The sequence below is a fragment of the Mytilus edulis genome, chromosome 13 (assembly GCF_963676685.1).
Source record: "Mytilus edulis chromosome 13, xbMytEdul2.2, whole genome shotgun sequence".
Lineage (NCBI taxonomy): Eukaryota > Metazoa > Mollusca > Bivalvia > Mytilida > Mytilidae > Mytilus > Mytilus edulis.
The window spans coordinates 45,188,528-45,260,616 of NC_092356.1; the positions used below are offsets into that span (position 1 = coordinate 45,188,528).

At 31.5% G+C, this 72,089-nt stretch overlaps 1 protein-coding gene across 1 annotated transcript; it reads left to right on the forward strand.

The window, feature by feature from the left end:
- Positions 1–6,359: 6,359 nt before the first annotated feature.
- LOC139500626 (calmodulin-like) lies at positions 6,360–42,227 on the forward strand. Its single transcript, XM_071289377.1, has 5 exons — positions 6,360–6,494; positions 11,264–11,329; positions 28,846–28,992; positions 32,637–32,885; positions 41,703–42,227. Exons 2-5 carry the CDS (start codon positions 11,281–11,283, stop codon positions 41,729–41,731), a joined length of 474 nt encoding a protein of 157 aa, XP_071145478.1. The 5' UTR covers positions 6,360–6,494; positions 11,264–11,280; the 3' UTR covers positions 41,732–42,227.
- The last annotated feature ends 29,862 nt before the right edge of the window (positions 42,228–72,089 follow it).

The window sequence follows — 72,089 nt, forward strand, 5'->3', positions numbered from 1 at the left end:
ATATCACAACTTTATGTACAAATTTTTTTTATTCTTTTGAATAGATCTTATTTGTCACACATAATATGTTTGAAGGTCTAAATTTTCAACTGCTATCGGTTCAGTTCAATTTGGTTTTCTGTGTTCAAAACGAACGTTGATTCGAGTAGCTATAAATTGGACGTCGATTAGTGAAGCCAAAAAATGGACGTCGATTTGGAATGCTATTTCATTGGGACGTCAGATTTGGACGTCGATTTGAGGAACGGACGTTGATGAGAGACCGGACGTCGATCTGAGTCTTACATATATATAATATATATACATTCAAGTCTAAATTGAAAACTACGTTCAAACCTAATATGATTGCGTTGGATAAAAACCGCAATTTTTATACGTGTGCATGTAAAACAAATTTCGTTGTAGAAGGTCTAAATACAGCACAAACAACATTTTCAAAAAGACCAAAAAAGTGAAAAAGTATATTTAAACAAAACGCATTTGACTAACAGGTCGAACAACTGATGTTCTTTGTGCATCATCATGTCAGAGAAAATTGAACTTTGCTAATTTTAAGTAGTAATAATGATTTATAATGTCCATGAATAGCTGCCAGGAAAAGTATCCGGTTTAAATTTGTACCTCAGGCTGGTTTAAATTTCCACTTCAAGAATTATGTACGATCGATCAGGTCTCACAAAGCCGGCATTTTTCTATTTGTTATACATGTCATGTATAGACCCCTCGCACGTGATCTAGAAGGATCGGAGATGGTACGTCAACCAAATGCACTGGTATAACCATTCAACAAGTCTCAACGGTAAAACGAGGAGACTGAAGGATAAGTAGGTTGTTCTACTTTTAAGCTCCGCACTTTATGTAGTAATTTCGCGTGTCGTTATATATAGCTGATAAATTATCGCCAATACTAAGTGAGATGTAGAGTGAGGTAGTGTGTCCATAGGCTGGTTCTCTCCCTAAGGCCTTGCAAAATATCAAACAGATAAAGGACGGGGAACCAGTCTATTTGGTCTCTAATCATCTCTTCAACCTGTGTCTCTTCAAATTAATATAACATATTTATATTGCATGGAACTATATTTACCTAAGCTGTTTTTAACTTAACAAATATGATGTGTTTGGTCTTCATTGGTCTTCAACTTTTTACTTAAATATTCGGTACTTCTAAGTTCGAGTGTAACGGATGATTCTTATATGAGCTGTAACCGAAACACAATCATATGACTGATATCTATGGTGAGTTCTTATTTATTACCCGTTAAATAAAATTTAGAATGGAAATGGGGAATATGTCAAAGAGACAACAACATGTAAAAGTTCAGATCAATATTGAAATAAAGTCCATTTCGGAATTAAAATTTATTGCCGGATTTTTTTTAACAGAAGAACTGAACTCCGAGGGGATTTTCCAGTGAATGAAACCGGACAAAATTAAAAGTACTAGACTACCTCTACCAACTATACTGACAATTACAGAGCTTTTATTTCCTAGCCGTTGGTTCAGGCAAAGAAAAAAAAACTCGTTTTATAGCTATCTTAACTGTTGCTCCAATTTGTACAGTAATTTTGTTAAATTATTTATAGCTCCGTTATACTGACAAAAATCCAAAACAAATACAGTTGGTTAACATGACATATATTGTAGATCATCGTCCAATTAACTGTGTAATCATACATCATATAGATAAGCAACAAAACTGACCGTTTGAAAATCCAAGCAATCATACAAACAATTCGGACAGTCGCTAAAACAAGTTCTTGTCGATGCTATTAGATACTATATAAAAGTACATACAAGGGTGTACAATTAAATCAACACTATAAAAACTATATGCGTCCAAATTGTATCTCAAGACCTATCCGCTTCCAATACACCAACAGTCAAAATCCGATACACAAATACCGAGCAACGATAAGAGTAAAACACAACACTTAAAAAATCTAGAACTCAATACTATCTTTTATTCTTTGCAAAGTGGCGACTTAATTTTTATTTATTAGGTCTTGATACTTTCCGATGAAGTTTTAAAAAAAGACGACCAAACAAAACTCTGGCTCAATTTATTTTAATCATCAGACACCGATGGCGTTTTACAAAGTCAGAGTATAGTAACTGCAAGCTGCTTAATATTGTATGTTTTGAAGCGTCATTTTATACACAGTCAGGTGTAGTTGAGTCAATATATCTAATCCGCCTCAAAATGAGATCCTCAAAAGTTGTGTGTAAACAAAAATCTCTGTATAGTGATATTTAACATGTTTCTAGTTAAAAAAGAAAGTGACTGAGCTTAACCATTTGTGTTGATTTGGAAAGTAGAGGAACATAGAATAAATGTGTAAAGTAGAGGAACATAGAATAAATGTGTAAAGTAGAGGAACATAGAATAAATGTGTAAAGTAGAGGAACATAGAATAAATGTGTAAAAGTAGAGGCACATAGAATAAATGTGTAAAAGTAGAGGCACATAGAATAAATGTGTAAAAGTAGAGGGACATAGAATAAATGTGTAGAGGGACATAAAATAAATGTGTAAAAGTAGAGGGACATAGAATAAATGTGTAAAAGTAGAGGAACATAGAATAAATGTGTAAAGTAGAGGAACATAGAATAAATGTGTAAAGTAGAGGAACATAGAATAAATGTGTAAAGTAGAGGAACATAGAATAAATGTGTAAAGTAGAGGAACATAGAATAAATGTGTAAAAGTAGAGGGACATAGAATAAATGTGTAAAAGTAGAGGGACATAGAATAAATGTGTAAAAGTAGAGGGACATAGAATAAATGTGTAAAAGTAGAGGGACATAGAATAAATGTGTGAAAGTAGAGGAACATAGAATAAATGTGTAAAAGTAGAGTGACATAGAATAAATGTGTAAAGTAGAGGGACATAGAATAATTGTGTAAAGTAGAGGAGTATAAAAATAAATGTGTAAAGTAGAGTAACGTAGAATAAATGTGTAAAAGTAGAGGGACATAGAATAAATGTGTAAAAGGAGAGGGACATAGAATAATTGTGTAAAGTAGAGGGACATAGAATAAATGTGTAAAGTAGAGGAACATATAATAAATGTGTAAAAGTAGAGGAACATAGAATAAATGTGTAAAAGTAGAGGGACATAAAATAAATGTGTAAAAGTAGAGGGACATAGAATAAATGTGTAAAAGGAGAGGGACATAGAATAAATATGTCAAAGTAGAGTGACATAGAATAAATGTGGTAAAGTAGAGTGACATAGAATAAATGTGTTAAAGTAGAGTGACATAGAATAAATGTTTATAAAAGTAGAGGAACATAGAATAAATGGGTAAAAGTAGAGGGACATAGAATAAATAAGTAAAAGTAGAGTGACATAGAATAAATGTGTTAAGTAGAGGAACATAGAATAAATGTGTAAAAGTAGAGGGACATAGAATAAAGGTGTAAAAGTACAGGGACATAGAATAAATGTGCAAAAGTAGAGGAACATAGAATAAATGTGTAAAGTAGAGGAACATAGAATAAATGTGTAAAGTAGAGGAACATAGAATAAATGTGTAAAAGTAGAGGGACATAGAATAAATGTGTAATGTAGAGGAACATAGAATAAATGTGTAAAAGTAGAGGGACATAGAATAAATGTGTAAAAGTAGAGTGACATAGAATAAATGTGTAAAAGTAGAGTGACATAGAATAAATGTGTAAAGGTAGAGTGACATGGAATAAATGTGTAAAGTAGAGGAACATAGAATAAATGTGTGAAAGTAGAGGGACATAGAATATATGTGTAAAAGTAGAGGGACATAGAATAAATGTGTAAAGTAGAGGAACATAGAATAAATGTGTAAAAGTAGAGGGACATAGAATAAATGTGTGAAAGTAGAGGAACATAGAATAAATGTGTAAAAGTAGAGTGACATAGAATAAATGTGTAAAGTAGAGGGACATAGAATAATTGTGTAAAGTAGAGGAGTATAGAATAAATATGTAAAGTAGAGTAACGTAGAATAAATGTGTAAAAGTAGAGGGACATAGAATAAATGTGTAAAAGGAGAGGGACATATAATAAATGTGTAAAAGTAGAGGGACATAGAATAAATCTGTAAAGTAGAGGAACATAGAATAAATGTGTAAAAGTAGAGGGACATAGAATAAATGTGTAAAGTAGAGGAGCATAGAATAAATCTGTAAAGTAGAGGAACATAGAATAAATGTGTAAAAGTAGAGGGACATAGAATAAATGTGTAAAAGTAGAGGGACATAGAATAAATGTGTAAAAGTAGAGGGACATAGAATAAATGTGTAAAGTAGAGGAACATAGAATAAATGTGTAAAGTAGAGGAACATAGAATAAATGTGTAAAGTAGAGGAACATAGAATAAATGTGTAAAAGTAGAGGGACATAGAATAAATGTGTAAAATCAGAGGGACATAGAATAAATGTGTAAAAGTAGAGGGACATAGAATAAATGTGTAAAGTAGAGGAACATACTAGAATAATGTGTAAAGTAGAGGAACATAGAATAAATGTGTAAAGTAGAGGAACATAGAATAAATGTGTAAAGTAGAGGGACATAGAATAAATGTTTAAAGTAAAGGAACATAGAATAAATGTGTAAAAGTAGAGGAACATAGAATAAATGTGTAAAGTAGAGGAACATACTAGAATAATGTGTAAAGTAGAGGAACATAGAATAAATGTGTAAAGTAGAGGAACATAGAATAAATGTGTAAAGTAGAGGGACATAGAATAAATGTTTAAAGTAAAGGAACATAGAATAAATGTGTAAAGTAGAGGGACATAGAATAAATGTGTAAAAGTAGAGGGACATAGAATAAATGTGTAAAAGAAGAGAGACATAGAATAAATGTGTAAAGTAGAGGAACATAGAATAAATGTGTAAAGTAGAGGAACATAGAATAAATGTGTAAAAACTATGGAGCTATAAAATGTGTTCAAAGTAAAAAAAAATTCAAAGCATTAATTTTATTGTGTTAAAAAAGAGATTTCTTACCACATCACGAAAGGATTTTCGGGGTATGCTTATTTACGGAAAAAGTAATCTCACTTTGTACCCCGAAAATATAACCACATATGTGAAAATGTCACAGCTTCGGAACGAGCTACAAGTACCTGGCCACGTCCACTTTTTTGTCCATCTGATGCGTTAGACCTTTTACAACTGATTTTTATAGTTTGTCCTTATGTTGTACTGTTTTAACAATGTCCCAAGTTAGGGAGAGTGTTTGGGATCACGCTAATATGTTTAACCCCGCCACATTATTTATGTATGTGTCTGTCCCAAGTCAGGAGCCTGAAATTCAGTGGTTGTTGTTTGTTTATGTGTTACATATCTGTTTTTCGTTCAATTTTTGTGCATAAATAAGGCCATTGGTTTTCTCGTTTGAATTGTTTTACATTGTCATTTCGGGTCCTTTTATAGCTGACTATGCGGTCTGGGCTTTTCTCGTTGTTGAAGGCCGTACGGTCCATGCTGTGTGGCAATTTGATACAAACTTGATTGCAAATTTTACATGTTTTTAGCAAGTTTTGCATCGATGATGATGAGGGATGGCTGTTTAAACGTCCAGCGGCAATTTAATATGCATAAGTTTAGGATGAGAACACGTTAATGTAGCATGAATATTCACCCTACTTTGCACTAGTCCAAGAGACGGATGTTTAACGTCTTAGTCCACACGGTAGCAGGCTGCACGAAGACATGTAAAACTAACATTACGCGTAGACATTTCACCCGACCCGGGTTCGATCCCACGACCTACTGCACTCGTGGCGAACAGACAACCTTACGATACCGAGGCGGTTAGTTTTGCATCAAAAGGCATTGTGAACCAAATTGAATTAAAAGTATAACTAATCGTCGTCTCATTTATTTTTGTAATAAATACTCAAATTATGGTTGAAGCATTCTTCGGGGTTTTATAACTTGGCTGACCTTTTCAAAAATAAGACAAATTATTGTTTCAACCTTAAAGTAGTACAAACACTCGACTGTGCTGAATTTAAAATAAAAAATATTAAAATATTTTTTGAAAATGGTCCTGATTGTATTATAACCAGGAGGAATTATAGACGAATGATACATAATATATTTAATACATGTTTAGAACGTGGAGTTGACATTCTTCTGGTTTAATGCACATCAATATATATTACATAACAATAGTATGTGATTATATATGTGAAACATTTTTATATGACGTGTATTCAATATTTAGATATGATCAATTATCGTTACAAGCACAATAAAGAATATTAATTTTAAAATATTAATAATAATGAAGTTGTCTTTTATTTAAACCACCGTGTTGACATCTCAGCTCAGTCGTTACCGTAAAGTTAAATACAATATGAAGATTCTTAAATGATAATGGAAAGATAATGTATATAACACACAAACAGTTCTATAATTCACCCTTGAATACATTAAACAATTAAACAAAGTCCCGGATGAACACATCTTGGTGGACTGTGGAACCACGCAATGTAAAAGGTTAGTTTTTGATAAATAAACTTTTTTCTCATGTAAATATTTATTGTTTGTTTTCCATGCTTAGTTCCAATCTGATAAGTCGGGTTATTTCCATGCATAAATAAGGCCGTTAATTTTCTCGTTTGAATTGTTTTACATTTGTCATTTTGGGGATTTTTATAGCTGACTATGCGGACCTGTGTCACTTTGTCACTTAGGGAGTTGTTTCATTGGCAATTATACCACAACTTCTTTTTTATATATAATTCAAATCTGATGGGTCGGGTCCTTTTTAACTGATTTTTACAGTTTGTTCTTATGTTATACTGTCACCACTGCCTAAGGTTAAGGAGAGAATTGAGTGCTCACAAACATTTGTAACCCCAAAAAATTCCATCTATACCTATCACAAGTCTGGCGTCTGTAATTCAATAGTTGCCGTTGATTTCTTTTTCGATTGAATGCTTAACATTTTGTTCATATTGGAATCTTTTAAATCACAATCCCACAAGATGGTTTATTTAGAAAAAACACTCTGGCAGATTCACATGTGAAACAAGAGGTCAATACTTACAAAATACAATCACATACAATCATAGAAAGAAAGAAAACAACTTTGAAATGGAATATATTGATACTGATAAACTAACTGTTAAAAAAACTAACTGAAATACTAAGGCTTTTCTACCTCAGGAATAGATTACCGTAGCTGTATTTGGCATAACTTTACGGAATTTTTGGTCCTCAATGCTCTTCAACTTCGTACTTTATTTGGCCTTTTAAACATTTTTTGATTCGAGTGTCACTGATGAGTCTTTTGTAGACGAAATGCGCGTCTGACGTTTATAATTTTTTTTAATCCTGGTATCTATGATTAGTTTATTTACTAGGATATAGACTGCACGGTATATGTTAAGCTCATTCTTGAATGCTGCATGGTCGGCTGTATGGTCACCTGTAGCTGCCTACTAAATCAACATCCTTTACTGTGGTGCATAGTTGTCTCACTATTGTGAATCATACTTCATATCTCTTTTACTGATTTTATAAACATTGCTACATGTATCAGGTTGAATATTTTGCATGAGATGTTGGGACAAAGGATTTACAATAGGGCTAAGACTCACAAAAGAAAGTCTTTAAAGCGTATACCGGGTTCTTAAATTCATAAAAAATGTTTATACTTGTATTCTGTGTGGTATGTAATTTAATAATGTGAACCAAATCTCAACCAAATATAATTTCAAAAATTGGTCACAACTGACGTCATGAATAATTATTAATCAACACCCTAGTCCGAGATTACTGACGTCCAACGGCTGTTTTGCCAGACAAGCTGGGGCCGTGGGACGTCAGAGCTCGTCCCATATCAAAAGTGGATATTTGCCCGTCCAAAACAGATGCGCTGCTTCGTCGCTTCTTGTGCCAACGGACGGCCTTGGAATTATATAAATCGGGTATATAGATCGGTATTAAACATTTAGTGCCAACCACGATAACATTCGGAAGCTCTCGGACATTTACATTCATTTTTTGCTTGCATCGTAAATGAGCGAGGTGTTAGATTATGTATTCATATTGACCTAGGGTTATATGCATACATCATTTCCCATAGTCCATTGTGTCGTACTTTTTTCTTGTGATCACATGACAATCTTTCAAAATAAAGTTAAAATGCCAGAATCGGTGAGTCACGATGAAAACTGTCTAAATCGGAGAAAATAAAGAGTGGCAGGTAGATGAAACTAACATATATGAAAAGATAATTGAGAAATGAACAAATTTATACCCGATTTATATAATTCCAAGGTCGTCCGTCGGCACCAGAAGCGACAAAATAGCGTATCAATTTTGGACGGGCAAATATCCATTTATTTTTATATGGGACGAGCTCTGACGTCCCACGGCCCCAGCTTGTCTGGCAAAACAGCCGTTGGACGTCAGACTAATCTCGGACTATAAACACCCAAGACAAAACCAAAGAAAAGAAAGCTTTTTCTTTACGTTCTATTATGATTTGTTTATCCTAAAAGGGATTTGTGATCTTTTTAAACCTATGGTAAATGTATATGTTCATTGTCATGACACGAATATCTCATGGAGCTGATATTATAATTCAGAAATAATTGATGCAAGCTATAATACTTTATTGTAGTTTTAGCATGGGTAGGCATTATATTCGTGATTATTTTTGTCCGAGCGATAGTGAGGGCTAAAATAACACGAATAAACTACAATAAAGAATAACTTGCATCAATTATTTCGATTCTGAGTAGGACAATTTAGGTAATTTCTATGTCCGATGTGTATAAGTGTAGAGGACTTGTGCATGTTGTGATGGCTCTTCCATGAAACTCCCTTGTAAACAAGCAAATGGCTGGCATTGTGATTTGTCAGAGGGAGGAGTTTGAACAGCCAGCATTAGCGGATGTCGTATCTAGGTCAGATATGTCAATTTCCAAGTGCAACACATTACAATCATAATAAATTAATTAGTAACAACATGTGCATCATTTAAGAGTTTGGAAGTGTTTTAAGTTAATGAAATATATCAAATGAATGCCAATTTGATAAAATTCATATTATTCTGCAGTAGTCAATATACGCATGTGCAAACACATTTTATTGGATTTCGAGCATGGGTTTATTCACAAAGCGAAAGAAGCACGTCATACTATATACCGGTAAAACTTTATCTACTAGTGAAGATGGTAAATTGACATCAACATTTCTATGAATTATTTTGTCACTGGTTTTATTGTCTCATTGGTGATTAAATCATATTTGATTTTCTATTCAAACGAGGTTTTAAGAATCCCTGGTACAATTCTTATTAGAAAAAAGCTTATATTAATTACTGGGTTAAATGGTCTTTTCCCATCTAACAGTAGAACTATGACAGAGAGTAAAATTGAGAATGGAAATAGGGAATGTGCCAAAGAGACAATAACCCGACCATAGAAAAAACAACAGCAGAAGGTCACCAACAGGTCTTCAATGTAGCGAGAAATTCCCGCACCCGGAGGCGTCCTTCAACTGGCCTCTAAACAAATGTATACTAGTTCAGTGATAATGAACACCATACTAATTTCCAAATTGTAAACAAGAAACTAAAATTAAAATAATACAAGACTAACAAAGGCCAGAGGCTCCTGACTTGGGACAGGCGCAATAATGCGGCGGGGTTAAACATGTTTGTGAGATCTCAACCCTCCCCCTATACCTCTGGCCAATGTAGAAAAGTAAACGCATAACAATACGCACATTAAAATTCAGTTCAAGAGAAGTCCGAGTCTGATGTCAGAAGATGTAACCAAAGAAAATAAACAAAATGACAATAATACATAAATAACAACAGACTACTAGCAGTTAACTGACATGCCAGCTCCAGACTTCAATTAAACTGACTGAAAGATTATGATTTCATCATATGCACATCAGGCACAATCCTTCCCGTTAGGGGTTTAGTATCATAACATCATAACATATATGAAAAGAACATAACCCGTGTCATGCCAACAACTGGCTTTTGAATAAATGTGTTTAGTTCCGATGCAAAAACCCTATAAGTGAATCAATATTAACGCCAAAATATGCAATCTTTAATGACCTGACAACAGTATCGTAACTATATCCCTTCTTAATAAGTCTATTCAAAGGTTTTGTTAGTTTTTGAGGTGAATACTGACACCTTTGTGCTTTATAAAGACTATTTCCATAAAAAATTGGATGTGAAATACCTGAACGTATAAGAAGTCTGCATGTTGAGCTATATTTACGAATGATGTCCTTATACCGATGATAAAATTTAGTAAATGTTTTGACTGGTTTGTGATATCGAAAACCCTGGTGTAATAATTTTTCAGTAATACATAAATTTCTCTGTTAAAATTTAAAACATTGTTACATACACGAGCGAATCGTACAAGTTGAGATATATAAACACCGTAAGATGGTGACAAGGGAACGTCACCATCTAAAAATGGATGATTAACGATAGGAAATGAAAAATCATCTCTTTTATCATAAATTTTAGTATTCAGCTTTCCGTTAGTGATATAGATATCAAGATCGAGGAAAGGGCAGTGGTCATTGTTAGTATTAGCTTTATTTAAAGTAAGTTCAACAGGATAAATTTCTTTAATATACATACTGAAGTCGTCATTATTGAGAGCCAAAATATCATCCAAATATCTAAAAGTATTATTAAATTTGTTTATCAGATGTTGTTTCGATGGGTCTTTGCTTATTTTTGTCATAAATTGTAACTAATAGCAATACAAATACAGGTCCGCAATAAGTGGTGCACAGTTAGTCCCCATTGGAATTCCGATAATCTGACGATATACGGAATCCCCAAAGCGAACAAAAATGTTATCTAGTAAAAATTCAAGGGCATATATAGTATCAAAGCATGTCCAATTGACATAGTTTTTTTGTTTATTGCTACTAAAAAATGACCTAAAAGAGTTTGAACATATATATTCACATTCTGACTTTTTAAGTGCTTACATGTGCTTGTATGTTATGGATACAGAGGCAACCATAAAGTTAACATAATCATAATTCTTATGTAATTTTGGAAATTGCGACACGACACCAAATTTCTTTTTTAACAATTTTTAAGTTTTGAAGAAGACTGTTTGCTAGGTTAACAGCTATAACAAGTATCCGTCATTGTGCCCACTGTGTTTCAGCACCTACCAAAATAATTCTTTTCCTGAATATGCATATATATTTCTTACTTGACTTAAAGCAAACAAATATAAATCAATGTTGTCTGCTTTTAGAACTAAGATAGTGCACTATGGAACACAAAGACGAGACTCGACAGATGAGAGAAACCAGTAATGAAGGTACAAATGTATACGTTTGAATAAGATAAAATAAAATAAGATAAGACAACTCTTCTTTCCAATAAAGAATGCATTATGGGCAAAGTAAGTTCAATTATTGAATTATTTATGATAATGATAAAAAAGAAGAAAGAAACAGTTTGTCAAAATGAGTCGAATGTAAGAGCGATTCTTTCGAAACTATGCACTCTCATAACTATGCCAATAACCTTATTATATAATTTAACAGTTGAGATCTTTGCTCGGAATATATAACACATTTCCTATTTTTGTAAGGTGTAAAACTTACGCTTTTTACATTTGTCTAGAAACGTACTGAAGGTACGAATAACTTGAGCTAGTTGTATGTCTTGAGATGAACTTGACAAAGCTATAATTGAAGTAGTTGTTAATTTGTGTGAAAATGGTCAGTTTTTTGGAGCAAACGTATCGTCAATTAAACCAAAGAAGGATTGTAATGCGAGGAAGGCTTTACCTGTGGAAAAGGAAAAACATCGTATAAACTATTATCTAAGCACTATTTTTTTGCCCAATTTGAACTATGGACTAATGCCAATTAATACTTTTAGAAATTACTAACATTTAAAGATTAAAAACAAATCACTTTCATTTTAAAAATAATCTGGAACTTTTGAGATACTCCACATCATGGGCTCCAATTAGGGATAAACAAGAAAATTTAATAATAATTACCAAATTGCAGACAAATAATGTTTAGCATAGTGTTAAATTTCTTATTTATTTAATTGTAAGCGAAATACAGAAACGTTTCTGGTGTTGGTCTGGTGTGAGGGAACTTCCATTTAACGTTATGTCCAATGTTGACGAAGAAGCGAAAACTTCAGGTAGCGCTTTGTTATTTGAAAAAAATGTGTAAATAAAATGGAATAAGTTATAGTTTATTAAAACAACGAAAATTTGGACAACTTACTCAAACAATCATTCACCCATTACATTTCAGAATCGAATGACATTTAACATAAATTGGAAGTTCAATGAACATCCTTTGAATATACGACATATCGTTACATAACTTTCATCTCAGTACATGATCTCATCTAAAATTTAGTAGATTTGATAAAGGACTGCATCCGTAGGTACGTGCCTGAAAGTTAATATACTTATGTCGGCCATATTGAATTTGGCGGCCATATTAGGACTTTTTCTTCGTGGCTCTATATCTGAATTTTGTTAAAATTTCACTATGCCAAGTTTCATGCTTTTACCATAAAGTGATCAATTATTTTGATATCCGCTGTACTAATATACAGCTAAACTCACAGATAAGTTTATTTCAAAATGGTATCGTTTATTTTGATCCATGAGTTTGAATGTCCCTCTGGTATCTTTCTCTTTTTATGGTCAATTTATATCGGAATATAATCTAGAAAACTTATATTTGAAATAGTTAAAAAAAAAGAACGACAGTTATTAATAAAACTTAGGTGTTTTAATTTGAAAATAACAATAGAAACGTAACGTGGAGATGGAGAAACATTCCTAACGACGATAGGATATGCAGGAAGGAACAAAATAATTTAAAACTATTGACAGGTAGGAACTCCTTTTCGGGATATTTGAGCTTAAACAACGGGGAAAATACTTAAAATGTCTTTAACCTTATATTTGAATGGGAATAATTTGAGTCTCAAATCGAAAGAAAATAAATCTAGAATCTGCTTAAATTTTGGTAAATGACCATTTGAAGTCTTATTGGAAAAGAAAAATTGGTGTTATGGGGCAACATAGGTTGCCCTTTATAGCTTGTTGTTCGGTGTGAGCCAAGGCTCCGTGTTGAAAGCCTATAATGGTTTACTTTTTAAATTGTTATTTGTATGGAGAGTTGTCTCATTGGCACTCACACCACATCTTCCTATATCTACCTTTATCTTCTATCCATGTGTTTTGTTTGTGTAACGTCATCAGACATGAGTGCTTGTTTTGTGACGTTATATTAGAAAATTCAGAGGAATCGAAATTGGACCAATGAAGAACTGAGATCAAAGGTAGTAAAAGTTAAAAAATGAAAATAACCAACAAGTAAGGAAAAGGATAAATCGGCTAAGCTTTATAAAAGTATTTTTAAAAGTAATGAAGTTTAGCTGTTTTTGTAAAGGTGTTCATTGTAACAGCGTATCGCTGAACTTACTCTCTCTCTCATATCTATGTCCAGGTGTGATAGATTATTAGTAAAGCGTTAGTGGTATCATAATTTGTATTTTATCACGAAACTACCGTTTTTAATACCTGAGAATCCATTAAAAGGACGATAAATAAAACGTTTATATTTTTCACGAGGTGTTAAATCATGACTTTCTACTGTATTTATATCAAGGACACCGGTGGAGGTAACCTTATAGAATTTGACCTATGAAACGTCTGCAAATAAAAGGGCTTAAAAATTAGAATTAAAGTGCTTACGTCAAAAAACTTTTATAGAAGAAAATTTGTTAAAAAAATTGAAATGTTAAATAGATAAGTGACAAAAAATGATAAACTTAAACTAATGTCTTTCTTGGAAAAAGTACAAATCCGATAATATTTATCTTTCTGTTTCTTTTATAAAATCGAAAATTGTTGAAATCTTATGGTTTAATTTAATCGCATTCTTACAATTACAAAATGAAGTACAAATGACATCACATCATTAATCTTTTGAACCTGTTATTAAGCGCTATGGAAAAATGGAGGTCTTTTGAAAAGGCCGAAGGGGTTGAGCCAAAAATGCATGGGAACATCAACATTGACAGTCTTGATGGCTTATGAATGAGTCCGCAAGTGTTTCCTTTGAACACTACCTGAGCCTAACAGAGGAAATAAAACATATTAAAGATGGTGGATCAATTTATTAAATTTTAGACATTATACTTCAGTCGTACATGTATTTAAAAGTAATGAAATTAAGCAGTTTTAGAGATGTGTTCATTGCAAGAGCGTGTCACTGACATTTCGCACTTATATCTATGTCAACGCGTGATAGATTAACAGTAACAGTGTTAATGGGATTATAATTGGGAATTAATTCCTTGCTTAACAGTTTGTATATTTTCATGAACATAGTTTTTTTTCAATACATTAGAACCCATTCACTGGGGTAAAGCTGATGACCGTAACTGCATTCACGGTCATCCCAAGATGTCAGCTGAAAAATTAGGTCAGTATTTTTGTTGTCTGTTAAGGTGTTTCTACATCATTTTCTTTACAAAGCATACATTGATACGATGTAAATTTATAAAAGATTAACATGGAAGTCACAAATCTCTACCGAGGAACGTGTATAGAACGGGAAATTGGATTTGAAAATTTCGCTAAGATGACCGTAAATCATCTTTAAAATATTTTCAAGATGACCGTAACATATAATAAGGATGACCGTGATTGGTAAAATGATGACCGTTATTTCGAAAGGATGACCGTTATTTATAAAGGATGACCGTACCTTTCATAGTATAACCGTCATTTCTAAGAAATATACGTATTTGTATTACCTTTTTTGTATCAAATAATTAATCGTGTTGGTGTAAGACGTATTTATAAGACAACATTATCCTAAAAAAACTCAAGAATAATGAATAAAAAACAACATTCTAAGGTAGCCAGATGGTCACTTACCATGTTGCAAATGTTATACCCTTGGACTACCTAAAGTACATTTCCATATAAAATCCAGATGCATGATTTTAAATTATAGTCTGACTGAATAACACAGTTGTGTGTTGTTCAGGGGTGATGGACGAATTTCTAGAAAAAACATATTTGAAAATTTGAAAACTTTTCAGGTAAGGGAACGATCATTTTATTCTGAGTTGAGTGCCAGGCCAGGCAGATTCGATCATGTCAAAATGTTTATTTAAACAATTTTACGGTTCAGAAAATATATTTCAAATACTGCAAAATAATACCCGTTTTTACTTAAAAAATACACGGAGATAAGAAACGATAAGCCTGAAATTTATTTTCAAAATCGAGGTTAGAAAAAATTAATGAAAAAGCTGTCAGCCCCACAACCCCCAACCCCCAACCCCTTTCCCCTGGAGTTTTACCAAGAAATGTACTTTTCAAGAACAATGAAAATGCAAATAGAACATAACTCATAAATGAATCTGTCTCGGGCACTTTCGCTATGACCTGCATGAATCAAGGTTAATTTAAATCGTATCAACCGTATCATATAGGTTGACATATACGCATCTGCAGATTTGCCAATAAACATTATGTGATCCCGAGCTTTAATTGTATATACTTTCAATAATGCAAATGGGCAACTTATTAATTTCTAATGCTAGTATTTAATTTTGTAGCTGTCTTAATTGTTGGAAAAGAGGGGCGAAAGATACCAGAGGAACATAGTGAAAACATATTATAATCGTAAGCTCGGGATCACATAACAGTTTTTAGTATATCTGCAGATGCGTATACATACGTCAACGTTTATGATACGATTGATACATTTTTAAATGACCGACCTCTAATAGAAAACCAACAGAGTGATTCAAAATAATCACTCAAATCATGAAGTTTACATCATTAGAATAATAACAATTGATAGCTAAAATAAAATTACTAAATTATGAATTGATCATGTTTTCATAAGTGTAAATGCCCCGACTATCTATATACCATCAATACTGTCCAACGATATATCCTTAAAAAGTAAAATCAATTCATGGAAATAGAACAAATTTTTAAAAAGAAAAAAGAAATGACTGCCGTAGGAGGTCGACCGGATATGTTTAAGGTTCATCTGAGGGAATTGAAAAATGTGGCCGTTTTTACACACACATCTCTATAAAGAGAACAGACAAACTGATGCATCTAGGAAAGTATTAAAGCATGGCAGGACCTTTAGATATGAAAAAGTTATATAGAGAAAATTACATGGATGATTAATATTGACCATTTGGTATATGGCCGTGTTCTAAGCGACACGTACATGAAGGTCATAAATTAATTTCTTGAATGAAATGAAATCTTTAGCTACTAATGACTGCCGTAGGAGGTCTACCGGATATGTTTAAGGTTCATCTGAGGGAATTGAAAAATGTGGCCGTTTTTACACACACATCTCTATTAAGAGAACAGACAAACTGATGCATCTAGGAAAGTATTAAAGCATGGCAGGACCTTTAGATATGAAAAAGTTATATAGAGCAAATTACATGGATGATTAATATTGACCATTTGGTATATGACCGTGTTCTAAGCGACACGTACATGAAGGTCATAAATTAATTTCTTGAATGAAACGAAATCTTTAGCTACTAATGACTGCCGTAGGAGGTCTACCAGATATGTTTAAGGTTCATCTGAGGGAATTGAAAAATGTGGCCGTTTTTACACACACATCTCTATTAAGAGAACAGACAAACTGATGCATCTAGTAAAGTATTAAAGCATGGCAGGACCTTTAGATATGTAAAAGTTATATAAAGTCTATCATGCGGTTTGAGAAAAAAAAATAACTTAACTGGTTTTTGAGTTGCATTTTTTTTTAAATATACAGAAGATAGCAAAATAAACAGACATACGAGTTTCATTTGATACGGTCCACTCAGTTACACAGTTAAAATCACCTATTGTTTGCAGGTGTCTATTGTCCATCTATTGTCCATTTAAATCAAAACTACTCACAACATCGTTTAAACTATTTACTATCATTTTCATATAAACTCAAAATACGCCAATTAGTTAAAAAGAACTGAGCCCCTATTGCGACAAACTCAACAAAAAACAATGCATACGAATATGGATATTTCTTCCAATTGACGGTCATCCTTAAAAATTTAGTCATTCTTCATAAATTACGGTCATCCTTAACAATTTACGGTCATCTTTTAACCAATTACGGTCAGCCTTGTTATGAATCGCTAATCCTGTTACGGTCATCTCGATTACGATTTACGGTCATCCTAGCGAATTTTTCAAATCCAAATTCCCGTTTTATACACGTTCCTCGGTAGAGATTTGTGACTTCCGTGTGAATATTTTATAAATTTACATCGTATCAAAGTATGCTTTGTGAAGAAAATGATGTAGAAACACCTTAACAGACAATAAAAATACTGACCTAATTTTTCAGCTGACATCTTGGGATGACCGTGAATGCAGTTACGGTCATCAGCTTTACCCCAGTGCCATTAGAGGATGGTTAATAACACGTTTACAGTTTTCACGAGGTGTTAGATTACGAATGTCTACGGTATTTATTCCAAGGACCCAGGTAGAGGTAACTTTTTATAATTTGACTTTTAAAACGTCTATAAATGATGGTGATTGGAAATTAGAATTCCAGTTGTTATTAAAAAAATGTACGAATAGAAAAATATTAATTAAACATTCTAAACAATGCACAGATAAGTAAAAAAAAAATATCAATTTGAACCAAAATGAATTCATTTCCTTTTTAGAACAAAATTAAATTCGACAACATTTTTCTAAAATGTCCTTTTATTATGTATTTGTTCATAAAATTGTAGAAATCTTTATGGTTGTGATTTCGGGCTACACATATCATACTGAATATTTATATGGTTTTGAATTTATTTGAATACTTCAACAATTATTCTGTTTTAGTTAAAATCAGCATTGTTTATCCGCGAAGTTCAGTTTCTTTGTGATTTGACTCTTTAAATGAGAGCTATAAATTTGAGGATTGTTTTGAAAATCATAATAATGTTTTGAAAATATTCCGTGGACTTGATCTTCTGGAGTGCTTACGAACGGGATGACATATGTTTTTTCTTGTCTCATTTTTGTGAAGAATTACAATACAAGGAATTCTGAAATTTGGTTTCAGTGTTTATATAGGTCAGCTTTATCCTGTGATTGGTTTTCAGATTCATAACTCAACATCCGAAATATTTCGACGGGGCATCCTCAGTGAGCAGTAGCTCGCAGTTTTCCTTGTTATGTCAACGTGTGATAGATTAACAGTAACATCATTAATTGGATTATTATTGGGAATGAACACCTAGCTAAACAGTTTGAATATAATATATGACAAGAAAATATTTCTTTTTATATCTTAGAATCAATTAACGAGGATGGTTAATAACACGTTTGCAGTTTTCACGAGTTGTAAAATTACGACTTTCTCCTTTTTTTCAAGGACATAGTTTGAGGTTATTTTATAGGATTTGACAGTTATTGTAATACAAGTTGTTCCGTCAAAAATTGTTTGAGAAGACATGATGTTAAAAAAAATCTAAATAAAACACAGCTAAATGACAAAACAGATATATTTAACCAATTTGCATTCATTTCTTTCTTAAAAAAGTACGAATCTGATTAAAACATATTTTTTTGTTTTAAGAACAAAGATGAAGGTAGTTTTTTTTTTTAATTTGGCTATAACAAAGTACGTATTCTTATAAATTTGTAAATTGTGATTACTTTCCAAACAAATTGTGGCTTTTTGAAAATGAAGATGGTATTCAAGGAGTTGTGTACCAATAATGGTTTCCAGTCATGGATTAGAGATTAAGCAAAGACACGAGAGACGAAAGATACCAGAAGGAAATGCATGCGCATGAGTCGAAAAAATATTGACAATGCTATTGCAAAAAGCGAAAAAGAATGAAAATACAAAACGAAAAACAAAAAGCAAAGGTGTCCCAGAAGGGTATTTAAACGCGTGTTTATCTATTACTAGGTGATATGTCTAAATCGGTAGGTGACATCCAGACAAAAATCTTGAAAGCAATATAGTTATAATTTTATATGTCTGCATATAATTTCAGAACACTGAAAAAAAAGAAGAAAATTAACGAAATGATGTAATTAATAAACGGAAGAAAAATATATTCCCTTTTTCCCATAAAAAAATAAAATAAAAGAACAAAAGAGCAAAATAACAAGAAAAGGTGTAATTTACTAGGACATCACTTGCAGTAAATACAAATTTTAATGGTAATAGAATATAGGAGAATAGTCATAAGACAGCAATCATTTGCATTAGATGTTTTTGAATCATAGGGATTTCATTTGCTAATTGAAAGTGAATAATCTATCTTTGACAGTATACAGGTCGCACTGCTGTGAATATAGACAATGCAAATCCCCATGTGAGCTCTATATGCGGCTAAAGCGGTGCCACTTTTACTATGAAGTCTAGTGAAAAACTATATAATAGAATGGGAAGTGTATATGCACTACTATTTTATTCAAAACATTTTTTTTCATTATTTATATGCCCCGAACTTCAAGGAGTTTGAACTTATAGATGTAATACCACCATTGATTTTCCCCAATTTGTCTTTGTTTAATTTGCACTTTTCATAAAATTGAGCAGGATTTTTCTTTGTTTCGATTAAGGAAATACTTGGCATAAGTAAAGTTTTATCCAGGCAAGTACTATAGAAAACATTTCACACAACATTTCATTGCATATAAGAAAATAACCATAAAATTTTCACCTCATTTTAACCTGTTTACAAGCTTTAGTAACCATGTAGCCTCACGTTTCTAAAATATTGTAAAGAAACGCAAAATAAAACAACAATAATTCTTTAAAAAACACAAGATACATTGTATCTACCATATATATGTGTATACACTTATAAATATAACGGAATTTGACAAGACTGTCAACAAAGTGAGAGGTTTAGAGCTATAAAACCAGGTTTAATCCACAATTTTCTACATTTGAAAATGTCTGTACCAAGTCAGGAATATTACAGTTCTTGTCCATTCGTTTTGTATGTGTTTTGTCATTTGATTTTGCCATGTGATTATGGACTCTCCGATTGGATTTTGCTCTGAGTTCAGTATTTTTGTGATTTTACCTTTTAAAGGATATTAGAGAGCCGTGGTGTAGTGGTTAGTGCATCGGACTATAATCACAAAGGTTCCTGGTTCGATTCCCGTTTGGGATGAAAATTTCAGGGACTGAATTTTCGGCTCTCCCTTGACACAATTTGCGAGTATGGTCTTGAGGAAACGATGATAGTCCGTCGGAAGGGGACGATAAATGACTGACCCGTGTGGAGAGAGAGCAATATCTCTTGCACGTTAAAGACACCCTTGTAGATTTTCAAAAAGAGAGCAGGCTAATGCCGCTACGAGGCAGCACTCGCACCCGCAAAGTGGAAAGGGATTAATATAAGTTGCAAAACTTGTTTCCCAATCCACTATAAATAAACATGTTTAAACTAAGGATATTAGGGTGATAACATTTCATGGTAAAGGAAATATAAAAAAAAAATAGAAGATCTATATTATTGCAAATGAGACCATTCTCAATTAGAGATCGAGTGAAGTAGAATTAATCATTGTAGGTCACAGTCTTCAATAATGAGCAAAACACATTCCGGGAAGTAAGGTATAGAACTTACCGAAATGCAATGTGTTTAGTTAGGTAATTAAGGATAAATTCACAGACAGTATAACCCATTTGTTAATTCCATCGCTTTTTGCAATTTCCTATCAGTCAGTTACAATTTTAATAAATGGTTCTAGTAAATATATGAAATATATGCATCAGGCGTTATGATTTTTTACAATTCTACATGCATTCAACACGCGTAAATTTTGCATTTATTTTGTTATATTCAGATTCCAAATCGAAGAAAACATAGTAATCTATCGCATCTTTGGGCACTAATTTTCACATACTTATGTACAATTTAGAAATATTTATTCAATTCGTCTTCTTCTACAAAGGTTTACGTAAAACAGTAATTTGAATTATAAGTACAACTATTGAAAGAATTTTCAATAGTGAAATTTTAAAAGGGTTAGATTCACCACTGTCGTAGAAACAAATACAAGACACTCAAGTGAACCACTCGTAATTTCAGATAATACCTATTTCATGACAAATGCACATGTTTAGTTAAATGATTATGTATAAAATCACGTGCGTTTTAGTCTACTTCTTTTTTTATCTTAAATAGTGTCATATGAAGCAGATGATATTTTTTTTTAATTAAAGTCTTTTTTAGACAAAATATGCGTTTGGCAAGACAGGTATATCCGATGAGTTTCTTGCCCTTTTCAATAATTACACTTTTATTGTAAAAGGTATTCGTAAATTTATTAAAACAAATGCCTGTAACATGCGTATTATGTTATCAATTGGTACAAATTGATTGTAAATTGATGTATAATTAATTTTGTTTAACACTTAGCTGAAGATGAAATATAATACATGTTTAAGTACATTGAAGGTAACAATCATGTAACTTAACGAAGTATCGTTTTCAAAGAAGAAAAAAGGACAGTAAATAATATAGCTATTGCCATAAAAACAAATTGCTGTTTTACACAACTATGAACAGAATAAGGTGGTTCAGATTTGAAAATAATTAATCCCAGTTTGATATTTCAAAAATCAACAGGAAGATATGAATTCGACCTATCGTACTTTTAATAAATAAAGATGATAAATGCACATTCACATCAACTCAATATACGTAGCGGATTTATGTTTTATCGGCAAAAAACAAAGGGTTTTTGCTTGAATTCCTCCAACGAATATCCGACCCTTGCGATAGGTAGCATTTTAGTATGATTTACAATCGCATTCCCATCTTTTCTGACTCTTGATACGCCCCTTATAACTTTCTTACAGATATTTTTGTAAACGTTACAGGTTGCACTTTGTAAATACAGCTGTTTTAGAAATCACGCCTCTTTTAAGGAGATATATGATATGCATAGATATTCTATTGTGTTTGTGTACGGGTTCCAAGATATGATCTCAATGTTTCCTCTCATAATATGTGATTTTTTACGAAACTTCAAAGTAAAGCTTGCAAAGCTCTAGCCACGGCAAAGGGAGTTGCATTGTCTATATTTACATGAGTGCAGGGTATTCTTGAGTATATCAAACAAACGCATATCGCGTAACAGATTCGTCAATGTTAAATGAGGTACACTTTTAACTGTTTCGTCTATCACAAAAATATTCTGGTTCCAAATGAAAGTAAACAAAAAATCGGTCACAGCGTTGGCAAGTAATATTCACCTAGTCGTATACATGTCAAATTTAGAACTGTATCTCAAAGAAGATCTCCTCTCACACATTTGTTTTAGAAAACTTTTGAATTATAACTTCTATAACTTTTATTGATAAACTTTTCAAAGGTGAAGTTCCAAAAGATTACCACCACCTCTGTCATTGAAACAAATATAAAGTCCAAAATTTCATCCTTTCGCAAACCGACAAAAATGTTATTTATATATAAATATATATAATAATAAACACATACACCTTATTAGAATCCAAGGTGATACCAATTCGTTAAAAAAAATGCAGACGTTTGATTTATTAATTTCGGATCCATTAAAATTGCGTTTAGTCGACTTCTTGTGAGTTTATTTTTGAATTTGCATCAAACAGTTTGATAATTCCATAGGTTCATGTTGCTCTTTCCAATCCATTATATTTTTTTTATAAAGGGTATTCATAAATATATTATAACACATGCCAATAACGTGCACAGTAACTAAAGAATGTGTACAAATTGATGTTTAAATGACTTTTAAATGTTTCATTTGACAATAATTGCAAAATAAAATAGAATATTCAAATAGGGGAACAGCCATTTGTTTAAAAGGGGTATAAATATTTAACGAAAAAAGTGAACAGGAATGAATTTAGGAGGAACCGTTTTTCAATTTCTTTTTCAATCAAATCAAATTATTGTATATTGGTTTAAATTGACCTTTGATACTCATATACTCCAGTATTAACTAGAATATATATATAGTTAATCTCAATTTTCTTTTCAAACAAATGTGTATGTAAAATTTTCCGCTTAAATTAAAACTGCTATTACTTATGGTCTTTCGAAAAGTAAAATTGTAAAGTGTTACCTCCATCTCTGTTTATGAAACGATATAGATAAAAGTCGTATATTTACACATCGTGAGAACTGAAAACGTTTCATCTATACTATATATACAACGTGACTTTAAATGATATAAGGGTGATAACAATTTAATGATAAAGAGAATATAAAACTAGAGGCTCTTAAAAGTCTGTGTCGCTCACCTTGGTCTCTGTATACATTAAACAAAGGGCACAGAAGGATTCATAACAAAATTGTGTTTTTGTGATGGTGATGTTTTTGTAGATCTTACTTTACTGAACATTCTTGCTACTTTCAATTTGCTCTATATATAATAAACTTGGTCGTTTGGTTTCAGAGGAAAAAAAATGTTTACCATAATTTACCAAATTAACGAAAATTGTTAAAAATTTACTATAAAGGGCAATAACTCCTTAAGGGGTCAACTGACAAATTTTGGTAATGTTTGACTTATTTGTAGATCTTACTTTGCTGAAAAATATTGCTGTTTCAGTTTATCTCTATCTATAATTGTATTCAAGATAATAACCAAAAACGGCAAAATGTCTTTAAAAATTACCAATTGGGGGCTGACACCTAACAACCAGTTGTCCAATTCATCTGAAAATTTCACAGTAGATATATATTGACTTGATAAACAACTTAGCCCCTAGACAGATTTGGTCTAAATGCTTCGGTTTCAAAGTTTTAAGCCAAAATATACATTTGACCCTTATGTTCTATTTTTAGCCATGGTGGCCATCTTGGTTGGTTGGCTTGGGTCACTGCACACATTTTGTTAAACTAAATACCCTTATAATGATTGTGGTTAAGTTTGATTAAATTTGGCCTAGTAGTTTCAGAGAAGAAGATTTTTGTAAAAGATTACAAAAATTTAAGAAAAAATGTTAAGAATGACTATAAAGGGCAATAACTCCTTAAAGGGTAAGTTGACCATTTTGGTCATGTTAACATATTTGTAGATCTAAATTTGCTGAACATTAAGTTGTTTAAAGTTTACCTCTATCTATAATAATATTCAAGATAATAACCAAAAACGGCAAATTATCTTAAAATTACCAATTTAGGGGCAGCAACCAAACAACGGGTTCTCCGATTCATCTGAAAATTTCAGAGCAGGTAGATCCTGACCTAATAAACAATTGTAACCATGTCAGATTCGCTCTATATGCTTTGCTTACAGAGATATAAGCAAAAATCTACATTTTACCCCTATGTTCTATTTTTAGCCATGGCGGCCATCTTGGTTGGTTGGCAAGGTCACTGGCCACACTTTTTAAACAAGATACCCCAATGATAATTGTGGACAAGTTTGGTTAAATTTGACTTAGTAGTCTCAAAGGAGAAGTTTGTAGAAGTAAACGACGACGGACGACGGACGGACGATGGACGGACGACGGTCGACGGACACAAAGTGATGATAAAAGCTCACTTGGTCCTGTGGGCCAGGTGAGCTAAAAGACGATCTGTTTATTTGACAGGGAGACCACTCTCACATAGAGACCGGTTGAATTATTAGCTAGCAACTATATGTTACCATACCACAAATCAATCTTTAAAATACCCCCAAATGCAATATGCTTACTTTATAAATTAAGGATAAAATCACATGCATTTTAGACGACCTCGTTTTCAAAAATTTGATATATGCACCAATAGTTTGTTAATGTCATTGCTTTTATTTCGTTGAAATATCAAACAAACGCAATAGGTGTTTTGAAGAACATGAAAATTGTTTTTTTTTTGTGATAATCAGAATTAAAAGGTAAGAAAACAAAAATTTTCGCAGCGTTGATCATTAATATTCACATACCCATGTGCCATTCAAATTGGCTGTATAGTTTATCAAATCTATCTTTTCCCACAAATGGGTTCTTAAAAAATTAGAATTCGAATTATTAATACAACTTTTTTAAAGATTTTCAATACCCAAATTCTAAAAGGTTACCAAAACCTTGGAAATTGAAACAAATACATGACACAAATACAGTAAAAAGTCCTAAATTGTAAACCAAAAAATAGGCAAAACGTGTAATTTAAACCATGTATTTGCTTACACTCTGAAAGATGTAGGGTAATACCTTAACTAATCAAATATAAACTCACGTGCTTTGTTGCCTCCTTTTTTTATTCTTAAATATTTATGTCATATGTAGCAGATGTTTTGAATCATTGTCTTATCTGGCATACAAAAATAATGAGACGGGTATATTTGATAAGATTTTATTCGTATCTTTCTTTTACCCTTTTCAATTACAAATTTATTGTAAAGGGTATTCATAAATATATTAAAAGAAATGTATATAACATGCGTATTAAGTTATCAGTTTGTACAAATTGAATGCTAAATTACGTATAATAAGTTTTATTAAAGACTGAAAATGTTTAAGTACATTGAAAAAAAAACCAATTATTTAACTTGAAGAGGTGTCGGGTTCTTTTTAATGAAAAAATTGAACGCTAAATAATATAGATATGGCAATCACAACAAATTGCTGTTTTACAAAACTATGTCCAAACAGTGAGGTTCAGCTGAGAAAAAAAAATCCAATTGTAATATATCAAAAATCAATAAGGAGAACAGAATTCAAACTATTGTACTTTTAATAAATAAAGATAATGCACGCACATTTACAGCAACCAAATATCCAGTAGCGGAATTTCGATTTATCGGAAAACCGTATCGGATTTTTGCTTGTAATATCACCAAATCATAATACGTCACATCCAGTTACATACGAAAAAGGTCGAAAAAGATATTCCCTGGAATATTATTGTTGCAGGTAATCAATCCTATATTTCATTGTAGTAAAACATTTCTGGGTTATAAACATATACAGTCGAACCTCGTTGTGTCGAAGTCAAAGGGACCAGACGAAAGTATTCGACTCATCCGAGGTTCGACTCATACCAAATATCAATATGTGATTTCTGTAAACTAGATGCATGTTTATTGATCATTGTGTGCTTTTTTTGATATGATAATATATGATTGTGTATTTATGTACCGTATTTTTAAGATTCAACACACAACATTCACAAATAAAATCAATACACAATTATTTACAAAGGTCAGTCACTATAAATTATGGAATCACTCGCGAAAATATTTTCATAACTAATCTTTAAAGAACGTGAACAGTGTTCATAGATTAAAAAGACCGACTCATAATAATTAATAAAATATTTGAATCCTTTAAATTATTGTTCTTATTCTAATGGTTAATTTAATCTCCGCTTGGGTCATTAAAATTCGTCTCGTTTTCAAGTGAAATAGGTTCAGCACATTCAAGTTCCGCTTGGACTATCAATAAAGGTGTTGATAAGCGGTCATCATAAACATGTCATTTTAACTGTTTTACAAACATTTATGTTTATACAGCTTTAATCACTTATGGAATTTACACAGCTTTAATCACTTATGGAAATGAAAAGGTTAAACAAGAAAAACATCCGTTATGAATTTTATTTTTTTAAGTTTTTATTTCTTTCGATGTTTTTTTATGTTTGAACTTCGAGACATCGGGGTCAATTTACATCAATTTTACATCAACGGGACTTAAGAACTACCTCGATTTAACCGAGAATTCGAATCATCGGAGTTCGACTCATCAGAGGTTAAAATGCATTGATCAAACGAGAACTATGCAGATGTATAATCAACAGGCATCAAAGGTTATCTTACCACTGGACGTAAGGGACATTTATATGATTTTGTACATGTAAAGATACACTTAAGGTATATAGGGTGTCTGAATTAAAATCAATAGTAAATTTTTTTTTATGATTTGTCAAAATGTAGTTTATATCAGGCTTTTTTCAAAAACATAATAAAAAATTGGTCTGACACGGGGTTTGTTTTTATACTACAGATTGTGCAAAATTGACAGATTTTATATAGATTATACATAGGAAACCAAATTTTCTACCATAAAACAAAAACTACACCTTAGAATTTTAAGATAACATATATATGAGAAGATAGCTCTTATAATAAGCTTTCAGACACGAAAAAGAAAAAAAAATGGGGTCAAGGGACTTGTTTTCTTGCTACATAATAAAATACAGGTACATTTTGTAAAAGTAACTCTTTCTGAATTAACTGCACTTACATTGAGTTGTCTCCCCTTATGTGGCAAAGTTGAATAAAATTAAATCAAACAGAAGTATTTTATTTTTTGTAAAATACAGCCATGAATATGACAAAACATGTAATTTTCTATATTGAGATGAAAATTCTTACACTTGAATTACCTACTACTCTCGATATTTGCACATATTATTAAAGATCTAGACCGATTGTTTACTGGTATTTCAAAATTCAAGATTGAGAAAGACACCCGAGCTACCTTAATGAACAATTTAATTGTTGCTTTCCATTTTAAAGGTTAATGACTGAACTAAAAACAAAGGCAGTCTTATTGTTAAAAACTAAATTAGATATACAAATATGGTATATTTAATGATTTTCTTGTCGGGTCTGGAAATGTGGGATATTGCAAGCAACTGTTTGATTCATTTCAAAATACCCATTAAACAGGGTACTTATATTCAAAGATTTGTAAACAGAATATTTCTTTGGTCAATGCTTCTACAGCTTATCAATTTTCCTCAATTTTTTCTTCACAGAAAACCTCGGATTGTTTCCTTAAACTGAATCATATTTCATCTTCTTATGAATATCACTTAAAACTTGTTATCCGTCATTTATTGTTCAATTTGTACAAAATGTAAAGCCTAATATGAATGTGATTGAAATATCTAATTGGTTGTATATTGGAAAAAGAAGATGTGGCATACAGCATATACTTCAAAATATACACAAAACAGAAAGAACAGCACGCGATTTCAAATTAAGTTAATGTCCTGTTATATACAAACATTTGGTATTAAAATACCATTGAATGAAGATACAAGACATGCAGTTTCTGATGACGTATGAGCAATGTCTCACACCAAACAAAATAATGGTAATTGAACTTTCAGTCATGCAGGTAGACATAAATATGAGTCAGCTAACGAATCGAACAACAACAAAATTACCATAGTCTTCTAATAACTTAAATGCAACTATGAAATGAACAAGAACGTTGTTACAAAAATTAGGGTTAAAAACCTTTATTTTGAAGAAAATGGACGAAAATGGAAACTTATCATGGTGTAGAGGAGAGAGCACGAACATGCGAAAACACAACGTTACTTTATTTTTCAAATTATTTCAGAAACTACATGACAAATATATATTTCTATCTTTCTGACTCAAGATATATCTTTTATGTCGATAAAATAAAACACAATAAGTTAGATAATACCAATTTTTTTTAGACAGTAAACACTGCCAACAAACTTCTCTGAAAATTTACAAACAACAAGGGACAACACACAATGTCACATGTGAACCTTGACCAGCTTATCTATCCTTTCTGAAGCGCCTGCGATCACCCATGTTTTGTACCGCCTCTGCATATTGTTTTTCCATGTTCGTCTGACTGTCTCAATTTTATAAGAGTACTATGTTTTTTGTACTGGTTTGGTCACTAGAAATATAGTATAGTTGTTCGATATCTAAGTCTTTTGCGAGATATTAATATGAATTGATAAGCAATGACTGACTCCTAGCAATGGATAAGTTAAATGCCGTGTGTGCTTTAATACTGAGATTTACAAAAAAAGATTAACATGTTTTATTTAATTTTATTACAGCTACAATCAAGATTGTTTTCGATAAACTGGATGCTAACCACGATGGTCACATAACACCGGAAGAACTTATGAATGCTGGGAAAGAAGTTGGTATCAAGATAAACTTAACGAGGGCAACAAAACTCATTGACGAAATAGACAAAGAAGGTATGATCACATGTTAGTACCGATCAGCATACTGGCATGAAGAGTCTTCATTCTAAATCCTTTTAGTTATAACATTTCTTTATATCTTTCCATCCAAACACAATAACATTTCAGTGTTTTCTTTTGATATACTTTAACATTAAAGTAAATATGAAAGCCATTAATTCTTACATAAAATCGACATAAGTTTTTATATAAATTTAAATTAGGAATAACTTTGACCAACCCTAGTTTTAAGCTTATATATTAATTTTATATTCTATATTACATTTACACTTTTCAGTTTATGTAATATCTTCCTAAATACCAAACAACACAAAACAAGACTAGATCGATGTTTTGACAGTATCTAATAACATCTAGACGACTTCTTGCCTTTAAGCAGTCATGAATTTTCTAAACAAGCTGTTATAATCACTTACACCTCAGTTCTATTGTTATACTCCATAGTTTCTATTTTTGAAACACGTGTAAATTGAATAGATCCATTGTTATGAATAACCATGGATTTTGACCACAGGCTGTGACAAGCGGGGTTTCTGGAAACCCCTGCTTCTACTTCCCACAAACAAAGTCCATTGTTATCCGAAACAGTTTATATTCTTTAAATAGCATGAACATAAGAAATTACTAACAGTGTTCACTACAAATTGTTTCAAGAAATTAAATTTTTTTTTTTTTGAAAATTCCAATAGCGAAACTAAAATTAAGCATCTATTTTGAATACAAATCCTTTAATTACTCTTTTGCTAAAAGTAACATTTTTTATTCCAGTCATATGTTTCTATTTAAAAAAGGGGGGGGATTCTAACTCTCGGACCCCCTTGTTATCCAGCGGCCGATTCGGGGTAGAGGTTCCGCGGGTTGGACCCGATTTGAAAGATCAATGTATTTTTTCTATAAAACCGTAAGATAAAAAATATAGTTAGGATTACCTTTATTAAACTGATACAGGTAAGTACTTTTGGTTATATTATTGCCTTAATCTTAAGTCTCTTCTACCATATCCAACGCTTGTCAAAAATGTCTCACACCCGTCCATATTAACAACTGCAACTGCAAGGAGCATGAAGTATTTTTTGTTTGTAATATGAATACACAATATGGTCAACCTTGACCTGCTGATCCATATTAACCCAATGATTCAATTGGAATATGCAAAACAACCTTGACATTGGTAAAATATAATCACTTGTCAAAGTTTGAACGAAGATAACCAAAAGAGGTTACTAGTGGGGTTTCATGCAATAAAAAAATATCTTATAAATCATGGTTTGATATTGTCAATAAAATATATGCTTTCGGTGTGTTATTTTATTTAATAATCAAAGTTAACAGCTGCAGTATAGTGTTTAGAATGGGGTGTAAGTTAGTTGTACACCTCGGGATACGGCGTGTCTGGATAAGAAAGTTTAATAAAGGTAATCCTAAATTCAGACACACCTTTCCCTCGGTGAATAACTATTACTGAAATCTTTTCACCTAAACTTATTAAACGTTGATGGTGAAGTAGGTTCTCAAAATGTTCATCGGAATGATGGGCAAAGAAATGTGGCAGTTGGGAAATTCTTTCTATTCGTAGTGGTGACGATCCGTTTGTCAAATCTCACAGTGTAAATGTTTCAGTTGATTTAATAATGGCGTATTTGCAGTGTCAGTCTCATATTTATAACGCTTTTTATGCCCCACCTACGATAGTAGAGGGGCATTATGTTTTCTGGTCTGTGCGTCCGTTCGTCCGTCTGTCCGTCCGTCCGTTCGTTCGTTCCTCCGTCTGTCCCGCTTCAGGTTAAAGTTTTTGGTGAAGGTAGTTTTTGATGAAGTTGAAGTCCAATCAACTTGAAACTTAGTATACATGTTCCCTTTGATAAGATCATTCTAATTTTAATGCCAAATTAGATAATTTATTCCAATTTCACGGTCCACTAAACATGGAAAATGATAGTGCGAGTGGGGCATCCGTGTACTGTGGACACATTGTTGTTTAAAAAAAAAACTTAAGACTTATGGGCTTAACTCATTGTTGAAGGCCGTATTGTGACCTAGAACTGAAAAATGCTGTATCTTTTGGTAAATTTTAACAACAGAAATATAAATATAACAGATTTGCCAAAGCCTCAACTATTATTTAAGTATTTGGAGATATATTATGTATGAAGGAACTTACCTACAGTGATTGAATGAAAAGTTTTAATTAACATTCTGGATTTTATAAAACATTGTTGATAGACGTTAATATTTTCTTACAGAATTATTTGTAAATGTTACATTTAAATGAATGACTACTATGCTGTTTTTTATCATTGCGTCTTGTATTTTGGGTGAAATAACAATTCGTTTATTCAAAATTGCCTGCAAGACTTTTTTTTGCTTTCTTGCTTTGTATTGATTCAAAATTAAAGCTATATATAATTGATTTTGAAAATTCTTTCTTTAAGTATATGTTACCTTGATTTTATATAAACAAATATAGTACTTTTGAGCTTGTTTACCGAAGCCGAAACATTTCCAGATCATGTAATATTGTTTACAATTTGCAGTTAATAATTAAATAAAAGAAAGTCAGAGGTGAAAGTATATTACACATAACTAGCTACAACTTTGTGTCAAATTTTCATAAAATTTAAGGGACATGGACTGAAGCTGTATGTTTCCCATATAAGTGGGCCATAGAACTACCGGGCGTCCATTCACCATTCTGGTTGTCTGTTCGGTCGGATAACGGTCTTACAAACACATTTCATAACCGATTTTTACCAAAAAAAACCTCTATCATAGGTCTATATCAGCAATACCTTGGGCTTATTCAAAATTCAATGTTGATCACATAAAAAACAGAAATGAACGTTAAATATCAATGATATAGACAAGCGTTCTCATGTGTACAATTCCTGCCAGATTAAAATAAAAAATGAAAGATGTTTGTAAAAGTAATAAAGAACAAACACATTAAGGTCACTTTTTCTATTGTCCTCGAAAGATGAAATATGTGCAACACTGAGGGACATTGTTCTGTTAATTTGATTAAGGGATCATATCTGAAGAAATTCAAGTCAATTGATCGAGCTATGAGTTCTTACTTTATAGAATGTAAGTTTGATTTGACTGTGACATCATGAGAGTGGTATTGATATCATGATCAAAATGGTTCAATCCTCTTTTAACAGGTTTATTTCATAATTGTCACGAATCAGAGTTTATGTAATAGTTTCGAAAATACCAAAAAACAAGACTTGATCTATATTTTGACAATATCTGCTTATGTATAGATGACAAATTGTCCTTGAACGATATTTTTTTCTTAAAATGCCAATAGAATATATAAACTTCATTTCACTCAAACATATCTCAAATAATCAAACCTTGATAATGACATTTGTCCTCGATAATTTAAATGATTGATATGTTACTGAAGAGTAACACAATTTTTAACAATTTGGTTACATTCCTTTCCTTAGCGGTGATGGTCCTTTGACTATTTCAAACGATGCACAGTGTTCAGTTGGTTCGATATATATATATACGCGTTTGCAGTGTCATTTTCAGATTCATTAATCATGAATTTACAATTTAAAATGCTGTAACAGAATGGATAAAGATACATATTCAATCATACAACTGATATACTAGTACTTAATTTGTAGGACATGGTTTTGTGAACTTTACTGAATTCCGAAAATGCATGCAACAGGTATTAGCGAAAATTCATAGAGACAATGAAATATATAAGAGATCATTTAAAAAGTTTGACGCAGATGGAAATGGTTTCATTGATAAAGATGAGCTCCGACAGGTGTTATGTGCCGGTGGTGGACGGAAGATGTCCGAAGATGAAGCTGAGGAAATGTTTAATGAGGCAGATATAGATCAGGATGGTCAACTTACATTCGATGGTAATGCATCAATCATTTGATTCTTGGAAGCGGGGCTTTAATTTAAAAATGAAAAAGATAAATATGCACCAAGACTGAATGGAAAATGTTTTCGGTTCTGTGTTAAGAAAAAAATCCCCCATTCCGTATAAAAGGACTGCTTCCAAACAAGATACAACATCATTGTTTAATGTTATTCGATTTCTTTTAATCTTGATAAACTTTTAAAGTACAGCTCTTTATAAGAACCAGGCAGAGTGCCATATACATGTGATATATGGGGGGTTCCAGATTTTATCTATACTTGGACTAATAGAAGCAATAAATGAATACTGCTAAAAAAAAAATTTTGAGTGTGAAAATATGAGTTGTTGCCATGGTAACAGACACACTATTTTTGGGTTGTTAAGCATTGTAAAATCATTCAAAAATCAGCTAAATCACCACATTTTAGAGCCTGAATATGAATAGAATTATGCATTTTTCATTAATGTTCATATGTAACATTTATACAACTTGGTTTAGGCATCATTTTAGTGAAGATTGCATGTCAACCAAGTTTGTATATTTTTTGAAAAATTTTGCGAAAAAATGCATATTTTCTACATTTTTGAAAATGGGATTTTTTCGAAATAATCAAATTTTCTCAGGTGTTTTTAAAAAAAGTGCAAATGTGTACAGAATAGTTAGCACTGTAGTAATGAAGGTTGGACACTACTTTACCAAATTAAATAGAAAAATGTGTGGGATTCTTTTTAGTTTTATCACCATAGCAACCGATTTTTTCCTTGGAAACAGAGTTTGTATTTGCAGAATATTGCAGTTTTAGAGCTTAAATGTCCTGAATTGTTTTATAACCAATAAGAAAACACATAAAACCAACACAAACTTTAAATTACTATCGTCAAGTGTTGTTGACTTCAATTGTTACCACGGAAACACATATCATCCATAGCAACATCCACTTAAAAACTGCAAAAATAGAAATTTATGTAAAAAAATACATAAATAGAGGGTGTTTATTTTCAAATTGGAATATGGCTTCATTCTTTGCTTCACTCACAGTCTTGTCTGGGTTTTTTTCCTTCAGATTGTTCAATAAATGTTATATATAATGTAACATTGGGGTTGGAGGGGGGGAGGGGGTAGGGGGGTATGTTGATTTTTTAAAATGTTGCATACAAGTAGATACTTAAAAAGATAATTGCATTTGGTCAGACTTTGTTCCGAGTTCATCATCTGATTATCAATTTTTGGAAGTTAGTAGATGATGAACTTCATGGGTTTACAATAACTGGGCCAACCTGGCTTATGGCAAGGCAAGATAGATATGGCCCTAACAATTGTAAGAAAATTCTTAATTTCTTATGGCACACACCCGTCTAAGATGTTATTCCAGCATAAATCACAAAATTGACCTGTAACATAATATTAACAAACCAATAATAGAATCATTTGGTCAAAGCATTTCTAAACTGAAATTTAAGTGTGATGGACGGACGGATAGACGGACAGGCAAATTGAACACATTTTAAGTTGGTGGTGACTTAAAAACTTAAAAAAATAATAATAGTCAATTGTTGATCGCTAATATCAGAAGTCCAGTATAATGGAATCCTCTTTAAATATACATGTAGCTATCAGTGGCTGATCCAGAACTTTTCCTAAGGGGGGCCCGCTGACTGACCTAAGGGGGGGGGGGGGGGGGGTTTGCTCCAGTCATGCTTCAATGATTCCCTATATAATCAACCAAATTTTTCCCACAAAAAGGGGGGGGCGGGTCCCCCCTGGATCCGCCTATGGCTATTAACATATCATTAATAGATATAGGAAGATGTGGTGTGAGTGCCAATGAGACAACTCTCCATACAAATAACAATTTAAAAAGTAAACCATTATAGGTTAAAGTACGGCCTTCAACACGGAGCCTTGGCTCACACCGAACAACAAGCTATAAAGGGCCCCAAAATTACTAGTGTAAAACCATTCAAACGGGAAAACCAACGGTCTAATCTATATAAACAAAAAGAGATCCGAGAAACACGTATATATTACATAAACAAACGACAACTACTGTACATCAGATTCCTGACTTAGGACAGGTGCAAACATTTGCAGCGGGATTAAACGTTTTAATGGATCCAAACCTTCTCCCTTTTTCTGAAACAATAGCATAACATAACTCCTTTGTTGTACTACTATCCCGCAATTAAAATTCAGGATCTCCGAGATAGACAAATAGAATACATCTGCTAAGTTGGAATTGTGCTAATCCCGGTAAAATAGTTATGCTATTACCGGCAAGATTATCAAATCAAAATTATCAAGCAAAATAATTGTATCAATATGAATTATTCCTTACTATGCGTCGTTCTACATACATCTCATAAGTTCAAGATTCCGATAACATTATATCTTGTTTTGTGTGTGTGTGTGTGTGTGTCAAAAGGAAGGTTTGGATTGATTTATGGAGTGTTGGTCACAACAGTTTAGGAATTAGGGGCCAAAAAGGGCCCAAATAAGCATTTTCTTGGTTTTCGCACTATAACTTTAGTTTAAGTAAATAGAAATCTATGAAAGTTTTACACAAGGTTTGTGACTACAAAAGGAAGGTTGGGATTGATTTTGAGAGTTTAGGTCGTAACAGTTCAGGAATTAGGGGCCAAAAAGGGGCTCAAATAAGTATTTTTCTTTGTTTTCGCACCATAACTTTAGTATAGGTAAATAGAAATCTATGAAATTTAAACACAAGGTTTATGACCACAAAAGGAAGGTTGGGATTGATTTAGGGAGTTTTGGTTTTAACAGTTTAGGAATTAGGGGCCAAAAAAAGGGCCCAAATAAGCATTATTCTTGGTTTTCGCACAATAACATTAGTATAAGTAAATAGAAATCAATGAAACTTAAACACAAGGTTTATGACCACAAAAGGAAGGTTGGGATTGATTTTGGGAGTTGAGGTCCCAACAGTTTATGAATAAGGGGCCAAAGAGGGGCCCAAATAAGCATTTTTCTTGGTTTTCCGACCTAACTTCAGTATAAGTTAATAGAAATCTATGAAATTTAAACACAAGGTTTATGACAATGAAAGGAAGGTTCGGATTGATTTTGGGAGTTTTGGTCCCAACAGTTTAGGAATAAGGGGCCCAAAGGGTCCAAAATTAAACTTTGTTTGATTTCATCAAAAATTGAATAATTGGGGTTCTTTTATATGCCGAATCTAACTGTATATGTAGATTCTTAATTTTTGGTCCAGTTTTCAAATTGATCTACATTAAGGTCCAAAGGGTCCAAAATTAAACCAAGTTTGATTTTAACAAAAATTGAATCCTTGGGGTTCTTTGATAAATATGCTGAACTAAACATGTACTTAGATTTTTCATTATGGGCCCAGTTTTCAAGTTTGTCCAAATTGTGGTCCAAAATTTAACTTTGTTTGATATCAACAAAAATTGAATCCTTGTGGTTCTTTGATATGCTGAATCTAAACATGTACTTAGATTTTTGATTATAGGCCCAGTTTTCAAGTTGTTCCAAATTGGGGTTCAAAATAAACTTTGTTTGATTTCAACAAAATTGTATATTTGAGGCTTTTGGACATATGCTTAATCTAACCATGTATTTAGATTTTTGATGTTTTGGACCGGTTATCAAATTGGTCCACATTGAGGTCTAAAGGGTCCAAAATTGAACTTTATTTGATTTCATAAAAAATTGAATTCTTGGGGTTCTTTGATATGCTGAATCTAACCATGTATTTTGATTTTGGATATTGGACCATAATAGGTAATGTCCAATTTAAAATTTAAAGCTTTTAAGTTTAAGTTCTGAGACCACATTCATTATGTGTCAGAAACCTTTGTTGTGTCAACTATTTAATCATAATCCAAATTCAGAGCTGTATTAAGCTTGAATGTTGTGTCCATACTTGCCCCAATGTTCAGGGTTCGAACTCTGCGGTCGTATAAAGCTACTGTCCCTTTGGTATCTTTCGTCCCTCTTCTACTCCCTGCGGATCATCTTGTTTTAGGTTCAAATTTCAAAAAAAATATTTTGCTATTCTCAACGTTTTTTTTTACCTTTACATGAATTACGCCCCTATTTTCTGTATCTGTCTCTGTAACCTTTATAAAAGACTGCATTAATCCCGAGATTTGGAATGAAACCACTAAGCTGAGAATATTTGCATAAATACAAGATTAATAACAGTAATAATTTGAAGACAAATTCCACACATGGTCTTATTTAATTAAATGCAACACTAGAAACAGCGCAGTACATACCAATGTTATTTTTCTTTATATTATCAATGTTTTCTAGTCCCAACAAGTTGTAATCATTCATCAATACAAGACTTTAGTGTCCCATGTGTAAAAAAAAGAATAAATTTCCGATGTCCCACGCGTTGTGGACACATTTGATCGATTCAAGGTACAATGGCAAAAACTAAAATAAACACTTTTATGGCCGCGCCGCAATTTGGGAGGGCGGAGAGGGCGTTGTTGTAGGTTTAATGCATGTCCGTCAGTACATTAGTCGTCACAAAGTTGGTTTCTATTTTGCAATTATAGTTTGTCTCAATCAAATCTTATGAAACATGTATACACAATACTTATTACCACAAAACAGAGATCAAGTTTGAATGTTGTTGGTGTCAATGTTGACTGTATATTTTGCCTTAAATGGCCTGGTTAACTATAAAGAAATTTCTAAAAGTGACCATTTGATCTTAAGATGTGGTATAATTGTTAATGAGACAACTCTCTACAAGATACCAATGATCATAAGATCGTATCCAGAAGTAAATTTTGTAAAAATAAAATTCTATTTTTTTCCGTATTTTCCTTATAAATGGACTAATTTTTTTCTGCGGGAAAACATAACATTGACTCTGTGGTTAAAGTTTTTAGAATTGTAATAACTTTCTTAAACTATCCTGGGCATGCTGGGTTTGTACCAAACTTGGACAGAAGCTTATTTATGATCATAAGATAGTATCAAGAAGTAAATTTTGTAAAAAGATAAATCCATTTTTTCCGTATTTTACTTTTAAATGGACTTAGATTTTCTTCCAGTTAACATGACAACAGTCTGCAGTAAAAGTTTTTAAAACATTTATTAGATTCATAAACAATCCTGGATTTTTACCAAACTTGGACAGAAGCTTCTTACAATCAAAAGATAGTTTCAAGAGGAATATTTTTACTGATTTTTTTCCTCATTTTTGTTGAGCCTGCGATTAACAGCAAAAGTAGGCGAGACACTGGGTTCCGCAGAACCCTTACAAATTTATTATTAAGGCATTCAAATGAATAAAACTTGAGGTTTCCCAAAATCTCACCAAAATCCCAAAACATGACATCTACAATGTACCTTAACTTAGCTCTGAAGCTAAAACCAAGTTATATCGATGTTATATAAGAAATTTCTGAGAGAAAAAAAAAATTCTATTTATAATCAGGCTCGCCGACCAAACGTTATCTTTTCAAAAATCTTCATGTATGATATCTTTAAAAAAAATGAACCTTTGTTACCTTCTAACCCCAATATTACATTATATATTTCATTTTTTGAACAATCTGAAGGAAAAAAACCAGACAAGACTGTGAGTGAAGCAAAGCATGCAGTCATGTTCCAATTTGAAAATAAACACCCTCTATTTATGTATTTTTTAACATACATTTCTATTTATGCAGTTTCAGAGTGGATGTTGCTATGGTTAAAATGTGTTTCTGTGGTAACAATTGAAGTCAACAACACTTGATGATAGTAATTTAAAGTTTTTATGTATTTTCTTATCGGTGATGAAAAAATCAAAGACATTTAAGCTCTTAAACTGCAATATTCTGCAAATAAAACTCCGTTTCCAAGGAAAAAATCGGTTGCTATGGGGATAAAACTGAAGAAAATCCCGCGCATTTTTCTATTCAATTTGGTAAAGTAGTATCCAAACTTCATAACTACAGTGCTAACTATTCTGTACACATTTGCACTTTTTTGAAAAACACCAGAGAAAATTTGTTAATTTCGAAAAAATCCCAATTTCAGAAATGTTGAAAATATGCATTTTTTCGCAAAAATTTTCAAAAAAATTACAAATTTGGTTGACATGCAATCTTCACTAAAATGAAGCTTAAACCAAGTTCTATCAATGTTAGATTTGAACATTAATGAAAAATGCATGATTCTATTCATAAGCAGGCTCTGAATTGTGGTGATTTAGCTGTTTTTTGAAAGATTTTACCAAGCTTAACGACCAAAAAATAGAGTGTCCGTTACTATGGCAACCACTCATATTTTCTCACTTAAATTTTGTTTTTGAGCAATATTCATTTACTGCTTCTACTAGGCCAATTATAAATAAAATCTGAAACCATCATGTATCGCACTCTGCCTGGTTCTTACAAAAAGCTTTGACTCTTAAGTGAAAATTGACAGCTATTTCCTACCATACATAATAACTTATAATTAATGAACTCTCTCTCTCTCTCTCATTTGATTTTCACTGTCTTCGCGTGATCACTGGTTAAGTTGTTTATGGAAATTTGATTATATTGAAACGACAAACGTTTACAGTTTATAATAATTAATTTTAAAACTTAAATATATGACTGAATGAAAACCGACGTCAATAAGATGGCAACCCACTCAAATTGATAATTTTAAAAAAAACATCTAAAAGTTGGCAACAGACACCTTGTTTATACAATTTGTCAAGCTCTGAGTTGCGAAGAGTCAAAAAGAGTTGAAAATAAATTTTAAACAAACAAACCAATGATTGAAGACGAACGAGGACCTCTATTTCCTAACATCTAAGTCATAGAGTTAATGTTTGATAGCTGTCTGATTAGCATTTATACCAAATCTTCTTAGCTTAATGAAGATCTACAAAAATACAAAATTTCCTAAAAAAATGGAAACATTAAGAAACTATAGTGACCTACACAATTCAAGTTCTAAGGATTAGTTCAGGCTTATGCATTGAATAGTTTTATTTTTATAATCCTTCACACTGGCACCATTTAACTTTTTTTCGCGATCAGCTCTTGTTCGGCATTTTGATTTTGTCTTGTGTTAACTTAAAAAGTTGTCAAATGACTGCATAATACACATGTACCAACAGAAAAAGTTGGAATTGAAACACGACTTTGTATATATACATAACAGCCAAGAAAAAGCGTCATGTAAAGATTCAAATAGATATTGACTACAATTGATTTTCTATTCCCTATACTATACTTATATAAATTCTATTGGTGAGATACAATTAAATCTGTTTATAAAGGTCAACATCGGAGTCAACAGGAAAAGAACGTAGGAGAGAGTGACCTTTAAATTTGGATATTTTTCTTTGTAACGAGAAAATTATTGTTAGCTAGGAGAGAGTTATCTTTTCTCTCTATTTATAATAGCTTTTCAAATTCAAGTTCCTATGTTGATTATCAAGTTTGATTGAATTGAAAGAAGAAGAAAAATCCCAACCGTTTCAAGTTTTATACCACTAGTGTTTTTGCATAATTTTAATTGAATTACATTTTTAGCTTACCAGGCCCGAAGGGCAAAGTAAGCTTTTCTCATCACTTGGCGTCCTTCGTCCGTCGTCCTGTGTCCAGCGTCCAGCGTCCTGCGTCCTGTGTTCGTAAACCTTTACAAAAATCTTCTACTCTGAAACTACTGGGCCAAATTAAACCAAACGTGTCCATAATCATCAATGGGGTATCTAGTTTAAAAGTTTAAAAATATGTCCGATGACTCGGTCAACCAACCAAGATTGCCGCCATGGCTAAAAATAGAACAAAGGGGTAAAATATAGATTTTGGCAAATCGAGATCTACAAATAAGTCAACATGACCAAAATTGTCAGTTGACCCCTTAAGGAGTTGTTGCCCTTTATAGACAATTTTTTTTTACATTTTAAAAAAAAATTTAGTAATATTCTCCAAAAATCTTCTCTGATACTACTGGGCCAAATTTCACCAAACTTAGCCACAATAATCATTTGGGTATTTAGTTTAACAAATGTGTCCGGTGATCCAGCCACCCAACCAAGATGTCCGCCATGGCTAAAAATAGAACATAGGGGTAAAATATAGATTTTGGCTTATATCTCTAAAACAAAGCATTAAGAACAAATCTGACAGATGTAGTATTGTTTATCAGGTCAAGATTTATCTGCTCTAAAAAATTTAAAACCAATCAGGTAATTTCAAGTAAATTTTGCAGCTTTTGGCTATTATCTTAAATACTATTATAGAAACAGATAAACTGTAAACATCAATAATGGACAGCAAAGAATGACCTACAAATACGTCAGCATGATCAAAATGGTCAATTGACCCCTTACAGAAATATTGCCCTTTATAGTCAATTTTAACAATTTTCATAAATTTTGTAAATTTTGTAAATTTTTACAAAATATTTTAAGTACTGGTCCAAGGTCATTATAGGTAGTGATAATAGTAAGGAGCAAGAATGTTTAGTAAAGTAATATATACTAACACATCACCATTACCAAAACACAGTTTTGTCATGAATCCATCTGTATCCTTCGTTTATGATATGCACATAGACCAAAGTGAGCGACACAGGCTTTTTAGTGCCTCTAGTTTTGGAATAATTACACAGGTTATTCTTATAAATATTTATTGACTACTATATGAACTATAATTATGTTTCGTGATTCCGTTCATTTAAACAGCATGCTATTGGCATGATCGGAAATTTTACCGAATACAAATCACCTCAATTCTCTCATGGTCGTTTACACATACATGTATAAAGGTAAAAACACATGTATGGAAAACATAAAGAACTTAAATGAAATGATTTTTTTTACAGAGTTTGTTGATTATTTCTGCCGGATATGATTTGGAGGATTATGTACGGATACAGGAAGAATTCAGTGATCTTGTAATACTTGCAGCAAAGTATGAACAATCAAGAAAAGCACATTATTCTTCACACACATCATTTTATATGTTTCATTCGTTCCGATGCTGTATGTTAATTTTATTGCGTTAATGAGCGTCATGGGACGTTAAATGATTATATATGTATGAAGGTGTCACAATATTAAATAAGTGGCGAAAAAGTTATGTTAGTGTTTTCTAAAATGTATGTATATGGACATGATTTTAATGCATTTATACTATATATTTCATCTTAACTTTTCCAGAAACGAATGTTTTTTTTTTTTATGTATGCACTTAGTTTCGTGTAATTTAGCATTGCTGGTTTGTTTTCTCTTTTTTTCAAAATAAAGTGCAACTATATCACACATGACCATGTGGTGTAGCCTTGAAAGTCCTCCGTATGTATCCAATACATGTCACCTCTGCATGCATATTAAACAAATAACGTCTATTCTATTTTTTCATACTTGCCTAATTACTCAGGTAGATGCAAACAGTCGTATATTAACAAAAGATTGCTTATCATTTGGCTAAAAGCATTTAAACCTGGCGTAACAAAATAAAATGAAAAAGTTCAGTGTAAATGATGTACATAAAGAATAAAATATCACACGTGGCATTGTGTGAAAGTTGTAATAGCCAACTATATTTTTTCTCTTTGAAAATATATGTCGTGCTTATAATTTCTGATATAGTATCCTCACACTTAGATTAATACTTCCAATAGATGGTGAAAAAGAGCTACAAAAAACTGCTTTACATTATTAGAAAGTCATCTGGGAAATCGGCCAGAAGAATAACACTTAAAAACATTAATTAAATGTTTTCATGTAACTTCCCATGACACAGTTAAATAAATCAAAAGCTATGATTAGAAGAATAATAGTTTACCAAAGTTTAGATATCCTGAATACATGCAATTACGAATTAAATCAAAAAGCAACGAGAAAACAGCCACACAAAATCCCTATCCTATCAACTTTTTTTTCAATTTCACAGCTTTTAACTCTTTTTAAATATATTACAAATTGAATTTTTACTCGTACCGTTTTTTATCATTTGTCGAACGGGTTTCAAACACAAAAAGTAAATTACACAACCATGAACATCTAGAAACACATTTAACATACAAAAAATAAAACACCGGCAAAAGCAGCATCTGAAATCAAATAAAAATGATTTAATTTGTAAGTGTGTCTATTTATATCGTTTCTTATTCGAAAATAGTTCATTTATATATGATAACAGTTTATTTGGATGGTTTCAGAAATTCATGTACTTTTTACCTATCATTTTTGAAACACTTTGGGCTCACTAAAAAAAGTTCGTTATTCAAGACAGCATATCCTTCGTTTTATAACAGAGTTAATCTACTAGTTGAAGAGTCCTATGGGGTGCTACTGTATCATATTTGTCTAATAATCATAATATCTAATTATTGCTATGAATAATTCGTTTTAAAATCTGATAATATAAATTAATCTGCTGATTTCAACTACAAAAACAAATATTTTGATTATCTTTTCATTGTAAACCAATGACAAAAGAAAATTATAGTGGAGCTGTTGTTACACTTAGTCGAAAAAAATTTAAAACAACATGTTTAATAATTTCAACGCGTCCGAAGCGCTTCTCTGGATTTACCTTCACCAGGAACACTCAAAGCAAAACATTAGTCGAAGATTCACGATGAACACGTATGTATTAAAACTTTAGAGATTTTTTGAAGCATATATTTGAAAATGGCTAAACTAGTCATGCTATTTTTAAGTATTAAATGCTAGTTTGTGAACGGTGTTTTCGTCGAAAAGTCAGTGACATAATTTTTAAGATCAAAATACAGCGGCCAACAACTGACATAATGTTAATGTATGTTCCAGCATTACATATCCTCCGAAGACTAGTTATGAAAACATTACTAACAAAGATCTCTCAACAACTCAAAAATTTCTATTAAAAATGTAAAAAACTTCACAATATCTGCTGTTTTGGTTGTACTATACTTTGTTGTCAGCAATCTACACACGGCTATCATAGGAGTACAACCTGGTGAGTTTTTACAATTGCCACTAAGTTTTCCTTCAATCAGGCTTCTAGCCATTCGAAAATTTCCTTCTTTTATTGCTGCAAACATTAGCCGTTCATCATCATCAACTTTGTATTTAAACGATACCGATGACTTTCATTTTGACTTCAAAGCTTTTCCTATTGTCTGTAAGAGAGATGTTTTCTGCAAGTTTATTAACCAAATGTGAGGAACACTTTGAAGCCCTGATGTTTATACACACAATCACCATGGGTTATATTTGTTAATTTATTTGACTTGACAGAAAAAAAAGGTCGAACTGCTGCTAATGTTTAGAGTACAGCAATTTTATATGATACGTATCAGTATACCGCAAAACTGTTGGGTTGGGAGGGTTTTCTGAAATACACAAAAATGCGCGGTGTTTAGACCAATGGCGCAGGGACGTACTGGAGATTTGATTAATTTAAGAAAAATACTTCGAAGCTCACCCATGCTGGTTAAATGAAGATTGTAACCACGTGCATTTGGAGTTTTTATGTTCTATGCATGTTAAACATGCTTAATAGTATGTAGCAACTCAATGTAAGGAAATGATTACTAGTATCAATACATGCTTCAATTTTGTAAATGACTGCAATGGTATTAATTTCTTGAATTTAATTTGTATTGCAAATACGCTTCCGTTGTTTTGTTGTCTAAATGATTGATTCCAGTATATCGGGGGAAAGGAATATTATAAACACACGATCGGTATCCAAAATTAAAAAAAGTTCTGTGTTGAATTTTTCATTTATCTATTAATTCTAAAAAAATATAGCCTTGATGGATTTGTTCGTTTTTGAACAAAGTATGGTTAATATTTGTATTAAATTATCATGTTCGAATCCTGTATATGCAATTTATTCAATGAAATACATTAATCAGTCTATTATCACCAGCATCCTTCTAAGGAGATATATTTCAGTTCTATACTAGTTTTATTCAAGCAGTGTAACCATCAAAGTAAACGTAAAAATAATTTCTGATGATAGGTCAGTAACTTGTAGTCACAATCACATAACTGTTCCGGACCATATGAGTATTTGGACCATATGCGTATGGTCATGACCATATGGGTATTTACTCATATTGTCCGAACATACGCGTATGGTCCGACCGTACGCGTATGGTCGAGGTAATTAACTCTCTGTTACAGTTTACTTTTAATACTTCTAAACTCTTCATATGGTATGACCGTTCAATAAAAAGAAGGTATCATAAAGGTTATTTTATTATTATATTATAATAAAAATTAGTTCATAAGTTTCACAAAGTTGATTTTACTTACTTTTCAAAACTATAATAAACACATTGTATACCGATGGTCATTACCGATTTGTAATTACAAGTGAATGGCAATATGTCGACTAAAAACAAAATTCCAAAAATTCTTAATGAACTGTTACACAAAAAATCAGTGGAAAGTAACATAGGTTAGGTGTCAGTCCACCAATTACTCCCTCCAATTTAGTAAAAGTAGCCCTACTCTGACACAAAATAGTGCTTTTGATGTCCTTGTTTACTTTAACTAAGCAACAAATTTGCAGAAATGAAACTTTTGGTGAAAGAGAAATATATCTAGACTATTTTGAGCAAAAATTTACTTGTCTATAAGTTTGCATAAAAAATCGAGGATTAATGCGCTCCATAGTATACTAATTTAAGATTTCTAGAAAACCAGGGGTAATTTTTGGAGTACCTCTGTTCGAAGGTCTGTTATTTTGTTAGAGGACTTTAAAGGTATGGTGAAAATTAACATGTAGAAAGCTGATACATGTACAATTCAGGATATACCTGGTTTCTATGAAGTTAAACTTAAGATAAAATATCTAGAAAGCTGTGAAAATTGTAAAATTTGGTTGAACAGATAGGGATTTTTAATTGGTGGTCTGACACCTTTATTTAAGTTTTCTTGTAAATATTGTGTATTGCTATCATATAATTTAAGATCCAGAGCGTCTTAAACCCCGTAGAAATATCGGAATGGCCAAAGACCTCGGTATCACTGTACGCTAGCTAGCTTTTTACTCGCAAACAAAAGGTGTAAATGAAAATGATCGTGCACAACCAAGACTTGCAAATGCAAAAAATCTATGATTCCAAAAAGATGTAGATGTCACCCAAGCCTACATGCGATGAAAAATAGGTATGGCGTCATTATCTAATTTTTACGTAGTATTTGAATTATAAAAAAATACATTGCCTTGTAACCATCAAAGTTTTTGTATTATTTATACTTTTATAATGTAATTAAAAAATATATGCCTATATGACCCCAATACTCATATGGTCCGGCCCGTTAATAACCAAACGAGTGTTATACTCGTATGGTCCAAAATCTCATATGGTCCGAAACATAACCACATTTTAATTGAGTAGTCTAGTAAACAGCTGATTTGTTAAATTGAAACTGATCATATTGTCCATGTTTTCCTTTCGAACATCTGACTGTCTGGAATGGAAAAGTTTTTTTTTGTCGAGGCCATTTTAATTTGAAAGGCAGTCCTAATTTAATGAAAAACTGAATGCGTTCAGATATTTATATTCAATCGGTAATCATGGTAATGTTATCTGGATTTTTGGGAGGACTTGTATTACACGGAACAGTAATGTCGCTAGCACCTGAAATAATACGTTCATTATTTATTTTATGATCGTAGTTACTAGTAGTTCTATTGAGAGGATCAAAGTCAAAATACTTATTTACGTATATAATATACTAGTATACATAATTCGATTCACAAATTTAAAGTAATAACGTTTACACGTATATCAAATTACGCATACTAGTATACAGAAATATTTCCTTATATACAGAAATCAGATTATATTTTACGTATATGAAGAAATATTTCTGTATAAAAGTAAAACGAATTACGTATATACAAAAATAGAAATGTTTTGACCATTATTCCAAGATAACTAGTTCGTCTTTGGTAAAAAATAAGTTTTGACCATGCCTGATAACGGCACATAGAAAGCATAATAGTCATATTTGTTTTGCATTCATCTAAAAAATGGGATTTAGATCATACAAAATAGTAACAAGGACAGATAATAATGCATCCAAATTGATCTCAATCCAACGCTGCTCATGGGAAGCATATAAAACTCTTTCATCGGAAAATCATTAACGTCCTCAAATCGGTTAGGTGAATTTGAACATTTAGTTTATATGAACATACATTAATAGCAACTGATGTTGTTTTAAACTTCGATTTTGTAACTTTGAATTAAATATATACGACTGTATATTCAGTATAATCTACAGGCAGGCAAACTTTCCAAAGTTTGGAAATCAAATTTTGTGGCTACAGTCGAACCAAACCTGCAGCTACCAAAAGTTTAGTTGATACTGAAATTTGTATTCAAAGTTTCATGAGAATTATAGTTGTTTGTCCTGATGATCGTTCGTGTTACTCATAGCGTCCGTAAAGTTGAAAGTAATTGAATATGCAATAATGGCTAAATGAAAATCTCCCACATGGATGCACATTACATATATTGACATTGTTTTCATTAGCGTCTTCTTGTTATATACATTCGAATACTTAAATTTTAATTTTAATAAAGTTTAAAGATTAAACAGACACTATTCTGGAAAATAAAAGAACACAAATTTTAATTTTTACTGTACAAAATCAAATTTGTAAACAAATTACAAAAAAAAAGAAAATCTATGTTTGACCTTTATGATTATTATTCATTTAAAGTTACGCAACGGCTCAAAACAATCCATATAAGGTAACAAAAATATTTCCGTATTATCAATAAAAACAGAGATGATTCAAATCACAATGTTAAAAGTTCAGTAATGACGTTACTTCACAATGTAATGGAGAAAAGATATTAAAAGTTAACGCCCTTGACTGTAATGTCGAAGTTATGAATTTTGTATTGTCTTACATCCAACAAATGTGCATCCACAGCTGTTTAATATAGCTAATTAATTAGCAAGTTCATCATTTCCTATCAGTCCCTTTGACGAAATATTGGCACTAAAACATATGTACATTTTACCAATGGTAAAAGAATGCAGTATGGTTCATATAATGACCCCTTACTTAAACGGGTACATATACGACAGCAAATAATTCAGAAACCAGGATCAAAATGTTAAATGATTGTAACTAAATTACTAATATTTTTTATATTCGTGCTAAAACTGCTTAATTCATTCTTTAATACGACACATTTTATATGAAAATGTAAAAACTTTCTTCCCAAATAAATATATCTAATTTCTCCTCCAAAATCTATTTCTTAAACAATTGACACAAAGTATCTTTCATTTCCAATTATTCCGAAGCATTGAAAAAAGGCATCTTATTTTGAACTGAACATCAAATATGAAATCGCGAAAAAGTCCATATTATATATTAGATTCTCCCTCATAAATTTGTCCGAATTTAAAACATTTCTAATCTATCTACTTAGCTTAATATGAGGGAAGTCAAAATGTAGACTTAGTTTGCTCGCAGTAACTTATTATTTTCTGTGCGATGTAACATGCAATAAAGATAATAAAAAAATACAAACATCTCTAAAAAAAAACACACATCTAGCTAATCTACAAGTGATCATTATAATATACTATGTAGAACGTGTTGTACTTAAAAGTTACTGTGAATACCTCGATACATACTATACACACATCGGAATATAGAACCCCACCCGTAATATCGCCTGAGAAATGCCCATGCAGTTCCAACCAATGATTTAAAATTAGATATTAATCAAACTAGTTCTAAAAATTTGTTCTACAAACTAGGTCCACCGTTCATGTCTGTATATGAGTCTGTATATGAGTCATATATGGCTTAAGTTGAATGAACACTTGCTTAACTCAATGGGATGCCAAAATGTTTATAGTACTATAATTATTTCTTTTAAAATGATTTGTCTTTTAAAGTAAATGTCAACAGCGACTAATTGCTAGAAAAACCGATAAGTGTTAATGGTTTTTTAACATAAACATGTTTACATACACGGCAGACTATATCTGAATGAAATTGTTAAAGTCAATTTCACGTTTGATAGTACCACGAAAATTTACGACAACTATATATAATTTGAGATGACCGGTTGCAATGATTAAATTGATGATTATAAATTATTGATGAACATGTATTTTTTTCAAGTAAGAGTTCATATGTTCTCTATCCTACAACATTCATCATCCTTTTAGTACTAACTTTATTTTCGAAGTATTCTATATCGAATGCCAGTGTAAAATTCAACACATACATCGAACATTGGTAAACTATGTGAAATATAATATTGCAAAGGCAAAAAGAAACTTAAAATAGAGAATTTAAATGGGAAATGTGTCAAAGAGACAACAACCCTACCAAAGAGTAAGAAATATATCAAACACTGTTCCAAATACACAATGAAATGGTGTGTAAGTGATAGCCGAACATTAAATTAATCTACAATTAGCTGCAGTTGCATCAACCAACTGCATTTTCGAAAATAGATAAGTATAATGCTTTAGTCTTTACATGTTACTGAAATTGTACACTTATGCACGGCCGACACTCGGCTAATCGAGATATTGGTCGGTTAATCTATATTGAGTATACGGCTATATTGGCAGTTGGTCTGGTAATCGGGTTGGTTATGCATCTGTTGAGAGTAAAATGCACAATTTTATGTTAATCTCTGTTAAATATACAGATTTTTGGCTTATTATAAGAACATAATAAAAAAAGAAAAGTGTCTGACAAAATGATATCGATCATAGAACATTTTCCACCGGTAAAAACATTTCTTAGTCTGCGCAGTTTTCAGTGAAACTAAAAGGCGTCGCGCAAGTATGTAGTATTTGTGCGTATACGCATAGCAATTTTTTTAATAAAAGGCGAAAGAAACAATTTAAGATATCATTTAAAGGACACAAAATAGTACTCTGGTTCTAAAGAATAAATTGACATTAGTAAATATTTCATAATTGTAATATAACGTGAATAATACCACGTTTTAGTAAAAATTATGGGAATACAGTCTGTTAATGGGTTGGATAATTAAAATTGTGTCGGTTAAGAGTTATTTAGCCACGGCACTAGTTTTGCTACCGTTATATTGTCCCATTGAAAAAGTTAAGAATGAGATGGTCTTGAGTAAAAAAAAATGACAATACAACATTAAGAGCATTTTTATTTTGAATTTCCTTGCATTTTATCGAAGGGTGTGTCACTTCAATATAGCGTGAATATGGTCGCTGGAATTAGCACGACTTTATTATTAACGTTTCCAATCAGCCTTAATTTTTGGTGTCTGTTCAAAGTATCACGTTCTAAAATCCGACTGAAAGTGTCTTTCTAATACAACACAGGGTACATATAACGTGGTGTCGTTCTCATATGTACATGAAATTTGTCACTGGACATTAAACCCTAATTCGGCAGCATTATCAAATTGGTTATTTTCTTCTATTACTTTATTGTATATTGTTTACAAATCATTCTAAAGAAGTAAATGGAAAGGAGCGATTGCAGCTACATTTGGTTATCTTAAGTTTGAATTCATTTTAATCCGTAACGTTCCTTTCTGCATAAGTGCAGATGAGAACTGCAGTTGTCCGCATGTAAACTTGTCACCAATTTGAGTACATCGCAATCCGTTACTGTTTCAAAACCCAGGGGTGTTTGATGTCTGTATTCTTAAACAATTATTATTTTTCTCTCTTTTTTTAGCAATGCATCACTCTCTACTGTCCTTATCTTTTATTCTATATTCTGCGTCTCCATCCAGATTCTCGTGTATACCATGAGGTTCCGGATTTGGGGTGTTGTTTATTTCTGTATTCTTGTTAGCATATGGTCACTTTTCTCTAGATTTTATTTATTTTACTCATTATTCTTTCTCTATTCTTTATAATTTTAGCATCTCAATATATTTTACTTACTGATGTTTAGTTACATTACGACGTTTATCTCTGATTTATATACTGGTTTCAAATGTAGATGACAAATTGGTGTCATTGATGACAACAAAACAAAATCCACATGATATATGCGACCATTCTTGGATGAAATTTTTATTACTTTACTATTACACTTTTTGAAACCATTTTTATCAATTTTCAATTTTCATTGTCTAAATTGTTAATTGTTCAAGTGTTGTTTCCGTATATTTCATGTTTCATTGTTCATGTGATATTTCCGTATATTTTATCCACTCGTCTTGAGCCTACCCATTTGATCCGATAACACCCCATACATTTGTATAACGATAGAATTATACTTGTATTGCCATTCATAACTCTTAACAGACCAATTAACAGACGGGTTTTATACATCCGACCCATTAACAGACCAGGTTTTAAATAAAAAAAATGATTACTGTCACCAAAATACAGATTTTCGTGTAGATTTTTCACACAATTATATTAATACGGTTAACAAATATTAAGCCTGTCTTTTTTCGATGTTCAAAATATTGCATGCAAGTAAATTCAACCAACGTGTCATTTTGTGTACATTTTGTGTGTGTAAAATGTGTATAAATTTATTGATGAGTAAACCACATTTTCATTTTATAGATCGAAGGTAGAAAAAAAATAATTACACCACTTGATTCAGTACATTGAATTGTTTTGTCAGACATAAATATTTTGTATGATAAAAATATATTTAAAAAGTTATACAATGAAACATACTGAACTTGCAATCGATAACACCTGATTAACAGACTTTAGCCAACCCGATAAACAGACCAAACGCCGATATAGCCGCATACTCAATATAGATCAACCGACCAATCTCTCGGTTAGCCGAGTGCCGGCAGTATTCTGGTTGTATTTGATCACGGTAAAATTAGAGGTATGTTAACTTGTTTTATCAGCAAGCTTAAATATATAACTATGGTTAGTAAATCAGTGTGATATATCACTTCATTGAAAAAATAGTTGTATCCGATTAAAAAAATATTAACAAAATATAATAAATACACAGCATTATTCCGGGGTTTGCAAAATTATAGTGTTAACTTTGATTTTATGTTTATTTTTAAATGATATGAGCAAATTAGCCCTTATACGGATAAATCAGTCTGTGCAATACTGCTGAAGTTGTCCTGTCGGTATTAGTTCTGAGTTAATATTGGAACAATACGGAAAAAGCCGTTTTCCCCCCCGTATTTGCCCATTGACTTTTACGAGACTTTCGCGTCCGGTTTCAATTGTCTTACGCATAAGCTTCCTTAGCAGTGAACTTTGTGGCCGTATCGTTATGCATAAAATACATTTGTATACATATTTTTGAACTTAAAATCATAAAAAAAGGATTAAATGATGTTCAGTGTTTTGTAACGTCTTGAGGCGGAAATATTTCTCAGCCTGTTTCTTTTTCATTTGTCAATCATCAGAACGCAGACAACTATAGAGCAAGACAACGTAAACTGTCTGATTTATTCTTCCAAACTACTGTATTGTTGCTAGATAAAATGAATTGTATTATCTTAAGATTAGGTACTTGGACGAAAAATAAGAAATGCCATCTGACAATTGTGACAAAAAATCCATCGTGAAAGCAAACAGACAGATTCAGACATGAATTTCTGTATTTTCCTCAACTTCAAGGTAAGTTGCTTAGCTTAATTAAAAAAATAAATTATCTTATACATGTGTTATTAACTTGCTGTTTTTTGCATTGAACCTAACAGGGCCAATAGAGAAACAGCCAGTTGATAACACTATATTATTACATGAAAATAATAATGCAATTATTATTTTTTTACTTTACTGTTAAATTATATCATTACGGTTATATTTTACAACTTCAAGTTGTGTTATAATAATAGGTTTCAAAACAAGTGAGAATTGGGCTATTTTTATATTACCCACTTTTACAATTTATGGGAGAATTTAATCTAAACAACAGAATCAATGGAAACAGTAAATGTTCCCTTCCACTGCACTGATTATATGTTTGATTCTAAAAGTCGGTATTAAGAAAATAGTCTTTTGACTATCGGTATATTTCAACTCGAATTATTTAATTTCAGTATAATAATAAATCACTTATTTCACCAACAAACATGACTACTGTAAACCAACTTATTTTCGCGACTTTCGCGAGTAAAAAAATAACGCGAATTTAAATCGATGCGAATATGTAAAGCTTGGATATTATCTGTTTAAACTTCATCAAGTCAATCAGAAAATCGCAAAATTAAATAGCCGCGAAGTTGTCATGAAAGGGTAAAACGCCAAAAAAAGTATCCGCGAAAATAAGTTGGTTTACAGTAATTTGATTATATATTCACTGTAAAGCACTAATTATAAATAATAAAATGGGAGCTGTGTTTACACATAGTTTAAGTTCCAAAATTTATATATTATCTCTTTCAAGATTCATTAAAGCATAGATTTATGAATGGACAAATTAGTCTTGTTATTTATAAGAATAAATTCTAGTTTGTGAATGGTGTTTCCGACAACAAGTCAGTGACATAAACTTTCAGGTACAATACTGTGGTCAACAACAGACGTTTGTTATATGTATTTTCAAGCCTTTGATATCTTCCAAGGACTGGACAAATTATGGACGCAAAATTTTGATTTTTTGAAATACTAAGGCTTTTCTACCTCAGGCATAGATTACCTTAGCTGTATTTGGCAAAAAATTTAGGAATTTTGGTCCTCAATGCTCTTCAACTTCGTACTTTATTTGGCCATTTAACTTTTTTTGGGATTCGAGCGTCACTGATGAGTCTTTTGTAGACGAAACGCGCTTCGGCGTATATACAAAATTTAGTCCTGATATCTATGATGAGTTTATTTACTAACAAAGATCTATCGACAACGCAAAAATCTACAAAAGACAAAACTCAAAGACTATCACTTACTAAGTAACTGCCATGAGACAACTTAATGAGTTCTCACCACATTCATTTGTATATATTAATTGTGACGAAGAACGAAATTTACAAAAGGGACATTTAAACTCATTAGTCGAAAACAAACTGACAATACTGTTGAAAAAACGAAAACAGACTACACGATAAACAACAAACAACACAAAAGACTATCATTGGGTCACAGCAATGTATGTATTGTATGTAATGAATAAAGACTAATTGCAAAAGATGAACGTCCGAAGTCAGTGATTACCAGAATTATACAATTACATGTAATAAACTGAGGTTTGAAGGTTTCTTGTCAAAATGACAGGATTTAATCAAAGACTCAAGATAAATATACTGTTCAATTCTATTTTATTTATAAAAAGAAATTTATAGAGTTTTACATAGCTTATATAATTTTCATCATAATATTTAAATGTTCAACTTAAATAAATAAATAAGTAGTTTTTACAAATATCTATGAAGTGATTGTTGTATAGTACCATGAAATAATTGCCTTATCTCATCATTCCCATCATTTTCGCAAGAATAGTCCAAAGCACTTCTTCCAAAAATGTCTCGTTCATGAAGAAATGCATTCTGTTCTATTAAAAATGTAATAAACTTCACAATATCTGCTGTTTTGTTTGTGCTATTCTTTGTTGTCAGCAATCTACACACGGCTATCATAGGAGTGCAACCTGATGAGTCTTTACAATTAACACTAACTTTTCCTTCAACCAGACTTCTTGCCATTCGAAAATTTCCTTCGTTAATTGCTGCAAACAGTTGCCGTTCATCATCATCAACTTTGTATTTTAAAGATATCGATGACTTTGATTTTGACTTCAAAGCTTTCCTTATTGTCTGTAAGAGAGACATGTTTTGTTCAAGTTTAATAACTAAATATGTTGATCTCTTGGAAACTCTGATATTTATACATACCTTCAGCATGGGTTTATACTTGTTAATTAATTTGACTTTCAAAGGTCGAGTACTGCTAATTGTTAGAGAACAGCATTGAACGTTAAACAGTCTTTTATCACCAATATCCTTTTAAGGAGATATATTTCAGTTCTATACTAGTATTTTTAAAGTAGGTTAACCTTTAATGTCAACGTCTGATAAATTTCTAAAGATAGGTCAGTAACATGTAATACCATCTCATGTGACACCATCATATATCCACACTATAATATATTAGTATAGGAAACAGATAATTTGGCAAAATGACAATGGTCATATTGTCTTTTTAAACATCTGACCGTCTGGAACGGAATGGGTTTTATTTTTACTTTGTCATGTCCATTTTAATTTTGAAGAGAGGTTTCTTTTTATGAATTTTATAATGTGTTAGGGAGGACCAATGCCTTTCAGAGACTGTTCACACTTGGAACACAGGGAAAGTTATTTGGCAAAATAACCAAGTAAAACAACTCCTTTAACATTCCACACTAACAAACTATTTACTGTACGAGTTTCAACATCTGCTTGTATTGTGCTTTTCGCCAAATTCTATCCGTATTCTCATCCAGATAGATTTCTTTTTTCCATTTTACAAAAGAATTGCTGGAAATCGATTGAGCAATCTATATGTCAATTAATTGTTAAGTATTGCATCAAAACTCTCGGGACTCTGCATCTAGGGAAAGTTACCGTTACAATTATCACATAGTTAATAATAAAAGGATTGATATTATTTAAGATTGCAGAACCTGTTGCATTAGCTTGTATGTGTGAACGTTATTCGATAACGTCAGGAACGCTAACTCGTGGCGTAAAGTCATTCGGTAAAATCAACGCAATTGAATTTTACAAATATCAAAGGAAGCAACAGAAGCTAGATTTTAGGCCAATTAAGAGCAAGTTAACCATATTTAAATAGTGAAATTATCTTTAAAAAAAGCCAAATGGCGAACAACACAATGGTATCTTAATTTTAATATTAATGGAAAAAAACAGAAGAAAACTTACCAACTTTTTTAGAAATTCCATACATCTATCACTATTGCAACTCGACAGCTGATTAACTAACCTCGCTCGAAAATTGAAATCGAATTTGATGCACTAAAACGAACAAATGATGAAATGCGGCACACACCGTTGTCAATATGAGGGATTTTGATGCGACTGTCTTACCAGTGAGAGGTTTAGCTAGCTATAAAAGCTATACCAGGTTCATTCCCCCATTATCTACTTAAGAAAATGCCTGTGCCAAGTCAGGAATATAACAGTTGTTGAAAATGTATGATTTTTTTAACTGAACATCAACACAGAAATCGCTAAAAAGCGCATATTAAATACTCCTGGCTGTCAATATTCGACACGTGAATTAGAAATGTACCGCAAAAATAAATGTGCAGAAACCTGATTCTGTATGAGAAATATATGCAAAGGATCCTTGGCCCGAAAATGGATATGTATGATGATTTTATTAATCTCATATAGTAATGTTAGCACATTATTTCAAAATATGAATTTTGACTTTTTGTATTATTTGATTTTCAAATTGATAAAACAAAAACCAATGTTATTATGAAATAAATGCTAATCATAAAATTATTTGTAAAGTGTTTTTGTATGGGATCATGAAATAATTTCTTTCTGTCTCCCAATTTCGAAACAATAGTTGAGAGCATTTTTTTCTAATAATGTCTTTTCCACGACGAAACTCATTATGGTTTCTTTAATCTGAAACATACATTACGATATATGCTAATTTAACAGTGCTATAAGTTACTATCAATATTCTACACGCAGTTATGATATATAGAAAGATGATTTGACAAGTACACGTACACTTGTAACTTGGGATGCCAAAACGTTCATAGTACATGTACTATGATTATTATTCTTAGATTAATTTGTCTTTTAAAGCAAATGTCAACAGCGACTTCTAGAAAAACAGAAAAGTGTTAATGTTTTTTTAACATAAACATGTTTACATACAACGCAGACTAGATCTGAATGAAAATGTTAAGGTCAATTTCTCTTGTGATAGTACCACGAAAATTTATGACAAAATTTATAAAATTTGAGTTGCTGTGATGACTAGTTGCAATCATGATTGATTTGATAATAATAAATTCTTGCTTAACATATATCTTTTCAAAGTTCATATGTTCTATATCCCTCCAGATTCATTACATTTGCAGTAGTTCATTTTCTTTTCGAATTATTAAGATTCGAATTCCAGTGAAAATATGCAACAAAAACAAAGATAATTGAAATGGGAAATGTATCGTAAAGTAAAATTACAATAGTACTGAGCTCCGATGAAAATTGAAAACAGAGTCCCTAATCAGATGGCAAAAGCAAAAGCTCAAACACATCAAAGGAATGGAATATAACAACTGTCATATTCCTGACTTGGTACAGGCATTTTCTTTTGTTGAAGAAACAACAACCAGACCAAAGAGTATGAAATGTATCAAACACTGTTCCAAATACAAAATCTATTGACGATTAAGTGATAACCACTAGAACAAAGTACAATATACCATCAGCTGCAGTTGGAGTTGCATCAAACAATAGCATTTTCATAAATAGATAAGTGTAATGCTCTTGCCTTTAAATGTTGCAGAAAGTATGCACTTTTGGTTGTATGTTATCTAGAGAAAATGTGCATTAAATGTATGTTTAGCTGTTTTATTAACAAGATTTATCAAGCTCAGTTTAGTAACTCATTATAACATATACTTTGCCTTACTGCTTAGTTGAAAAATTTGTGGTACCCGATTAAACTGGAGTTTTAAAAAAGTATCAATGAACACCATTATTTCCGGACACATGTAAGTTTTATGACAGTTTTAACTCTTTGCTTATGAAAGTTTATGAAAGTAATAATGCAATTTATATGTATTCACTTTCCTGATGTTGCATTAGGTTATAAGTAATAATTTCAAGTCTGATAATCTCTATTATAAAGTGTTTTTAATAAACGTAAATCAGATTATAAATATAGTTATGTATACGTTTATTATGAAAATGTTTCAAATAATTATCCTTAGAAAGTATTCCATCTCCATTTTCATATAACATTAAACTAAAATTTCAGTGGAAAAAAACTCTCATAAAACAAAATGGTTTTTTTCTTTCTATTAATCAACATTTGAATACAATCTTTTTTAACACAATCTATCAACACAATTGACTATTTGGATGGCGTACACCTTTACAAACTATCTATCATAAATAACAGGATAACAAATAAGGCCTTTACGAAAATAATAATAACCTACAATTTGTCGAAGACCGATATAATACCATACGACAAGTATCCTTCAGTTACAAATAACTACGTATTAATACACACTTTTATTCTAGCAATTATGGTTATTTAATTTGTTCTGATACTTGTTCATGTTACTTATTTTGTCATTACAGAAACATGTACATACTTATCATGCATTTTATAAATTGTGACTTGGATGGAGAGTTATTTCATTTGCACTGATACAACATCTTCTTATAACTCATTACTGGCAGAATGAAGGTTTATTGACAGAAATGTTCATCGGATTGGTTGAAAAGTATATTCAATTGGATTCTGAATGATACATGCTAATATTTCTTGTGTTTTTAAAAAACAAATTTAATAGATGGGATGGACACCATTTTGGAAAATAAAAATATACAAATCTACAATTTAGTACAGTATGAATCAAATTTCTTTGCAAAATTGAAATAAAAGATTTCTCTTTACCCTTTTGATTATGCTGCATTTAAAAATGTCAATTGCTAGGAATAAGATATTCATGGTACATTTGTTTGCATACATCCAACAAAAAATCCAGATGAGTCAAATCACTATGTCAAAAGTTCAGCGATGACGTTAACCACAGAGACACCTGTTAGCGCAGTGTTTTCGATTATGGATAGTTGTAATGCCCTTGTCTTTGAATGTCGAAGAAGATATGCACGTTTGATTGTATACTAGAATGTGCATCAGAGCTCTTTATCTCTATACAATTAAAACGTTTAATTAAATTCTGTTTCTTATATCAATGTTTTAATCTCTCTCCACCTTACTAACCCCGTGAGGAAATAATTATACTAAAACTAATGTATATTTTGCCTAGTTAACAAAATGTGTTCTGTCAATGCAAACGTTTGATAAGAGTAATGAACAGTATATCGCGGAAATTATCATTAATGTCAATTTGTAATGAGATAACTTTGAAAAACTATGGTGTAAAAGTAGGAAACTATTTCCCGATACCATTATATATAATCTCTTACAAAGTTTCATTTACTGTATAGTAATACATAAAAGTCATAATGTAATTTTTTTTTAACAAATTCTGTTTTAATCAATTTTAACATATATCATGAATATAGGGTACATTGCTGGATCCTTAATGTTATATTTGTCAACTCCAAGTGTTATAAATGTCATTACTACACATTTGTTACGAAAACAAAAATCAATAAATTTTATCATCATAGAATGCTTCTTGTTTACAAATTGTACTTGAAATGTGTAACACATCGAAGTTAAACTGACAACAGGAAAAGATTGACAAAATCAGAACCAAGAAATGACTCTGGATAAAGCGATACGGAAGTAGTGCATTTGCAGACACAGTGACACACTGCACAGATTTGGTTTAAAAATATAACAGCCTACTTATTTTAATAATATTTTAATTAGGATAGCCAACTTCACGAAAAATTGACTTTTGTAAAAGGTTATAGTATTGCATATGGGTTTTTCTGTGAAATCAGATGATTTATAAAAAAAAAATAATTGCATATGGATTTGTTTGTATTGATTTTGTCAACGTATTCATCAAACTTAAAGTAAACACCACCATGTAGGAACTCTTTAACACACATGTTCACCTCAGGAATAGAAGGCCTTAACTGTATTTGGCAAAACTTTAAGGAACTTTATGTCCTCAGTGCTTTTCAACTTCGTTCTTTATTTGTCCTTTTGTGCTTTTTTTACTCGAGTGTCACTAATTAGTCATTTATAGACGAAACGCAAAGCTGGCGCAAAAACAAAATTTTAATCCTGGTACAAATGTATCTATGATGAGTTTTTTTTCAGCTTTTAACGTGACCTTATTAAGTCATGAATTCAAATACTTGATTATGCAGATGCATTTTCTAGTCTTGAAGTACCATCAACTAACAATCACTTTTGTATTTGTTAAAGAACAAAAGACGACTCCCCTGATACATGCTATTGTTCCGCTTGTATGTCTATCTTGTTATAGTCTGTTTCACGGCCGTTATTGAAATTCTTTATATTTGTATATTCCAAAGGCGTACTGAATGTTTTACGGAGGAGACCAACCTAATCTTGTTATAACTTTCTTTATTCTCTCAATTCTAGAACGGGTTTTCCTAAGCGATAATGCCCAGCCTATTCCGCAACTTCTGAAAAACGTTTCTACTGTATTATGCAAATTTGAAAACAATATATTAAATAGGTACTACTATATATTCTTTTTTTACCGTTTTTTCATTTTCTACAAAGGCAGTATTGTGGTAGATGAAGTGTTACTGACTGAACCTGTAAAAAGAATAAAATAACCAACAAAAGTAAATAAAAGTCAATAATCAGTCAAGTTGATGAATAGGATCTGCTTACCCTTCCGGAGCACCTGAGATCACCCCCAGTTTTTGGTGAGGTTCGTGTTGTTTATTCTTTAGTTTTCTATGTTGTGTCATGTGTACTATTGTTTTCTGTTCGTCTTTTTCATTTTTAGCCATGGCATTGTCAGTTTGTTTTAGATTTATGAGTTTGACTGTCCCTTTGGTATCTTTCGTCCCTCTTTTAATATGTTTCTAATCTTTCGATACGGCCATTAGCAAGACCTGTCACAATAACTATAGAACTATTGTAAAACAGAGACACCCGTTAGGATAAATGCTGTTGTAACTTTGCTATCATTTGCTTTCAGTTTTAAAGAGCCGTCTATTATAGGAGAACAATCTGCCTTATCCATACACTTACAAATCCTGTAAATACGATTATCACCTTTCGAAAATCATCGTCAACTTTGAAATTTGAAAATACTACAGTGCTTGACTGGAATGGTGTCCATAATGTTTGTAACCAGAAAAGCACTTCGGACGCAAGAAATTATGTAACGTGTTGTTTTCAATTTTTTACATTACTGGGTCGATACCTCTGCTGGTGGACTATCAGTCCCCGAGGTTATCATCAGCTCAGTAGTCAGTAGTCAGTACTTCGGTACTGACACGATTTTACAAGCTTTACTAAAAGTGTACTATTTTTTAAACTACTCAGAAACAAAGGTTTCTACACCCTCAGGCAAAGTTAGCTTTAGATGAATTTGGCTATTTATGTTAGGTATTTTTGGCATATAGCTCTTCAATGGTTTCGGTACTTATACATCTTCGGATTTCAAATGTTTGGCTTTGAGCGTTACTGATGAAGGTAAATCCAGAAAAAGCGCTTCGGACGCAAAACATTATTTAACGTGTTGTTTTCAAGTTTTTGTATTAGTGACATGTCTGAATCAAGTGGCATGAACAATTGTTTAACTCAATGGGATGCCTAAATGTTAATAGATATTTTTTAGTTCAAGATTTTTTTGGGCAAATGCCAACCGAGGCTAATTGCTTTTTAGAACCGATTTGGTGTTAATATTTTTTAACGTAAACATGTTTACATACAATGCAGAACATGTCTGAATGAAATTGTTAGGGTCATATTTTCCCATCCTTTCATGTTCCCCATTTTTGCAGTAACTACTTTATTTTTGAAGTATTCTGATTCAAATTCCACTGTAAATATAAATCAGATATTACCCAATAACAATCAAGACCAAGGAGTAAATACACACTCATAAAACCAAAAGACATTTACATCAACAGTTATAAATAACAAATAAATTTGTTTCGAAAAACAAAGTTTGAAATATCCCAAATTGACAGCATTGTTAATTCGAAACAAACAAGCTATAAAATTGATAGAATTTTCTAAAATAAAAATAAAAATAAGCCTATAGTTGTTTTTTAAAATGAATATATTGAAATTGGTCGACTTCATTTTAAGTGATAGTTTAACAGTGGAACTATTATTTTTTTCATAATAATACCAATTCCAGGAATGGGTACAATTTATTTAAAATAAGAAAGCAAATTACCAAATAGGATACTTTCAAATGGCCATAGCATTAAAAGTATACCTCCATATGGCACGTTCTTACGGCCATAATTACACAAAAATCAGGGTAGGAAAACTTTTATTTTAGAAAGTTTTAGCTTTAAAAAAACAATTAAGTGTGAAATAAAAATTTATTTTCGAATAGAAATTAACAATATCATTTCCGGATACCAGTAATATCATAGTGCTAATTTTGATATCCTGCTTATTATCACATGAAAGTAGTATAGTTGTTAGTTTTTATAAGAACCCTTTTATTATTAATGCTAAAGTTCTATCATCTAGGTGAAATTGTACAATTAAGTGTTTTAATCTGTATTATTTCATCAAGTGTTTAAGTAAATCAGAGGTGCGTTTATTATCTTATCTGCTACGTAGGGATATGTAGATGTCGCCTTCTTAACGTATAGTCAGCATAACCTCGGAATATACATAGCATAAAAATCATGCTATCTAGAGAATCCAACCTTCGGAAATTTGGATAGCCTATCTACGTAGCACATGATTCAACATAGATAGATATATAAGACATAACTGCTACGATATTGAACGCAACCTAGAATATAAGTGTTTATTGTATATTATATATGTATATTTAGATATTGTTCTAGTCCTCATCTTAAGACATAACTTTATGTTCCATTTAGTAATACATTAAATGACTTTTAAAAACCTTTGTGTAATCTACCTGTTTGGTTGCAAAGATTAACAAATTCATCTTCAAATAGTACAAAAATTATTTTTCAGAATGAAAAAAATCGTACAACTGCATAAAACACAGGCAAACTGACTAAAATATATCGCCCATGAACATTTTAACAATGGAAAATCTAACAGGAGTAAAGAAAAAACAAAAACAAACATCTAGACTAAGTTGTTTTTCTTTGCCTATTTCCGAAGTGTGCCTTGAATTGAATGTCTTCTATTGTTTTGTCTTGTTTGGTCAGATAGCGTTTCAACTGTTTTGGTTTTTACATATCCTTGTCTCTCAAATATTAGGCTTTGAGTATTACTTAGAGGTAAATCCAGAAAAGCGCTTCAGGCGCATGCAAATTATAACATGTTGTTTCAATAGTTAAGGATCATAAATAAAGACTTTCAGATAAAAACTTTTAAAGATAGTTGAAGGCCCTCCTGGTCCTACTTCTACTCAAAGAATAAGGTTAGTTTAAATGGACCATATCACAACTATAATTATAGTAACGACAGGAGTAGAATGCAGTACTATTTTTTATTTCATGAAATTTGCAAAACGTAGAACACGCCAACCTATTTGAATAGATGAGTTCATAAATTATTAAATTATCGTTAGAATCCAATTTCGTAACATTATGAGGGAGGTGTAGTGGAACCAAATTGTCGCTAGTGGTGCTGGGATATTATTCATATTCTTGGAGAAATATAAATAGGAAAATAAATTAAGGACAATTGATCTATTACAATTTCGAGACAGAAACGTGCTGCTCCAAATCTAAGTTGGAAAATCTCCTGCTTACTTCGGCACTAAATTCCGACGCCACATGACCCCAATAAAGTTATAATAATGTCTACAGTGGTTAGAGGAGACTCATACCAACGTCAAATAATAAACAGAAACATGTAAGTCCTAATGATTTTACGGAATGTCTGTAAGTGGAGTGATCCTACACTAATACACAAAGTCCGAATGGGATAACAATTTTATATTCCAGCTGTTCTATGTTAGATATAAAACCCTTTACGCTTCATAAAAATCAGGTTGATAACACCACACAATCATTATTATAGTATTCTTTATTTATTACTATATAGTATATACCCTTTTTGATCCTCGGACATATTGTTTGGATAATTATGTTGAATTAACACATAGTTTGTATCCAGCCGTCCTGGGGTAGTTGTTCAGATTGTGGGTCTATACGATAACGAACGGTTTTATCATGAGTTTAAATCGCAGAATAGGCACTGGAGTTTTTCAACATAAACCTTGATAATAAGCCTTTTCCGTATAACTTATTATAAGTTTTATTGTGGATTTGTCATTCCCGCCAAAATTTTACAGAACAAAAGAAATCATGCAGAACAAGGAAACTCAAGCTAGAGTGATCCGGTATGGGTAATCCAGCTCATGTCACCACTGGTAGCATAATAAAGCTATGATGTAAGTAATATCTCATTTAATCAACTCGTATTTATTGTATCCCTTACTTAAACTATTGTGTTGATGTCTATTTACAATTGAAGCCTTTTCGTAACAAGGAGGTTTTGTAAGTGAGTTTAAATAGCCCCGTCACCATATTCAACGATGCAATAATTAATCATAGTTCACAAGTAATTGGTTAGAGAATTTCAAATATAACATTATACATATCTATCTTTAAATTATTATGCATCTGAAATTATCTGAAATTTCCTATAAAACATATTATATCTTATTAATAAAAACATATACTTAGTATGATACCGCAATTTCTATAAACAAACTTTGTTCCTCGCAAAACAAGATTTACTCACATTGGGGTTTGTTAATAAACATTTGTAAAGATATGTATTAAGACAGGTGATATCATACTATTTTGATAAAGCAAACAAATTCAATGCAATAGTTTTCTTTTAAAAAAATGAAATAGTCAATAACATCACATAATAAACGGTAGTTTGCCCCGCTATTATTAAAAAAATACACATTAACACGCAAAATAAAACACGAAAAAACTTAAGAAAAGGGGCAACAAGAAAAAAAAATAAACTCAAAATGTAGTGCAGGTTAATAACCTACAAATGTTATTTTTATCACAAACAAAACAAACTGGTTTCCTTTTGTGAAGCTGAAAACGAGACAAATTTGTTTTGTTTTCTTAAAACATTTCATTGATAATTATTTAACTCTTTCCTGTCACAAGGTGAATGAACAATCATATGTTCATAAATACTATTATCAATATTTGTAAGTTGATTTACTATATCAGGCAACTGTCAAAAGTGGCTTATTACTGGATAAAATAAATTTGGTGTTAATGTTTTTTTAACATAAACATGTTTACTGACAACAAAGCAAGGTCTGAATGAGAATCTTAAAGTCGAAATATTTTGTTTCTTTTCTTCATAAAACAAAGTTCTAACAGATCTTCTCCTTTGGAGCTTATAACGAGACAATTTATTTATTAATGGTTTATTTGTATAAATTGTGACTTGGACGGAGAGTTTATCTCATTGATACTCATACCGCATCTTCTTATATCTACATATTACTAAAAAGTAAAATCACAAAATACTGAACTCCGAGGAAAATTCAAAACGGAAAATCCCTCATTAATGGCAAAATTAAATGATAAAACACATCAAACTAATGGACAACAACTGCCCAAAAGAACTGACTATTAACACATTAAGTATAAACGGTAATAACTGTCCTTTCCCTGACTAAGATATCGACAGTAATGCTGCTATGGCAACATATTACGGTATTCATATACCATAACTCGTGTGTTTGTTGCGATTCTTTGGAATTCAATGAATCTGGTCCATGTACTACAAAAACATATTGAACTCCGCGATTTTGTTATCACAAATCACTGAAAACATTTACTTAATATAACCACATAGATAGAAAGATTTAGTAGAAAATGTTGGCTGTATCTGTAGGAAACTTATTTCAAAAAGGATAGCACATTCTGTTTTTGGCAGCAGTCCTTTGCACCAATTACTGTTTTTTTTCCAGGGGTATCATTTCCGCCAAAGTTTGTTTTTAAAATATATCAATAGCGCCAATATTAATAATTAGTGCAATCGTATATTTTATTTTTGTTGCAAATGATACTATATGTAATTTTAAAACAAGTGGCGCAAACGTAGCATTAGGAAAAAAAGTTGTGGCGCAAAAGGACGCATTTTGGCGCAAACGGATCTCTCCCCTTTCTTTTGCAGATATTGTTTAAAGACCTCACCAATAAAGATACGGTCCAGGTAAACTTATCAATCCTTTGAATAATCGTATTATACAAGGTTACCAATTCACCACTGTAATAAAATCTTTTAAAGTCATATGAAACGAGTGACTGGTGAAATATAATGTTTACTGTAAACCGGGAAATTTTCGCGCCGTCGTTATTTCGCGATTTGCCAAGTCAATCTAGATTCGCGTCGTTTTAAATTCGCGTTTTTCCGATGTCCCGAAAAAATATCTTTAAATTTTAAAACTGCACATTTGTTTGTGTACCGTTAATTAGTGAACTATATTATACTTGTATGTCGGTAATAACTTAATCTGATATCAATAGTTTTATTTTCGCGTACTAACTGCTACCGCGAAAATAGCGAAAATAAAACTACCGCGAAAATTTCCCGGTTTACAGTATCCAATTCTTGAACCAATTATTAATTGTTTAATTGGTATATAACTTTAACATCTTGTCAGAACAAATAAAATCAATGTTAGAAAAATTATCCCTTTCAGCAATACGCATGTTTTACTAAGTTTATCTCGGCTATTTGATAAGGAACTTTTCATATAGTGCGCTGACACGGAAAACTTGTCAGAGTGTTTGTTCATTCGTTCGTCTTTTCGGACATATTACCTGTTACATTTCCTGAACAACCAACTGAATAACATCAGTTCTTAATGACAGTGCACGCTTCTGTATGTCGTTTTTAAACTTTATCGGAAAATTAGGTAATTCAAAATATTTAACAATAAAGATACAAGTTTTGCAACTGCATTCTCTCTAAATGATTGGAATTAATGAAACATCAAAAACTATCATTACATAACACTGTTTTTTTATTTTTATTTACTGCGAATTCAAAAAATATATTGCTCGCATTTATTATTGTGATTTTGTTAAAATAGACAACTATATTGCAAGATTAATTATTTCGATTTCAGTTTTCTATATGAGTTTTTTTTATTGCGGTAGTAGACCAGATGCATTATTTGCAATAATGTAAACCTCCCAATAATTTCTGGATTTACAGCTATAGTTCCATAATATGAAAATATCTAAAAACATGATACAACTGAGTATACTTGTATAAAATTGAAAAGGGAATTGTATATATATTTTGATAATACTACTATATAAAAGGTAACAATCGTAAACGATTTAAATTGTCTTAAATGTATTATGCATATACAAATAAAAAATAAATAAATCAGGAAATCTCAGGAACTCCATATATCGATAATTCATATCATATAAATAAACTGATGACATCAATGATCGGACCGCTTTATCCTTAGGTAATCATGAATGATCAGATTGAACTTAACAACATCGTGATATATTTTAAGTTCAATCTTATCATCCCTGATAAAAAGGTTTTATAAATTGATGCTGTATTATCCGATGTCTATAACAAGATTGTCAAGAACCTATGGATTGAAATCATACTAGAATTACACCGAACACTGTGTATGTAACACACAAGTGCTTATTAGAAGGCTTTTCGTGACAAACAAAGGTTATACTACCCCAGTTTAACCTCCTCTTGTCAGGATTGGCTATATTGAAAAAGCCGGATATGCTATCTACACATACGTTTTTTTTAGTTCAGTTTTACATTTTTTTGAAGGCTTTTATTGTTGCACTTTCTATTTCTATGTAGCAACATCACAGGATGTGTGTAAACAAAGTTTCATCTCCCAGTTGATACGGTTTTCCATAGCTTGCAATTCGTATCGAGATTTCGTAGACAGAAAGCTACTACTTAAAAGGAAGCTGTTGTGCCAAGAGTTCCTAGTATTGAAATCTAAAATTTTAAAGACTCCAAAAGTATTGCGTATGCCAGAGTACTAGTATTGTCAACTTGTTGTCGACGGGTGTGTTTGAATATAGTTTTGATGTATTTTGTCTTTCCTTTGTAACACAGAAGACTTGCTACAAAGGATATTACTAAGAGTTATGCAAAAGTTGCGGTGGTGAGATTTTATAGTTATCTGTAAAAAAAAAAAAGTGAAAACTACATTTTATTTTTTTCTATGAAACTACTTTAAATAATTAACTGATAGATGATAGGTGATGATAAACACATGCCATGATTTCATGAGGGTCTGGTTTGGGTCCTTTTGTTCTGTATTTTTAAATGTTTTAGTCTTTTTACTTTTTGTCAGTGTTTTTTCTCGAATAAAATCAAATTCGTATTTAGAAATTGGAACTACATTGTACTGCAAAGTACCTGTGCAAATGTAATAGTCACTGAACCAATTTATATTTTATTTATATTGTCAGATTTTCTATACATCTTTCTTTCTTTAAATATGCTAACAAATCATGAAACATGCAATATGCTTGTGGCTAGTATTTTGTGTGTTCGTCTGTTCATCAATGGTTCGTATCTTTCTTTGAAATAAAAAGGTCCGCTTTTCTCTTAAATGAAAATTTGTCGTCTGTGTGATATAAACCTTGTTGACTATATATGTTCACATTGTATCGAAGTTAAAATCTAAAGTCATTATTGATTTCAAAGTAATGTTTTGAATGCACATTTGGTATCTTTCGTCTCTCCTTTTTACTCTCTCTAAGAATGAAAATAGGCAAAATGTTGTTTCCTGCTGAAAACAAGGCAGCCTTTGAATAAAGATTGTAACCATAATAGTGGTATCAAAGTTAATACCTTTTAAATATTTTAATGCCAGATTGAAAGGATTCGATCATCAAAAAAGTCAGTTTGTTTTAATATGGCCAGATAATACGTCATATTATTTCCTCTCCTCTTAATGTATATACAAAAAATACCAAATAATATAGTTGCTTGTAAATTAAAGCAATCAGTTTGAACCAGTCATGTTCCTTCACGCCATTAATTTGATTATGTTTTGTGTATTTTTGGTGTTGATTTATGATTTATACAAACTTTTGTTTTCTTTAAAATAAAACTAGACTTCCCAATTTATTAAAGTGCTACACGATTTGAATGGATCATATTAAGTAAATTGTAAAACAAAACACAACCTCTCAGCTGATCTCTATCAACTTTACCTAACTCCGAGGGCTGGACATTGATCGTTAGTTCATTCATTCGTCCTTTCGGACACCGTAGTCCTTATTTCTCCTAAACAATACTATAATCTTGATAAAAATCTTAACTTATTGACACTATGCACTTCCTAATTTTATACATTTACTGATAATTTTACATATAAACGTATTCATGTCAGGCGTCTTTAGTTCAATTGTTGTCGTTGATTCAGGTCTTTCATATATGTTTTACCTAAACTGTTTTGTCATTTGCCATATGTATTGTGGGTTTCCATGGGTTGAAGGCTGTACATTGTCTTTAATTGCTTCTATCCATTCATTTGAAAATTGATGGATAGTTGCCTCATTGGCATTCATACAATATCTCCCCTTTTATATGTATTACCCACTACGCAAACTCACCATTAATCAGAAAATCCAATATGAGCTAATCAGTATAATGAGTCGAATATTCATTGCAAAACAGACAAGACATAATTATATACCATGCAGTCATATGTATAAAGATATAAAAAGTTACATTTGTTAAAATGACGACATTCGGTATTATGCATTACATTATTACACTTCCGAAAATAAATCGATGACCTCGCTCATCTTACCGGTTTAACTTCGATCATCAGGAAAGATGCCATTGTCCGTAATAACTATGTCATAGACATATGTTTAGCTGAAAAGTGTTATATATTGATGATGTGTTATGAGAGGTTTAAAGTAATTTGTCAAGGCCTGGACCGCACCAAGCACTGTGTTTGTAACAGATACGCGATTATAAGAATCTTTTCGTGACAAACAACGGTAACACTCTCCCAATCAAACTTTCTCATTTGAGGAGTGAATCTGCTGAATGTGCCAGTCATGTTTTTAACACGTATAGTGGTTATTGCATATCAGCTGTTTTGTGTCTGTATTGAAGGACACATGTGCGTGCTGTATTGCTACCAAAACAAGAGTCGACTAGGAAATTTATTTGTGCTTAACTAGACTTATGAAAGCTCTTGAATTGCAAGTGGATGATTAATTAGCGATGTTTTTTATCTTGTTTTGACGAACTTGAACCAAACATGTGGCGTAAAGAGATTTATTATGTCACTATTTCACTTTTATGAATAATTAATCTAAAACAAAATCATACTTTTGTATATCGCGTAGCTAGTGCACCTTTATCTATAACTTACAATTGGGAACATGATTTTATTGTTCTCTTTTAATGGTGCTTAAATTATAGAGATAATATGGTAATAGCATATGCCGATTCTTTAACATTTGTCAGTATCAAAATTATCAAATAAACAATTTGTTAATAATATAATAAATCATGTTTATTTGGTTCAGTTTGCAGTGAATACGGATTAGATATTTCACCGTTAAGTGCCAATTAATCAATTTATCGTCGACAATTATACAAAGAAGAACAAAACGAATAGATGTATTGATGTGTCTCCTTTCCCAAGTAAAGATGCCCAGAATTACACTGTATTGGTAGCTAAAATTAGAATTAAAATGGGGTGTGTATTAAAGAGACTACAATCCGAACAAAGAGCAGAAAACAGCCGAAGACCACCAATTTGCAAGCAAGAAAAGCCCAAACCCGGAGGCATATGTAAGCTGGCCCATAAACAATGTTTTGTTTCTGTTTCATTCAATTAAAAAAGTCACTTGCTTGTTTATTTATTAATCTGTATAATTAGTTATGAATGATTGTTCACTAATTAGCGCAACATGATTTGAAATAATGATATATATATATATATATAAGCCTGCGTACATGACTTTGTAATAATGGTATTATGAATGAATGAATGTTTGAATGAATGAATGAATGAATGAATGAATGAATGAATGAATGAATGAATGAATGAATGAATGAATGAATGAATGAATGAATGAATGAATGAATGAATGAATGAATGAATGAATGAATGAATGAATGAATGAATGAATGAATGAATGAATGAATGAATGAATGAATGAATGAATGAATGAATGAATGAATGAATGAATGAATGAATGAATGAATGAATGAATGAATGAATGAATGAATGAATGAATGAATGAATGAATGAATGAATGAATGAATGAATGAATGAATGAATGAATGAATGAATGAATGAATGAATGAATGAATGAATGAATGAATGAATGAATGAATGAATGAATGAATGAATGAATGAATGAATGAATGAATGAATATTTTCATTTGCAAAAGCATAAATAACATGCATTTGCAAAAGCATAAATAACATGCATTTGCAACACATAAACAAGTATATACAATGTGAAAAATCAACAGATAACATAGAACAATACATAATATAATAAAGGTAAAATTAATTCACAATGCATGATCTAATTTTCCAAGCATATTTTAGATAGTTACACAGTTTAATTGTGATTGGTTTTGATTTTGGCAAATATTCTAGACTCACAGTTCTGTAGGCTGGACATACAAATACGAAGTGGTACTCATTTTTAACAAAACCCATATTGCAGCCTTTGCAAAGACGCATATGTCCAAATTATTCTCTATTTTAAAGTCTGTTTCGTGGTGTTTATAAATACACTGTTTTTCACAATAATTCAGTAATGCATACCAAGCTCGTAAATACTGGTACTTTATACGAGTATTTATAACATCTAGCGGTATATTTACATAATTCTGTGCAATCCAAACATTGTTCATACCAAGATTAAACAATAAATCACGAACACTAGACTCACAATTCGTTTAACCATTGTTTGCATCTTCTAATAAAAATCGATAAACATCATAATCAATAGGTGATTTATTTACAATAACGTGGAACCAATATTTCAATATAATTTGTTTTCCTGATACATACATAAGCAAAGGACCTAGTTCACCACATAAAAACTTTAAACGGACATTTTTACCTAGTTTTTAAACAAATCTACAGAAACGGTTGTGTATTTGCTCTACATCATTTGCATGGTATAACCCTCATATTTAAGATGTACAGTTTAATACAGAACCAACGATACCATAAAACAGTAGATATTTTTGATTGTGGATAAAACACATGTTTAAAAGAGTTCAGTAGTGATGAAAGTGCTCTTGATCCCTGTTGGTATAATCATTTTGGGGTATGTAATAATTTTTCATTATAATGAAGTAGCATACCAAAATACACGTAAGAGTATACTATGTGTAGTTCTTTACCGTCATACATTAAACTGAAGTTAGATGGCTGCCATCCATTTTTAAAAATAACAATTTTGGTTATGTCTGTATTCACCTCAATGTTTCATTTTTTTACAATAGATTAATCATGTTAA

Bases quoted from the DNA above. Each gene is read 5' to 3' on its own strand.
- LOC139500626 (XM_071289377.1), top strand. From the start codon at position 11,281: ATGGAACACAAAGACGAGACTCGACAGATGAGAGAAACCAGTAATGAA. The intron at 28,993-32,636 runs GTATGATCACAT...CTTAATTTGTAG, and splicing joins TGACGAAATAGACAAAGAAG to GACATGGTTTTGTGAACTTT. The intron at 32,886-41,702 runs GTAATGCATCAA...TTTTTTTTACAG, and splicing joins TGGTCAACTTACATTCGATG to AGTTTGTTGATTATTTCTGC.